Source organism: Malus domestica, chromosome 07, assembly GCF_042453785.1.
Source record: "Malus domestica chromosome 07, GDT2T_hap1".
Taxonomy (NCBI): Eukaryota; Viridiplantae; Streptophyta; class Magnoliopsida; order Rosales; family Rosaceae; genus Malus; species Malus domestica.
In genome coordinates this window covers 87,209-148,984 of record NC_091667.1, presented here as the reverse complement: position 1 = coordinate 148,984, position 61,776 = coordinate 87,209, and the positions used below count along the sequence as shown (strand labels likewise).

The window sequence follows — 61,776 nt, the reverse complement described above, 5'->3', positions numbered from 1 at the left end:
GGCTGGGGTCTAACGGGCTTAAGGCCCAAGGGGAAGGGAAATGCCGGATGGCCTGGGTTTGTCGAAGGAGAAGGCTGAAAATTCGGCCAGAAAACTACCCGACTTTAAACGGCCATAACTTTGTCAAAACTCAACGAAATCAAGCGAGACAAAAATGAAAGTTGTCGCCCTTGAAGAGACGAAGAGAATGGTACCTCACATGACATCTAAATCGCCATGGTTTGGCCGAAAAATGCCTCGAAAGCCTCGGAGGTCGCCGGAAACTGGGTAAGATTCAAATGAGTATAACTTCTTCAATACTTAATGAAATTGAGTGAAATAAAAAGGAAAGTTGTAGTACTCGACGAGATGAAGATATTGATACCTACACGCTGGCCAAATTGCCTGGTTTGGCCTGGAAATGGCCTCGAAAGTCGCCGGAGGCTCCTGGAAATTCCGTCGTCCTTTCTACAACGGGAGAGAGAAAACTACAGAGGTTTTGATGGTGATGTCCTCAGCAGATGGCATGGCTGAGGGTGTTGCTTGGGGAAAAGGGGTTGCAGCAAGGGAGAGAGATGAGGTTCGAGAGAGAGACACGGGAGAGAGAGTTGTGGGAAAGGTGAGGGAAAAGAGAGAACTGAGAGAAGAAAGATCCGGAAACATAAAAATGAAACAAGGTGGGCCCCACGGGCTCACCAATTAAGGCTTTAAAATAATTTTTAAATAAAATGGGATTGGGGTGTTTCATTCCAAACATAAAATAAAAAAGGAAGAAAAGAAGTGAAAGTGTGCAAACAGCACGTGATAAAGAGCAAACAAAGTTGGGATATCAAGACATGCGATTCTCTAGAAGAAGAGGCAAAATATTATCAGAAAATGGTGAAAGGATGGCAAATCCTGATCATACATCACCATAAGAAAAGCCACTCACGTGGCATTGGATGTTTGAAGTTGAAAAGTCTAAATAAAAAATGGCCTTATTCTCTCTCTTTGATTCAAAGCCTTTCTTTATTCTGTTTGCTTTTGCTGAGCACCAAAAGCACCACATGGAGAGCAAATAGACAAACAAGTGGATGTATACCAAAAAAAAAAAACATCCAAATGCCTATTGCCTCGGCAACTCATGTGATTTAAATATCAATCATGACTATGACTAAGTTATTAATTTTAGTTGTCATTATGTTTGATTCATAAGTCAAACTTGTGGAGTTTCAAATACACTGAAGGCTGCAGCATGTGAAAAAAAAAATATGAGCTTCTCTAAAATGTAGAATGCACCTCACTTGGGATTTGGAGTCCCGCTTTATGTCTTCAAGTCCTAAGCTATTTAAGGAAAAGACCAATCAAAGTTCTATTTCACAAAGCCTATTAGGTAATTACCAAAGGTCATATATGGGTTTTAAATAAATCCAAATGGCTTCTCATTTTGCCAAAGTCTGAACACAAATCCAAATCAAATATCTTACGAACTACATCGGTTTGATTCCGTTAAGGATATGTAGGCAGTCTGATATCAAATTTTAGACGCAATCGTGAAACCGAAACGAATCCCTGGTTTATATAAACTAAATTCACTCATGCTACTTTGATCAAGTAATTACAAATTCTACAAAGAGTAAAAGAGAAGTCTTCAAGCACAAGTTCCTAGATTTCCAATTAATGGATGCTGCTCATGCAACAAAGTTTCTAGTTTTTAGGGAATGTTGCTCCATATGAGATTGAAGTAAAACAACAATTTTGTATTCACGTGAACTTTATATTTTTGGACTCTGTGAATAAAAATAGAGCCGCTCAAAAGGCACAAAGCCACATTAAACTTCAAATGACATAAAGCCAATTCAAAATTACAAATGGCACAAAGACGCCTCGAATGGCACGAAGCCGTATCAAATCCCAAAAGTCATGAAGTCGAAGAAAAATCTCAAATGGCATGAGGCCGTATCAAATATCAAACGGCACGAAGCCGCAACAAGATTCAAATGGCATGAAGCCACATCTTGCTCCAATAGCTCAAAGTCCTCGCCCGCACGAGCTAAAACTGCACAAGGCATCAAACGCTCCTCGCCCGCATGAACTAAAACTGCACAAGGCATCAAGTCCAAACAAATACCAAATATCATGAACTACGAGTGACTTGATCCCTCAACGAGGGTACGTAGGCAATCTAGGGCTCGACCTAGGTGCAATCGCAAAATCAAATAAACACCTAAATCCCCAAATTACGATTTATTCAAATTAGAATCAAAAGGTATTCCTTTCCCAAAAGAAGGGTTGTAATTAATAGGTGCATAGCCTAAAATGGGTCGAACTCGAATTAATAAAAATCCTTTTCAAAAAAAAAAAAATGAATGAGAGTGAAATTGTGTCGAGTGAATTATTTGTTTACATATTGTGTACAATTTTTGCTCAACAAGGAGAATTTATGAGTTGTCATTTGATGTGGTTTAAACTATGGTTTGTGTTCATAATTATGTTAAGAGAAAAGTTTAATGTCTCAAGTATTATTCTACATGATTTGAGGTTAATTGGATTCGAGTACTTCACTAGTTTTACGGGAGATTTCTCAAGATATGGATGTGCTAGCGAATTTAGTGCTGTGGACTTGAAGAATTGAACTTAAGGATTACAGGGGTATACCCGGATAAAGGTTGTGAGGACTATGGAAAGTTTGATTGCTCGGGAAGGAACCGATGCTATTTGCCAAGTTTCTACAAGAACATGTATTTGCGCACAATTCACCAAGTCGGGGATGCTCGAATAAAATGGAGTTTCTGAAAGGAAGAATGAAACTCTAAAAGAAACAGTGAGAAGTATAACATGTGTGAATATAGGATGAATTTGTGCTTCTTTGGTGTGAGACTCATAAGGTGACTATTTATTTACTCAATAGGGTACCTAGGAAGACCGTAACATTATCCGAATTTATGAATGTAAGAAGAAACCGTGATTGTTTAACCATCAAGAGAAGTTGGAGAGATGATGAGTTGTTATTTTATTGGATATTCTGATAGGACCTAAGGTTATCATGTCTATTGTCATTAATCCAAAACATTTATCGAAATAGGGAGAGTCAAGTGTATTAAGGATTCGCATGAAAGTATAGAAGGATTCAAATTCATTGGTTGAGTTTAGGTTCATCTGCCAGTCAGTCAGCTTGTAAACTAATTTTGGGGGCGTTCTAACTTTTTTAAAATTCTTCAAAAATATAAAAAATGTAGAACTCTCTCTTACTCAATCTGTCTTGAATTGCAAGTCTAGAACAACTGGCTTAGAAGAAAAATATGAAATTTGGACACCATAGATATAGCACGTTGCTTATCCTATTTATAGATATGTAGGATTAGTGGGAGCTTTGAATTATGAAATTTTAGATTTGTTTCTTAGTTTGTTAGTGTTTTACGGAGTGTGTTAGGTTCTTATTGGATTAAGAAGGTTTGAAGCCATAACTGTAGAAGTCATATTTGTAATTTATTTATATCTAAACAATTAGCTTTGGATTGTGAAATTAACTTCACGTTTGGAATTCTAATGCTGGCTATTGTGTACATTAAGGAACTCTGGCATTAGAATTGTTATGAATATTTCCCGATGAAGTAATTCACCAATGGACATAATTGTCGTGGAAGCTTCCAATAGAAGCCTAATGGATATTCGTATTCTCGCTAAGGAAGGACCATAAGCTTTAAAGACATTTTAAAATTTTATTTATCACTACTGTGGTTAAATGTCTTAACTTATATTTTGTTTTAAGTCTTATGTCCATGTGGATAGGTATGCTCATCACTAAGGAAGATGATGATGGATGAAGTGAAGGAAATCCAGTACTTAACTCTTCAATGAAGCCATATGGGGATTGGCAAAATACCCATGGGTTTGGGTAACCACGATTACTCGCTCATTTAAAGTTCACGGTTACGGTTATGGGTACCCGTTTAGACGAACAAACGGTTATGGGTATAACTGTTTTTCTGTGAAATTTAAATGGGCGATTTTGGGTATTACCCGCGGTTATAACGGGTATCTATCAGTTATGGGTATTATCCGCGGTTATAACGAGTATCCATTGGTCCTAATTCACGAGGTACTCTATTTCTACTGAAAAAAAAAAAATCTTTCCAAGGTTACTTTGCATCAATAATATTCTCTTGAACCTGCAACGGAAATTAAATTGGACTTTTTTGGTTTTGCATTGCATGAGAGGAAGGAAACAGAGAATTGTTCGAATAAAACACTCTGCATCTGTATAAAAGAATTGGTCTTTCAAACTTAGAGGAAGTTTAAAATGCATTGAAAAGAAAATGATGAAATGAACTACCTGCAGTTATTGTTGCGTGAGTTGGTTTTAGAATAGGAATGTAAATATTGTGTAAATATTAGAGTCCTTTATTAGGAAGGATATCTCTTTTGTCCCTTTTTAGTTTTACCTTGGAGAACAAGGATTGTATGTAATATATTCCCAATTATGCAATACATGAAAAATTAAGCCGTAAAATTCTATTTGGCATCAGAGCCTGTGTAGCCGAAACCCTAGTTTTTTTTTTCCGCTGTGCTTGGTTGACTGTTTTTCCTGCAAATCTTCCGCAGAAAACATTGTTGCTGTGTGTGTAATCTTGATGCGTGTGCAGCAGTGTGGGTGGTGCTGTGTTTGGTGGACTGTTTTCTGCACAGTTTGCCGTGTGTGTGTGGTATTGCTGTGTGTGCAGCAGTGTGGCTGCAGCTGTTTTTTGGTTGACTGGTTCCTGCACTGTTTGTTGCAGAAATTAGTCAAACTGTGTACCCTGTGATTGTATCACAATATTCTGCTGCTGCCGTGTGTCTTTATTGCTTTGTGGAGGGCAATTGCAGGGCCTTGTAGAATATGATTTGCTTAGGCAATTGTTGTTGTGCTTAAGAAATTGAAGGAATATTATATTGAAAAGTAGGCCATGTGTAGGTGCAGTGTGTTAGTGTCGTATATCATATTCTTTCCGTGGGAGTACAAGCCAGATTCTGGCCGTGTATTGGGTTTCTGCTGCTTGTTTTTTTCTTGCAGCGTGTGGTTCTATAATTGGTGTGGTGTTGTGATTGCCGTGTATTACTATCTCGTGAGTTATTACAATGGTGAATACGGGTTGGATTCTAGACTCGGGTGCAATCGATCATATGACTTTTGATAAGAATTTATTTACTAGTATGACAACTAGTTCATGGAAGTGTATTGCAACTGCTACCGAAACAACAACATCGGTTTTGGGGGCCGGCACTGTGAACCTCACGCCAGCCCTTTCCCTTCATCACTGCCTGCTTGTTCTTTCGTTGTCTCATAATTTGTTATCTATTCCTCAAGTTACTGAGCAATTAGATTGTGTTGTACTTATGTATCAACTGTTTTGTTTGCTTCAGGATATTCAGACCAAGGAGATAATTGGGCGTGGCACTAAGAGAGAGGGGTTATATTATGTGGATGATGTCGTTCCTGGCAGAGCTAATGCAGTTCGAGCATCCCGTCCCAATAATTTACATGAAGTTTGGTTATTGCATCGTCGGTTAGGACATGCTTCGTTTAGGTATTTGAGGCGTATGTTGCCTAGTTTATTTCATGAAATAAAAGAATCAGACTTACATTGTGAGGTATGTATTCTCGCGAAGAGTCATCGCGTTTCGTTTCCTCCTAGTATGAATAAAAGATTGTTTCCTTTTGAACTTGTGCACTCTGATGTTTGGGGTCCCTCTCCTGTTAGTACTTTGTCTGGAATTAAATGGTTTCTTACCTTCGTTGATGATTGCACTCGTATGACTTGGATTTATGTGATGAAGAATAAAAGTGATGTGGGTATGGTGTTTTCATTCTCTTAAATGGTTGCAACACAATATTCCTCTGTTATTAAGGTTCTCCGCTCTGATAATAGAGGTGAGTATATTGGTTCCGAGTTGTCCGGCTTTCTTCGGGATCAAGGAATTCTACATGAGACTACTTGCCCTCATACCTCACAACAAAATGGGGTTGCTGAAAGAAAGAACCGTCATATCCTGGAAGCTGCTCGTGCCTTGCTCATTGGTGCATCTGTACCTAAATGGTTCTGGCCTGAAGCTGTCACCTATGTTGTGTATGTAATTAACCGTATGCCATCCCGGGTTATGGATTTTCGTACACCTCTCCAAGTATTGACAGAATTTGTTCCAGTAGTATCAACTAATACTCTTTCTCCTCGTGTGTTTAGGTGTGTAGCCTATGTTCATTTTCACAAGATTCATCGTAGTAAGCTCGATCCATGTACTCACCGGTGTGTTTTTCTGGGCTTTGCTCCTTAACAGAAAGGGTATAAGTGCTACCACCCTGAAACTCGTCATATGTATGTAACTATGGATGTTACCTTTTCTGAATCTGAGGTCTTTTATGCTTCGACGCCATCACCTTCCGATCACCAGGGGGAGAATATGAGTGGTGATCTTGGGTGGTTAGAAATATGTAGCTCATGGGGAGTATTTATTGACAAAAACAGATGTGAAAGCTCTCAGCAAGAAACTGCCGAGAATGGAGATAGTGAATCTCGGCAAGACACTGTCGAGAATGTAAGTATCATTCAGCCAGGTAGCACCGAACTAGCTGAGTCTTCTCAACAACATATTGCCGAGTGTGATGCAGAGTGTCAGCAGGGAGTTGCCGAAACAGTTTCACCGCTCCAGCAACCATTAGCTACCGAACCCGCAACCCCCTCTCTCTCAAGCTCAATAGTGCCACCCAATATGTCTTCTCTGAATATTTCTGAGGTAAGTACTACTGATGCTCATGTTACTAATCCAGATAATGTTATGAGTACATATAAGTTGCCGCCAAGGCAAAATCGTGGTGTTCCTCCTGACAGGTTTTCTCCTGAAGGAAAAGTGAAGTATCCAATAACTAATTATGTGTCATGCTCAAACCTTGCACCAGAATGTCAAGCCTGGGTAAACAATGTGGAAGCAATCCAAGCACTAACCCGAGTTGAGGAGGCATTGAAGGATCCTAAATAGGCTGCTGCGATGGATGAGGAAATGATGGCACTACATAAGAATGATACATGGGAGGTAACGGAGCTACCTAAAGGAAAGAAACCAGTTGGGTGTAGATGGGTCTTTACGATTAAATACAAGGCAGACGGATCGATAGACAGGTATAAAGCAAGGTTAGTAGCAAAAGGCTATACTCAAACTTATGGTGTTGATTATCAGGAGACATTTTCTCCAGTAGCGAAGATGAATACAGTACGAGTTCTGATTTCTTTAGCTGCAAATTTGAATTGGCCACTAAAACAGTTTGATGTGAAAAATGCCTTTCTTCATGGGCACTTGGAAGAAGAGGTATATATGGATTTTCCTCCGGGGTACGATGCCGGAGGGAAACCCGAAGTATGTAGGTTGCGAAAGTCACTCTACAGACTTAAGCAATCGCCTCGTGCGTGGTTTGGTAGATTTACCCAAGTTATGAGACGAATTGGGTATTATCAAAGTCACTCGGATCATACATTATTTGTGAAACGGGGAAGTGGTAAAGTGACAGCCTTAATTATTTATGTGGATGACATGATAATAATAGGTGATGATTCGGAAGAGATGATGAAGCTAGAACAAAACCTTGCCGCCGAGTTTGAGATGAAGAATTTGGGAGATTTGAAATATTTTCTTGGCGTGGAAGTTGCTCGGTCATCTAGAGGTATTTTCTTGTCTCAACGTAAATATGTTCTTGATTTGTTAAAGGAAACAGGTATGCTTGGGTGTAAACATGTGGATACGCCTATTGTGGAGAAACATCACTTAGGGATTTATCCGGATCAAGAACCAGTGGATAAAGGCAGATATCAGAGACTGGTAGGAAGACTAATTTATTTAGCTCATACCCGTCCAGATATAGCCTATGCAGTAAGTGTGGTGAGTCAGTTTATGCACTCGCCAAGTGTGGATCATATGGCTGCTGTTATGCGTATCTTGGCGTATTTAAAGTCCGCCCCAGGGAAAGGAATCTTGTATAGAAATTCTGGTCATCTAAAAATTGAGGGGTTCACTGATGCTGATTGGGCCGGTGATGTGACTGATAGGCGTTCTACTTCTGGATATTTTACGTTCGTTGGTGGAAATTTGGTTACTTGGAGAAGTAAGAAATAGAATGTGGTGTCTAGGTCTTCTGCAGAGGCCGAATTCAGAGGTATGGCACATGGAGTGTGTGAAGTTCTTTGGTTATGTAAGTTGCTTTGGGGTCTTGGTTTCAAACCAAAGGAGGCTATAAAGTTGTATTGTGACAATAAGTCAGCACGAGAAATTGCAGAGAACTTGGTACAACATGATAGAACGAAGCATTTGGAGGTTGATCGACATTTTATTAAGGAAAAGCTCGAGAAAAAGATTGTGTCAGTACCATTTGTGAACTCAGAAAAACAGCTTGCCGATATTCTCACTCATGCCGTGTGTAGAAGAGTTTTTGGTGACTCACTTGTCAAGTTGGGCATGTGTGACATCTATGCTCCAACTTGAGGGGGAGTGTTGCGTGAGTTGGTTTTAGAATAGGAATGTAAATATTGTGTAAATATTAGAGTCCTTTATTAGGAAGGATGTCTCTTTTGTCCTTTTTTAGTTTTACCTTGAAGAACAAGGATTGTATGTAATATATTCCCAATTATGCAATACATGAAAAATTAAGCCGTAAAATTCTATTGTTATAACGGGTATCCATATGGATTATGGTTTAGGAGAAAAATATCATTCATAAACTATTATTTCAATTATTGGAATTGTATGAGTAATTAAATGATTAAAATAGGGAAATGCATGCTAAAATGTACGTATAACAGTGTTTAATTGTCAGAAAATGAAAATTATGATAAATTTTTCTTTTGTAATTTTCAAGTTGTTAAAAAAAAAAACATGTAGACGGGTGAAAAATGGGTAAATGGGTAAAAAAAAATAAATGGGTTCAAAAACAGGTAAACGCATAAATAGGTATGGTTAAATGGGTACACGGTTATGGATATGGTTAACCGTTTATAAACGGTTATAGGCATAGGTATAACCATCTATGCAATTACCGAACTGGTAAACAGTTATGCAAATATGAATATAAACGGTTATGGGTAAATAACCGCGGTTACCCGCTTACCATAACCGTTGCTCATCCCTATCCAAATCTGAGAAAGTATCCAACAAATCTTTGTCGCTCAACAGGTCACCTGACAGCAACTATGATGATCTCCACATGTCGTCTTGCATTTCCTCCATTACTACCAAGGTATAAAATATCGATGATATCGGAAATATCGGTAGTCCAAAAATACGAAAATTTCGATGAAAATATCGGGATATTATCGATATAGATAAAAATTGAATAAAAACCACGGAAATTGTAAGAAAAACTTGGAAATTTTTATTGAAACTTTGCAGGATGTTTATTTAGTCAATTATCTATTAGTTTATCACAAAAAATTGGAAGGAAATGCATTGCATGATAGATATAACTGATTTAAGTTGATTATATAGCAAGCTGGCAAACATTGTGAGTGTAGAAAATATGTAGTAATTAATGAAAGAAGTTTAAACACACCATAATCATTTATATATAATGAATTAGTACAATATTTTACACTTTATACATTGCATGGTAAGATACATGAGTGACTTAGTAAGGTCTAAAATATCGATGATATCGGAAATATCGGTAGTCCAAAAAAATATCGGTAGTCCAAAAACACGAAAATTTCGATGAAAATATCGGGATATTATAGATATTTTAGACCATGATTACTACTACCCTCTCATCTCTGCCATCATTCTCCAATCCCAACATTTTCTTGTTTGGAGTTGGTTAATGAACAAGTAGAACAAGTACTCTGTTGGAATATATTTTTATTTCCTAAAGCCGCACATATAGAGAGAAATCCCAATGATGCCTAATTAATGTGGTCTCCTAGTGACTTATGATTCGTTTGGATGTACTTTTAAAATGATTGAAAACACTTTTAGAGAAAATATTTTTTGATTCCAAAAGCACTTAAGTGCTTTCTGGAAGAAGTACAAGTTATGTGCTTCTTTAAGGAAGCACTTTAAGTGTTTTTTCAGAATTTACTTGTATTTTTACTAAAAATTGATTCCAAAAATATTTTCATCAAAAGCGCTTTCAGTCATTTTAAAAGCACATCCAAACGAGTTTTTATAGATTGCTTGGAAATCCAATTGGGATTTGGAGTATTAACTTAGCATATCTTGTACCCACTATAGTTTAGTGAATTTGAGTAACATGGGCAATGGGGTTCCTATTCTATTTGGACTTAATTTAAGGATTCCTAACCGGCTTATGATGGGTGTATTCTATTATGATTATGTACTCTATATAAGTAAGGGTTCTTGCTATGCGCATTACACATAGTTAGTGTTTGAAATTTCTTTGATACGGTTGATATGTGGAAATATCAAAAAATTGAGAGAAAGATACGAAAATGGGGGGTGAAGACTAAACTTCACCTCATATTGGAAAAATTGACAGTTTCGTCGATATTTCTAATATATCGATTAAATATCAAAGAAACTCTTATATGTCACCAGTGTTTGACATTCTCTAATGTTTCATTTTAAATTTCCATCATCTCCCTCGAAAGCAAACGACATTGATATCAATATTTCCACAAATTTATATATCATATTTACAACGCTACTAACATATCGATTAAATATCGGAGAAACTCCTATAGGTCACGGTGTTTGACATTCTCTAATGTTTCATTTTAAATTTTCATCATTTTCCTCGAAAGCAACCAAAATTGATATCGATATTTCCCCAAATTTGCATATCATATTTACAACGATACTGATATTTTAAACACGCCACATAATACTCTTCATTTGGTATAGTAACCTAATGTGTAGAAACCAATAGAAGAACTTTTGCTAGCCCGCGTGGAAGGATTCAACAAGAAGAAGATGTTTTTGAAACTCAGCGTTCGAGGTTAGTACTCTAGCGGGTTTAACTATATGAACACCTTAGATTAACATGATCCTCCTTATTGTTTTTTCCTTACCAGCAATACTTATTGATTCCGGCGGCGGTGCAGGTTTTCCAGCGAGAATTTGTCCCAGTTCCGGAAAGTTGGCAGCATCTGTCTTAAATATTTCTGGTGCAAATACGTGGATTATGCGGAGTTTGGCTTCGATGTCATACTCTGAGAGATTTTATGTGAATCTTTGTGCGGCATGCGCAGCTGCAGGTCATTAGAACTAGGAGTTGATGAGTATTGTGGCTTCATCAATCTTAACAATTTGGGGAAAAAAACTCACTGAGCAATATGCCAAACCTAATTTATACAAAATATTACCGATCATGACAATTTTGTTTCTCCTTTTCTTTTGCATAGCTTGTAATAAGATTTAAAATTAGTGTTTGGATTAAAACTTGATTTTTGGCCCAAGGATGGAGTCGGCCCAAAAGGAGGCCTGGAGGAATAGAAGATCAAAGCCCGGCCGAAACTTGGGAAAGCAGGAAATGGCCTTTTCTGACTTGATACAATTCACAAAGGCCACTTGCCTACCTACCCAAGGACCAAGTGGTGTAGACTGATCAGACTGCACAGCCCATAAAGTACTTTATGGGGGGCATTACATGTAATAAAACTGATGAGTCATCACCCTCAGACCGCATTCGGGCAAAGCTGTTGCTACAGGAGCCAAACCAAGTCGTCTATAAAATGAGGAAGAGAAGACAAAGATAGGGACACTCAATCAAACAAACAAAAGCACAAACTCTGCTCAAAAAGCCAGATTTGCCTTTCAAAACAAAGCTGTAATCAGCTCAAGCCTTCATCCCCCGCGGGATAGTCTTTTCTCCTAACCTTTGTAATAGCTCTGCTACCTTGTTCAAACTTGTTGTAGTATCGATTCACCTTTTGTATTCTTCCTTCCCCTCTCCCCTCTAAGCTTTCAGACCCTTGACAGAACTACAAAGATAGGGACCTGCAAGACGATCGGCCTTAATTGATAAGGTTTAATCTTGCCCGACCTGCTTTGTTCTGTCTTTGTCTTCTCTTTCTTTAAAGTCTAGCAATATGTTGTATATTTCTAGTTATATGCAAGTTGTTTCTAGCAAAATCACGATGACAAAGCTTTCTCAGTACTTGGATCCGATTTAAATATATCTTCAGTGTTTAAATCAGATCCAAGTCCTAAGCCCGCAGGCATGTAAATCTGATTAGTTTAAAAGTCCTTGGCCTCAAGGCATAAAAAAGAACTTTATGTGGACTTAACCCATCCACGACAATCCTTGATAAACGAGAAGTCCGAAGTTACTTGGGGCGCAAGTAATCGACCTACCTCCTGGTTTTATTTCTATTATATCATGATTATCATAGAACGCTTAAGTATGGAATGGATTCTGATAGGAAGCCTCAAGGCCTACACCTAAGGCCCCACAAAGGCACTTATCTAGATTCATTCTATTCTGCGGTCTAAATGGTTTGAGTATAAGAACGGACTCTAATAGGAAGCCTCAAGGCCTACACCTAAGGCCCCACAAAGGCACCTATTTGGGTTCGCTCTACCTCGCAGACTCGGATAATCAGAAATATAATAGTTATCAGACCCCGACAACCATAAAGACCGAATATAAGATGCTCAAGTGCTGATTTAGTTTGACAGGAAGCCTCAAGGCCTACACCTAAGGCCTCACAAAGGCGCCTGTTATATCTAACACGGTTCCTCGGGCATATGCATATTCCCAACTAAAACTTGACATCCATTCGACATCTGCCATGCTGAAGATGGCAGTGGCACGCCTGAGCATTACAATGTTAACATTGATTGTGAGCCTTAAGGCCTACACCTAAGGCCCCACAAAGGCATCTCTCAAAGTTAACGATGTCCTTCTCTTTCAGCCTTGCCCGAAGAGACTTGCCCGACGAGTTCTTGTCCGACAAGACTTGCCCGACAAAGCCCGACAGGAAAGCAGAAGCCCGACAGCAGCCCTCAACCGGCGCCGAACCTCCAAGGGAGCTGTGTGCTCGTTGGCCAGGAAACATCCCCTACGGGAATTCCTGCCCCGAACATAGTTTTGGCACGCCCAATGGGACCTAAACTTCCAGATCTTGCATGTCCAAAAGGAAGAACCATAAGCTTGGTAAAAGGAAGGTCTTCTCCAAATGGCAGAACAATCAGAAAATCCTTCTTCCCCATCCGGACAGGTGGTTCCAGATAGCCCGACTGCATCTGAAAGATCACAAGAAAAGGGAAGCAATGAAGAGTTACAAGTTACAATGATCCAAGTGTTAAAGAGCATGGAAAGAATCTCCCTGGAAACAAAGGGAGAAGTAAGAAGACTCTGTATGCTCACAGGGAATCTACAGAGAAGGCTTGATTTGGAGTTCTCTACTCCAAAGGGTGCTCAAGGAAGTGGAATGAGCCAGGTTATCACAAGAAATGAGCCAATCATTCCCTTATTCCCACTACTAGAAGAAGCAGGAGATAAGGGAAAGAAAAAGGTAATTCCTGAAGGAAGTCAACCAGTGATGAAGCCAATTCCGGAGAAAGAGTTTCCCAGTTTCCCATTATTATCATTTAATAATAAGGGGCAGAACGAACAAGAAAGGATGAGGTACAGAATGCCAGGTATGATGGGAGAAACTAGTGGAAATGAGACTACCACTACTACTACCACTATTGCGTCAGATAAACCTCCACCCTATAGACCACCCCCGATGGTCAATAAAGGTGGAGGATCTAACTGGAGGAAGCCCGAACCAAGGAGAGAAGCAAATGCGGGCAATGACCGGAGCCCGAAGATTGGATCAGCTATCCTCGGTCATAATGATAATTTAGCCACTCAGCAACTAAGGGAGGAGTTGGCTGAGTTAAGAGGAACGGTGACTCAAAACGCCCAACCGCGGGCTCGCCCAGTATTCAGGATTACTTACCAGAAGCCGTATCCTGAATATATCGACGAACTAAATCCATTCCCTTCTAACTTCAAGATGCCCGCATTCCCTACCTTCACAGGTGAAGACAGCAGTGTGTCCTCCAGAGACCATATTTTCAAATTCTCCAATCACTGTGTGGCGTATGAGGACAATCCAAACTACAAATTGAGGTTGTTTGGAAATTCATTGGCAGGATTGGCGTCTCAATGGTATTCTCTATTACCCCCCAACTCTATTGCCAACTGGGGGCAGATGGAGATGGCTTTCCATGAACAGTTCTACATAATAGAACCAGAATTAACCATCAATGATCTAGTGGAGGTAAAACAATACGATCATGAGTCCACGGAAGACTTCATGATGAGGTTCAGGAGAACAAGGATGAGATGCCAATTCCCTGTCAATCAAGCACAGCTCATATCCATTGCTCAAAGGGCTTTAAAATTACCTTTGAGAAAAAGATTTTATGATACACAGTTTAATGAGCTACAAGAACTCGTGATTGCTGCCACGAAGTACGAGATGTTGTTGCAAGAGAAACAGCTAGTGAAGCACACTTCCAAAGTCCCTCCTTTCTACAAAAGCAAGGCTACTATTCACCATATGGAGGTGGGAGAAACCAGGCCCGAACACGAGGATGGTCATGAGGAAGAAAATATAGATGTGTGTGCTGCTGAGATGACCACACCCTTCAAACCATTGACGATCAAAGGATTAGTCCAACCTGTCAAGGATCAGAAGATCGTAATGAATGATGGTGGTTTCGTCCCCATAAAACCCCCCAAAGTATCAGAGCTATTCGTTTGATTTAACCAAGGCACCGGAGATCTATGAAGAGTTGGTGCGGGCGAGAGTAATTTTGCCCGACAGTGCCAAAAAGATGCCCAAGCCCGAGGAACTCAGGGGGAAAAAGTATTGCAAGCTGCATTATACCTTCAACCATTCTATAGTTAATTGTGTCCAGTTTAGAGATTGGGTACAAGATCTTATAGTGAAGGGGAAGCTGTTGCTTGACTCACCCCAAGCCAGTATGATGGTGGACACTAACCCTTTTTCGGAGGCTCCTATCAATATGATCAAACTCATTTTTAAAGAGCCAGAGGTATTGGCTGAATAGAGGTGCCACGAGGAGACCGGAGGACCAGGGGCAGATTATAAGGTTGTCAACAGGGAAGAGGGAGGAGAAAAGTGCGTAGACAGAGGGGGCAAAGAGTTGCCCAAAGTCAATTCAGATATGGTAGAGCAAAAAGCAAATTACATGTTCATTCTAATACAAAAAGGGGTTACAAATCATTCTATGCTAAAAACTTTACATCTTCACAAAGAGGATTATTCTGGAATGATATGTTCGCATGATGGTAAAAATCCTATTGGGTTCGGCCAAGACAGTATGGTGGTTTACAAGTTGGGACTTGGCTTGCTCTAACTCCGAAGTTGCTTTCTCTACCCCTTCGATTTGGTGTTCAAGGGTGTCCAGAAGAGTGGCCTGTTCTTCCTTAAGGGCAACCAGTTGCTTTTCCAGCTGCTGGATTTCAGAAGAAATCACTTTAACCCTTTCTTTAGTCTGCATGCTTTCTCCCATCAGTCGGTTGACTTGAGTAGAAGAGTTTGATTCCTTTTCCATAAAGCATTTTGCCCGGTTAGCCTGTCTATCCGCTCTCTGGTATTGTTCCCTCAGAGCCCTCAGGTTCTCGAAGAAAGAGAGGAAAGAATCGTGCTGAGGCTTGGATAAACGACCGGTTTTGAAAAATTCAGTTATGACCTTCTCAAGATCACAAAGAGCCTTGAGACTAAATGACGCGGTAAATTCTTTCTTTGCCCATTCCTAAAAGATTTGCTGTTGTTCCGAAGACATGGAGGTTGCTAAAGGCTGCGTTGAAGATTTCAACCGCGTCTCAAGTCGCCCGAGTGCTTCAAAGAGTTTGGGCAGCTTGGCAGGATCAGAGGATGGGAAAGGAGGAGGATCTGGCATGATAGTTCCCTCTGATGAGACAATGCCTATTGAGGGGGCAATCTCTGCCTGTTTAGTCTTCTCAACTCCAGAGGAGGAAGTACCAATACCTCCAGAAGATGAATGAGGATGGGGGCGCTTTGATTTACGAGCCAATAGAGGAGGGGAAGTTTCTTTTGAAGCTTGCTACAAAAACCAAAAGACTCGGTCAAGATAATCTGAATACACGTTGAAGCAAAAGAGGTTCTGGAGAGAAAAAGTTTACCGGACTCGGCCCCGGAGTTTCACCAGAGAATGTACTAACTCTTGGTTGGGGAGAAGGTTCTTCACCGCCAGCAGGAGGGGAAAGAGTTGCGCCTGAACCTGTACCTGCATCCTGGATATATCCAAAGGAAGCAGTAATTGTCAACAAAAGGGTCACCAGAGGAAGAAGCAAGAAGAAAATATTCCAGTACCCGAGTCTGATCTTGAGGAGGAGAAGAAGGTTCATCAACTATCGGGCGAGCAAACGCCTGTGAAATCGCTGCATCTGAAGCTACAAGGATCTCAGTAACTATGGGTTCCTTATCCAAGACCACTAGTGAGGGAGGTGGCTCATATACTGAAAATGGCTGCAGGAAACATAAAAAGAGTTAATTAGGTAGCAATGTGCAGAATTTCAATGAGGAAATAATAATTTACCAAGGGATCATCTGAAGGGAAAAATATGAGATTCTAGAATGGGATTTCAAATAGACTATCATGCATATACAAATCAAATTGAATATACGAAAGCAGCGGAAGCATTTATAACATATTATCAAAGCTATAGTCATGCAAATCCCCTTCAAGGTTCATAGGTTTATATATAATGCATCAAAACATTTTAAAGAATCAAGAACAAAGTGAAGGTTAGTCTTATACCTCTTGATCTAGACTTGAGACCAAGGATGGACCACCTCCAAGCCCTTTGCTCCTTGAAATCCTTGAGCCTAGCTTCCCTCCTTGCCTCCTCCACTTTGATAGAATGAGTGCTCCTAGGTTCTTTTCAAGTTTCCAAAGTAGGAAACCTCTAAAGATCCTCACCCACTAGTGTAGTGAGAAGGATGAAGGAATAACCAAAAGGGTGTAAGAGATGTTAGTAAAAACCCCATTTGGTGGCCGGCCTTTGTGTAGTTTAGAGAGCTATTTTTCTTTTGCCTCTTTGTTGTTTTAACACACAAAAACCCTAATGAACAATATCTTATAAAGTTCCTTATATAGACAAAAGAAACCTAGTCAACACTTGACTAAATATCTCACCCTTTCCACCTTAAAGTGGTCGGCCTCTTTGTTGTTTGTTTGGGCTTTGGGCTTTTATTATTTCAAGTCATCCAATGCTTGAATAAAAGCCCAATGGGTTTAGGCCCAATAGGCCCAATTAAACCCGAACGTTTCTTAAGCCCAAAACGATCTTTATCGCTTTTATGATTTCTTTAGACTTTCTAAATTAATCACAACAATTAATTAATCCAATTAATTATTTCCATCATCCATTAGTTACTCACTACAATAGTGTTGTGGCGAACAACCTTTTAGGTTCTAATTAGCAAGGCAGTGAGGTGATTGGCATCAATCCAATTGCTTATATTTAATTCAATCACTTAGTGAATTAAAACTTCATTTTAATTCACCTTTCTTCTTTGACGACTACATTTAATCATCTAGAAGAACTCACAAGCTATGAGTGACATCTAACCATATGTCATAGCTACCCAAGCTAATGTAAAAGTTTATTCGAAGAACCTAGTCAGTTGGAATTACAATGTAATTCAATCCTTCTCTAATACAATACTCTCAATCACATCATTAGGGTATGGATATATCATGTCAAACCCCTAATGTGATTATTCCTTCTTATATGATCCAATTGAGTCGTATAGGAACGCTTTCCTTTATTACGCTCGATACTTCGGCCGAAGATTCCCGAATCATATCTTAGAGTATTCTTCCTCTCTTATCGAGGATTAGAGATTCCTTGTTGCGCATACACTTGCCTTCATGACTAAGTGGCTTAACCCCAACTATGCCATTGACATTCTGATAGAGTGACGTTGACATAATCAAAGATTAAGTATTTAACCACAAGACAACGACGATGCCTCAGGTCAAAGGACTACTTACATTTTTCCAACCATTAGAGTTACTTGCTTGACATGTGAGTAGACCTCCATGCAAGTACTCTATTTCGATTGTGTTCAGTGAACTCATTCCCTTAATGAGCACCTACATACTTGTTTTAGTGTCACAACACGAATGGGATGAGACTTTCCATCCTTCCAATTGAAGCGGACACAGTATGTACCGGTCTAAGCATTGTCAGTATCCCTCCGACAATCCAACGACCAGGAACCTTTTGGACATAATGGTTATGTGAAGAAGGTCTCTGTAGTCTAACATCATTAAATTACTTCTTCAATCGATCCATTGTCCATGGATTCACTATTCAGGACATATATTGTTTATTGAGATAGTCCTAATTAGTATCTTTGCCATTTGATGTATAAGAATCATCCATACATCGATTCATTTTTCCTGAAAGATTTCTTCCAAAGATTGACTTTCAGGCCATATTTCCAACATCATCCTCATCCACGAAATGCAATATAACTCTTGTGGACGGATCAAATTGAGAGGAAGGGGTCACATCCAGAGCAGTAGAAGAAGTCATAGATCTTAGAGGGGGTCCATGACTAGGCAAAGAGGCAGATGCACCAGCTTAGGAAAACAAATAGGAAGAAAGAAAAGACCTTAGCCATTAGATCCATAAAATTGGAGAGTTAGAGATAGGAGAGAAAGTACCTCAGTAGGATTGGTCTGGGAGGGGGAAAGATTTTTCTCTCGGGCAGGTCGTGGTGAAGCCTCGGGCGAAGAGAGCATTTCATTTCTCGCAGCCTGATCAGAGTAATCAAGTTCAGGGTTGTATGAAAGTAAGAAAGTATACAATAAAATCAGCCATACCTCAAGTTCTCGAAGGGCGGTGTTTCGCAATTCTTCGGCCTTTTTAAGCATAGCAGCCCGTAGTGGTTCCTCCTTAGAAGCAAGGATTGGCCTTTTAGATGCTTGAGGTCCTGTTGATCGATAAAAGGAACAATTAGATAAAGGAGAAAGGTAGCAGTTTGATGTAGAAAAAAGAAACTCACTTGAAGATTGTTGTTTCTTTCTGCCTGCCTCAGGAACTGGAACAGATGGGGCTCCTGATTTAGGAGGAATGGTAATCCTTGCCCGCTTATTCTTTCGAGTAAGAATGGGTCTTGTGGTGGTCGGAAGAGGTGCAGAATCAGGGTCGGGATCTTTAGCCATGACCACTTTCTTTCGCTTAAGGGCTTTAGTGATTGCCTTGGGTGTTCCTTCAGCCCCTGAATCCCCAATGGATTCTGAGATGTCCGTCCCCTCCCCGGCTTCTCGTCTCTCAACCTCTGCGGCAGCACCATGAAGAATTGCAGCATCAGCGGAGTCATCTTCGGATTCAATGATTTCCAATTCAACATCCATTGGAGCTGCAGAATTCAGCAAAAGTAAGGATAGAAGGACTTCAGAAGGGAAGCCAAATCGAGTTGAAAGAGAAGTACCTATCAGAAGTGACCGGTTTTTCTCCTGAATCATCTCCTTCCAATTTGCAAGCTCGCCCGAGCCAGGATACGATTTAAGAGAAAGCTGGCTGAATATGCGATCGTGATTCACCTTCAAATCTCCTCCATACTTTTTAGTCCATTTGTCCTCCCACCAAGAGGAAAACAGCGAGGTACATTCAAAATTAAGAACAACGGAATGACTGGCTGCTTGACTCATTACATCCAGGCTGCGTCGGGCGGCTCGGAATGTCACTTCAGATGGAGTCTGTAACCGGAATGAGGTGCCACAATGGACAGAGTCAAAGAAGGGGACAGGTATGGCTTGCCTAAATCCTAACTGCCTGCTGCAGAAGTTAGGATGGTATACTTCCAAGCCTCGATCATATTTATTGCCCCGAACCCCCCAGGCCAAGTCTCTCGGTTGAATGCAGCTGATAAATTTTTCCCTGCAAGGGGGGGTAGCATCCTCACCAGTGGCATCTTGGAAGGCTTGGTCAGAGAACCAAGGATATCTCCTCAAGACTGACGCACCCCATTCTAAGTCTGATCGAGTCCTGCAGACTCTGAAAAAGTAAAAACAGGCAAAGGTAGAATGGTCTACAGGGGGAGCTTCAGCCAGGATTCGGGCAGGAGCCACACCCTCTGGGAACTCCAGATTAGCAGCTCGAAATTCTGGAAAATACCATTGCAGCCAGATTTGTATCATCCAGATGGGTCCATTCAAGTTGGTCTCGAATGGCTCGTCTCGAGTCATTTCAAAAAGAAGGTGATAGAGATGAGAAAGAAGGAATGGACCTATGGTTACATCATCAAAATTGTGAAGAATCTCTACTAGGGGATCCATTCTACCATCACTCCTTTAGATTTGTTGGGGAAGATGTGCTTGTTGAGCCAGTATAAAAGAAAATACATATGCTCTTGATCTTTGTCAGCCCGAGGGGAGCCTGCCCCAAAATTTGCCTTTACAAAAGGAATGAATCCTTTAAAGGAGGTCCCATAACTCTTGAAAGTGGCGGAGTTATAGCTCAGAGGAAGGAAGGGGGTAGATGAACTCGAGTTCCCGGTGGTAGAAGACGGAACCCAGTCTTGAGTAACGTCCACTATCCTGCCCGATGGCCTTAAACCGAAGACCTGGGCCATATCAAGAATGGTGGGAGACATGGGGCCCATACGGAAATCGAAAGTATTTGTGCCCGTATTCCAAAAAAGGAGGGCAGAAGTAACTAATTCGGGCTTAGGGATAACTGAAGTCTTCGAAAGCATGATCAGTTCATAAATTCCGTTATTCATCCATTTCTGCTTGAAGGAAGGCTCTAATTCATCAACCCATTGGGCCCAGGTAGGATCATTCATCAAGGGAAATCCTCGACGATATGATGACCATTTCGAGGAGGAGATGCCCGAACTAGCCGAATAGGGATTTGGGGTAAACCAGTTCTCCCTCGGCATGTTGCTTTCCACCACTGAGGGGACCCGAGAAATCCAGGCGGGGCCCAATGATTGTATTTCATGCGTCTCAAAGAAAAGCTCAGAATATAAACCTGCCCGTGGACGATGCAGCCCGTTGAGTAGACGGCGTAGAGTGGCGATTTCGTCGCCGAATTCGTAAGATGGTGGTGTTTGGCTGGATCTTGAAGCCATTTTTATGAAGGTCGAGAGAGAAAACAAGGAAGATGATAAGGATGCAAATTGGTCGGGCAATAGAAAAGAATAGTGGGAAGCAGGAAAATTTTTAATCGCAGAAGGATTTCTTTCTACGGAACACAGAAAATTGAGAAGTTCAATCGCAAAGGTTTCATGGGTATAATAAGGAGTTTCTTTCAATTAATATTGGCGCCTGGAATTCCAGGTTTAATATCAATTGAAGGGGGCACTGTTTGGATTAAAACTTGATTTTTGGCCCAAGGATGAAGTCGGCCCAAAAGGAGGCCTGGATGAATAGAAGATCAAAGCCCGGCCGAAACTTGGGAAAGCAGGAAAGGGCCTTTTCTGACTTGATACAATTCACAAAGGCCACTTGCCTACCTACCCAAGGACCAAGTGGTGTAGACTGATCAGACTGCACAGCCCATAAAGTACTTTATGGGGGACATTACATGTAATAAAACTGTTGAGTCATCACCCTCAGACCGCATTCGGGCAAAGCTGTTGCTACAGGAGCCAAACCAAGTCGTCTATAAAAGGAGGAAGAGAAGACAAAGATAGGGACACTCAATCAAACAAACAAAAGCACAAACTCTGCTCAAAAAGCCAGATTTGCCTTTCAAAACAAAGCTGTAGTCAGCTCAAGCCTTCATCCCCCGCGGGATAGTCTTTTCTCCTAACCTTTGTAATAGCTCTGCTACCTTTTTCAAACTTGTCATAGTATCGATTCACCTTTTGTATTCTCCCTTCCCCTCTCCCCCTCTAAGCTTTCAGACCCTTGACAGAACTACAAAGATAGGGACCTGCAAGACGATCGGCCTTAATTGATAAGGTTTAATCTTCCCGACCTGCTTTGTTCTGTCTTTGTCTTCTCTTTATTTAAAGTCTAGCAATATGTTGTATATTTCTAGTTATATGCAAGTTGTTTCTAGCAAAATCACGATGACAAAGCTTTCTCAGTACTTGGATCCGATTTAAATATATCTTCAGTGTTTAAATCAGATCCAAGTCCTAAGCCCGCAGGCATGTAAATCTGATTAGTTTAAAAGTCCTTGGCCTCAAGGCATAAAAAAGAACTTTATGTGGACTTAACCCATCCACGACAATCCTTGATAAACGAGAAGTCCGAAGTTACTTGGGGCACAAGTAATCGACCTACCTCCTGGTTTTATTTCTATTATATCATGATTATCATAGAACGCTTAAGTATGGAATGGATTCTGATAGGAAGCCTCAAGGCCTACACCTAAGGCCCCACAAAGGCACTTATCTAGATTCATTCTATTCTGCGGTCTAAATGGTTGGAGTATAAGAACGGACTCTAATAGGAAGCCTCAAGGCCTACACCTAAGGCCCCACAAAGGCACCTATTTGGGTTCGCTCTACCTCGCAGACTCGGATAATCAGAAATATAATAGTTATCAGACCCCGACAACCATAAAGATCGAATATAAGATGCTCAAGTGCTGATTTAGTTTGACAGGAAGCCTCAAGGCCTACACCTAGGGCCTCACAAAGGCGCCTGTTATATCTAACACGGTTCCTCGGGCATATGCATATTCCCAACTAAAACTTGACATCCATTCGACATCTGCCATGCTGAAGATGGCAGTGGCACGCCTGAGCACTACAATGTTAACCTTGATTATGAGCCTTAAGGCCTACACCTAAGGCCCCACAAAGGCACCTCTCAAAGTTAACGCTGTCCTTCTCTTTCAGCCTTGCCCGAAGAGACTTGCCCGACGAGTTCTTGTCCGATGAGACTTGCCCGACAAAGCCCGACAGGAAAGCAGAAGCCCGACAGCAGCCCTCAACCGGCGCCGAACCTCCAGGGGAGCTGTGTGCTCGTTGGCCAGGAAACATCCCCTACGGGAATTCCTGCCCGAACAATTAGATTCAAGTACTGGTATGTACGATTTCACACACACAGAGGCATCCAATTTCATACAAATTAATATTTCAAACTAAAACTCAAGAGCCAGACGGAAATAATGTAACAAAATTCTAATGCCAATATATACCCAATGTTACATATTACAAGACATTAATCAAGAACAAATGAATAATAATCTCTCAAACTCGAGCGAGCATACACATACATATATTAATGATGTATATGTCACATACGAATATGTGCTTAATTTAATTAGGAGAATCGAGTGGTTGCGTATTCTTGGCTACTGCTTTTGCTGTTAGGGGGCTGCATCATCATCGTGTTCGTGTCCGTTGAGTTTGTTGAAGGAGAGAGCTCGCCGCCAGCGGGTAAGTCAGAAAGAGCAGCGAGCATCCGGCGAATACTGACAGAGCGAGCTGGTTTGAAGCTGTGGGACCTCTTGGTGGTTTTGGAGAAGATGTTGGATGAGTTGGAAAGGATGAGATATACCAAGGCCTGAACCAGGAAGAACACGCCAACCTTCAACAGCACATCTGCGAAGCTGCTTTCCATTATCATCAGCACCATATTTCTCTAAATTAAACTAAACTAAACTGTAATTGGGTGGAAGTGGACGAGTGGAATGAATGAATGAATTGGATTCAAAACTATAGTATCCAAACAAGTATTCATATATGTATATATAGATGGGATTATGGAGGGCGGGAGGGAAGGAGGGAAGGAGGGACGGAGTGGGCAATGGAACACGGAGAACATGGCATGGGATAATTGGACTGCGATTGGAAGGCAAGCAAGCCAACCTCTTTGACTTGCCGTCACAATCTAGAACTTGTGCTTACCTTACGTGTCTATTATGTTGACCATTTATTACAGGTTGAAAAGTAAACCAGCTAGGAGGTTAGCTTAGCTTCATATGTCCACCGTCAGTTAATTACCTGCTTTCCTTAATTTCCCGGAACGTAGCTGCTAAGCCATCACTGCATGAAGAACAGGGCAGGCACTCATCATCATCCACGTCACCCAACTAATCCTAATCCTAATTCAGGTGTATCGTGTAAATAAATAAAAATATAAGTGTTTGAATGAATCGTTCGCATGCACATCCATTATGTATGACTTTGGTAATGCAAGAAAGCAAGAAGCACGTGCATAATATAATTTACGCCTCTCTATGACACGACAAGAGAAGTAGTAGGCTAGTAGCTAATCCATGCCTTCACTCACTTGTTTAATTTTCTTCATTGTTTTCGTAAAAAAGAAATGCTAAGGAAACTTTCATAACTTATTTAATTTGATAATCAAAAACAAAAACGTGTGCAAAACCCAAAAAAGCTATACAAAAACACACAATACAGTTTCCAAGAGAAAAAACACACACACACACACACACCACAACTTGGTATTTAGCAAAAGCAATTTCTCTCTTTCACGCCTTGACATTCATAATTGACGATTCCATTTAACGGTTTTGCTCCCTTCATCATACATGTATAATGTGTTCCCATGAACTGGCACAAAATCTGTTATTTTGTATTGTTAAAACGAAGGTGCATTCCTGGGTGGATAAACTGCTCCAGATCCACCGCAGGCACCTAACAAACTCCAGTCCACTGCTTTAAATCAACTTTGATTTGATGCATCATAAAACCAAAGAGGCGGACAATCCTTCCATTTATTAACTGAAAACTGCAGGCGGAAAAGGTTTACACCTCAGTTTTATCAAGACACTCAACATTCCTCAAGGACTTCTGCTATAAATTCCCTGCAATCACATATTCAAAGTGAGTCATTAGTTAATTCTACAAACTACAGGCCTTGCTCTTTTTAGCTTTTCAAAATTGATACAATGTAAAAGTTATCCCGGTGACCGAGATAGTAAACCCCACTACGCAGTCCATCCCATCTTAAGAATAGTCCATGCCAAATGCTAGGCCGGATATTTTCCGAGGAATTCCACAGGTACAATTTCATTGTCTTGTTTTAGACTAGAGTAAATAAGATTTCGTCTCAACTTAAGGCTGCACTGGATGGACTCATGGATGATGACACAACGCAACGCCTTGCCCTTCCTTTGGCAATTTTTAGATGCTCTGGAGTACTGAATAGTCTGGATGCTTTAACCGTTAAATCTTGACTTATATATTTTTAAACAAAGATAGTTTAAACTTAAAACATCCGAACCTCTTAAGCTTATGCACTTTGAATGAGCTATTTCTTCAACCGACTTGGCACCTGCCACACATCTCAAACCACATAATACAAGGATAAATGGCGCCTCAAAGTAATTGAAGTATAAATATCCATACCTCGAAAATCATTGTACAAGTTCGATGAACGTTTCTTGATCTAAGTAATTGAAGTATAAACATCCATACCTCGAAAATCACTGTACAAGTTCAATGACTGTTTCTTGATCTCATAATACAATGGAAGTGTGAAAACAAGCAGATAGGATGTTGGAAAGCGGCTGAATGCTTAGCAAGGCAAGGTAAAAAGTAATGAAAGAGAAACAAGTGAATCAATTTTCTTTTCTTTCTTGAAACCCCTGCGGTAGTAAGAGTCAACTAGGCGACATGTTATTGCTGCATGGAATTTTTGAATTCCATGAATTCCCTTAAACAACGAATACAAAATTTATATCAAAGAACAATCATTTGTGAATCCTGAAACACACCATATGCAGAGGAACTTCCTCAATAAAAGCACCAGGAAGCAATATCTTTTGGAGGCTGTGTAGGAGGGCATTTGACAGCAAGCGATTGTTTGAAAAAGAAAAGAAAAAGCATTTTTGCCTCGTTATTTAAAGGTGCGATCATAATCCTTATCCATCTGTATGAAACAGTAGCCATATTAGTAGTCGTTAAACAAAAACTACTCAAGAAGAAAATCCAGCTTAAAACTTACAGATTTGGAAAGCTCTGTAGCTTTATCATCATCAAAACCTAGGGACGCCAAGATCTTGTAACCTGCTGACTCTTTTTCAGACCAAATCCCAAGAAGCAGATGAGTTACTGTTATTTCCCCATTTTCTCCTGCATCAGAGAAGACAATCTCAATAAACAGTGAGGATGAAAATGCACTAGCCAACCAAACAATTATGCATGTAGAGCATACACGCCTAGATGGGAAAGGTGGAAACTGATGACAATCCTAGATTTCAAACAACTACAAAATCACCATCATCAGATTTTCTGAACCTAAATTTACAAACCTGATTTTAGTTTTTGATCAAAAGCCCAATCAAGGGCTCTCTGGGCTGGTTCAGTTAATGGAGGATGCTCAGGGCTAAAATAGTACATGTCTGATTTTCCAAGTAAATTTACAGTTTCATCTCGAACCTTGAAGAGTGTGATTCCATTGGCTCTAAGAAACTTTGCAGCTAGGCTTGTTCCTGAAGCCAAAAGTAATATATCTGAATAACATGAACACGAAAAACAAAAACACTAAACAAACATTGACATAGAGGCAAAGGCACATGGAAGCCACTGAAGGAGCTGCCAGGTTTGTCTTAAGCATGGTAAGATTCTTGAAGTAAGCAACTTATGATTCAGTGAACCAAGGCTCATCCAGATAATTTTATTTGTTACAAGATCAGAGTAGAAATAAAACTAATAATGGTACGAAAAGACAATCTCTTGTTTGGTACTCTACATGAATCCAACTTTTTAAACTCAAAAACAATTTTCAAGTTTTAGGCCTTAAAAACTTGTTTGGTAGGACTATTTTAAAAAACTAAACTCAAGACTAACTAAAAAATATAGTATATTCTCTAAAAACAAAAAAAGTGAGTTTTTAGAGTTTTTAAACTTAAAACTCACTCCTTTCTTTTCTCTCCCTTCTCCCCTGTCGCTCCAAATCTCTCTCTCTCTTTTCATCTTTCTCTTTCCTCTTTTTATTTTGTTTTTACCTTTTTTGTCTCTCCTCCAATCCGCTCTCTTCATTCTCTCACTCCTCTTTCTCTCTATCTTGTCTAATCCTCTCCCTTCTTTCTCTTTCCTTCAATCATCTCTTACTTTCTTTCCTCCTCTCTCCTCTTACCAATCAAGTTTTTGAGTCTTAAAGAAAATTGTTTTCAAGAAATGTTTTGAGAAATGATAAAAAATAGGATTAGTTTTTTATTTAAAAATGAGCAAGCTTTCTGCTCTTGGTTTCGATAAAGATAACAAGAACCATAATAAAGACTTCAAAAATACCACTTTTCAAAAAGAGAAATGATAAAATACACACCCGTTTATCTCCTCATACACAATCTGTTTAATCATTTTTGTTGCTTTAGTGTAATTTATTCAATATGATGGTTAGAAACAAAGAGGGGTATGTGGAAGGCTAAAAGGGGTGTGGGAAAATCAACTCCCTTGACAGAAAAAATGTATTGTTTCCTCTATAGTTTTTCCATAAACCCAAGATGCAGCATAAAAAGGTCGTACCCAGTGCACAAGGCTCCCGCTTTACGCAGGGTCTGGAAGAGGTGAATGAAGGCCATCATCAAATAAAAAAATCATCATGACAAGTTCATAACCATTCATACTTCTCGAAATGCTAAAGTGCAGACACACTTTCTCTTAGCACAAAACCGTTTGTAATCTACAAAAGGATCCACTTCTATTAAGGCAGGCAATTACTAGCGTTTTAACATTTCATAAACAAAAAAAACAATAAAAAAAAAGGTTAATCTCAGTTTATTACCCTAAAGTTTTGTGGTTTTCAACATTTGGTACATGAAATTTTTTTCATCCCAGAGTCATATCTCAAGTCTTAATTTTCGGATAATCTCATACATCCGTTAAGTTGGCTATTAAATCAGTCGTTAACTGATGATGTGGTGCCCATGTGGACAACAATTGGGTGCCACATGTCATTAAGGCCCACGTGGAAATTAAAAATTTAAAAATTTAAAAATTTTAAAATTTTAAAATTTTAAAATTTAAAAAACTAAAAAATAAAATAAAATCAAACCTTACGCTTCCTTGTCTCAACTCTTCAACTACTTCAAGGCTTTCAACCAAATACAAATTGGCTCATCAAATTGGGTTCTACAGAATGGTGCTAAACCGGGGATGGACGAATTCATTGCCCTTTCGAAAAGTATGTCTCTACAATGTAGACAGAGAAATCATAGAGAGATGCAGTCAGAAATTTGGGGACGAAGGTGAAGGCCGTCTCCTCCTCTCCTCCCTTCTTCAAGATCTCCCCCTCCGATAAAAAAAAAAAAACCAAAAAAACCCGATTCTAGACCGCTCACAGAGGAAGAGTTCAATCTGCCCCTCCTTCACTCCCCAACCTCCTTCTCCCTTCTCCTCTGCATCCCACCCAACCCACCTCTCCTACCTCACCCCCCGCTCCCAATCCCCTTTGCTGCAACGGAATCCACCTGAACAGCGGTGTACCTGGATATAATCAGAGGGCCGAGAGCCACCACAAGAGGGATTACTATTGCCTTTAGGGGCTGCGGTGACCGATTTGTCGGAGCTCGAGTGGAAGTGAGTCGGCAGATTTGAGAGCAAGGTTGGAAATTATAGAGGAGAAATCAGGCGGTGGAGGATTAGGCCGAAGATCAGGCCACCCCTATCACGCCGCGCCTGCAAATTCCATGTTTTCATGGTGGTGGAGAGTCCAAATCGGGAATCCAGGTCAGGTATGGAGGGATTAGGGGAGGTATGGGTTGGGTTGGGAAGTGGTGGTGAGGGAAGGACGAGTGTGAGTGGGGAGAGGGACGGAGGAGGGAGACCGAGTTGGCAAAGACAGAGGAGGAAGAAGGGGTCTGAGCGATGGGGGATGGTTAAAATTTAGGTTTAGGTTTAGTTTTAGGAATTGTTATTGGTACTTCAAAAATCTCATTTTGCACTCCAACTTTTTATAATTAGAAAGAAAAAATACATTTGTGAGGAGTGTAGAATGAGATTTTTGAAGTGCTAATAACAATTCTCTCAATTTTAAATTTTTTAAATTTTAAATTAATTTTCTAATTTTTTAATTTTTAATTTTTAGTTTTTAATTTTTAAATTTCCACATGGACCCTTAATGACGTGGCATCCGGTCATTATTCACATGAACACCACGTCACTAGTTAACGGCTGACTTAACAGTCAACTTTAACTTAATGGATATATTAGACTGAAAATTAAGGCTTGAGGTATGATCCTAGATGAAAAAAACTTCATGTCCCAAATGTTGAAATCTACGAAATTTTATGGTATTAAACTGAAATTAACCCAAAAAAATAACACGAAAGCACAAGTACAGATGAGATTTAGCTCGCAAGAAGCTGACTAACCCTCAACCAAAATCCCCATGAGAAGTGCTTCGGTCCCTGTATTGGGATATTTGAGCTTCCTTGCTTCCAATTCAGCCATAGCAAACGACTTTATCGCTCTGGCGGACCATCTAAACACCAAAATTCAATGAATATCTCACATTCAAATTCACATGGACACATATAGGCGCGCACAAAAATGCAATCAAAATGAAATAAATATAACTCACTTGGGGCTTTTCCCAGTAGAAATCCTGTCGGGCTTCCTGTAAAACAATCAAATCAGTACAGTACAACTCAGATGGGCAGGGCTTTAATCTAGGTACAATTAAAATACCATCACTTGGAAGAAGAAGAAGACTTACGCTGTTGGGAGGCTGAAGAGGACGGTGGCGACGGCCGTCCGATGCTTGGAAGCCATGTGCTTTACATTCGGAATTCGAATAGAAAGCCTTGCGCCGAGAAATGTTGTCAGGTTATAGGGGGGAAGGTGGCAGGGAAGGGAGGGAGAAGAGAAGGCGCATGGGTTTCTGTGGGGTTGAGAGGTAGAAAAGGGTGAGATTGAGAGAGCTGAGAGTGCGACAGAGGTGGATGCCATATTCTTCTCTGCTGCTGCTGCTGCTGCTCCTGTGTGCCAAAGCAATTGCAATTATCAGAAACCCTAGCCTAGCATGAGAGTGTCAGCATCGATCTTAACGGCTCAAAACAATTCGATGAGATCGTGTTTTCAGTTTTTAATTTCTAATTTTTAATAATGTTCATCATGTTGATAAATTAATTTAAATTTTAAGATATAAATAAATACAAATTTTAAAATTTAAACTTATTTAATAATAATAAATAGAGTTATAAAAAGGTCATAGCCAAACCCTATTTTTTGGATTGTGGGCTAGCTTGGTTGGGATCTAACCGGCCCAGTTTATTTTTATTTTTTTTAATAAACGATATTTCTACAATAAGATCATTTTCAACTTTTGAGAATAAAGTTTAAAAATTTAAATCAGAAATTTTTAAGTCATAACCCCGAAACTGCTTTTCTCCTCTAATCCTTTATGACTTAAAATGTTAGCCCGAGATTATTAAATAATGATTTTAGTCTAACATTTTTTTTCGGTAACTTTTTTGTAAATAAAATTTATGTAGGTCTGTACTGAACTTTTTTCTGCAATTTCTGCAGCACCTCTATTTTCGAATTCATTTTTGGCTCACTTATAAAATTTTAAAAATCATGAAATTTTTCGAAATAGTAGCCATCTATGTGTAGTTCATACTTGAAATTTTTCATGACAACCTAACAAGAATTGAGTTTTCAATTAATTTACAAATAATTTAGTATGCTGAATTTTGGGACTTCAAACAACTGGTTGTGTTATGGGATATTGTTTCACTGAATTGTGCACATCTATTGGTACCGATTTTTAGACAAGTTTATTGTTCCAATATGTCCTTATTTTATGCAAATTGTCAATACTAATGACTTTTATTAGACAACATTGATTAAGTTTTGATTTAAAGATGTATTGGTTTATTTTGCTCAAACCAATGTTCTATTTGGTCATCAATTTTGATTATGATGATCATTTGCCTTTTGAGATAAAAATTGGAAAGTGGCATCAGTTTACTAATTGATCATTTTGGTCCTTATCGAATAACTGAATAACCATGTTTCCTTTTTCGAGAACTTTATTGTTCAATGTCAACAACGACATACTTGTGTCTGATTGAATCTTTTGAGAATCATTGAATATCCAACAAAACGGTTATTTAATATTGTTCTAAAGGATTATTTTGAAAAATCAGAATTCTAATTTATATGGTGAATACTTTTGTCCCAATGGGAATTTCAAGAAATCACTTGTGGATGCAAATTTCTTCCTCCTTGATCTTGGACAAAATTGAACCTACAAAACAATTAACACCTTAGGCTCAAGGCCAAAAGCCTCACGTGCGCACAATGAATGGGGGGGGCTTTGGCCGAAGAACCTTTGATACCAAAGTTATAATTTAGAGAGAAAAGTGTTTGGAGAGCATTGGGAATTTTACAAGTACGTTGAAATGATCTTTTGGTGAAAATGGGAGCCTATTTATAGGGATAGGGGTGTAACTTATGGTTTAATGTGTGATTTAATGGATTAATTTTAATTGGTTAATCAACACATTTTTGGAATAAATATTTTGGGGGTTATGTAATTTATATGGGATGTTTTGAAGGTTATGAAATAATTACCTTGTGGAAAATATAGGATGAGGATGGATGAAATAACTTTGAATTTGTTACCTATTTTAGGCACTTTTGATTTGGTTGAAGGATGATTGCCCGCTGCTCGCGTGTAGGAATCCCGTTGTAACTTAAGGGTATTTTTGTCCCCTTTTGTCCAAAAATCCACGTGTCGCCTTGTGATTATTTTTGGCTCCACAAATGCCCGCACACCTGTTGGGCTACTCGTAGGAAAGGGTAGCAGGTGTAGAGATCATCTTGCTTTAGGAAACGTAGGACTGCTTCCTATTTTGATGTAGATTCTTTCTTTAATAGAAAATTAGGTCCTTCTAGGAAAGGGAAATAAATTTCTCTCAAAGCCTATTTAAGTCCACCTTAAGTGGGTTATTAAATCAATTTTGGAGAGCGATTCATTCTACCCTACAAGAGAGAGAGCTTAGAGGATATTTGTTCCTCCTCCTCTAGCAATCTTCTACATCTTGCCCGTGCAAAGGACCGTCTTTCATTGATTTCTTCGTCTTTTCCATGCCATAACAATGTAAGAAAAAAAAAATTCTAGTCTTCTTCTTGGATAGTGCTGTCACGGGGTAGCCGTCAAGGTGGTGCAACATGTCGGCTGGCAAGGGCTAGGAGTTGGCTCGGCATGAGCTGATGAGGTGTTGTGGCAGGGACCATTGTTTTAGGCTGCTCAACTTGGCTAGAGCCATGGGCAGCTTGTGTGATTAGGACCTCGGATTGAAGCGTTGAAATGTAATGTTAGGTGAGCCGCATGGCTCATATCCTTTGGGCTCTTAGACTTGACGCGGGCCAGGCCGACGATTGAGAGAAATGAGGAGGTCGTGGGCCTCATAAGTTACTGAAATACTAGGCATGCAGGCCTTCTGCTTGCTGGAATGCTAGGTTGAGCTCCCCTGCTGAGTACCGTGAATGACGTTGGTTGCTTAGTTCTCTTCACTGAGAGAAAGGTGGACTACTCCCAAAATAGGAGGTAAAGAGGATCAAGGTAGATGCATTGGCTCGTCTAATCACTGTCGTGGAGCCTACTATGAATAAAGATGGAAAGAATAGATCTTCCCCGCCTCCTCAAGAGATACCGGTCGAGAAAAATTGAAGACTTCCTCCGCTGTTCATGAAGGTCTGCCCGCTGCCGAAATGCTTGTGATTGACATAACTTTTTCCAATGGGAAGAAAAAAATGAGGCTACTAGATCTGAGCCTGTGGCGCTTACCATGTCAAGAATGGCTAATACGATTGCTGATAGGATTGCTCAGCATAAAGGTCATGTCATGCCCCCAGTGTCGAAGTCTGTACCAAGATATCTGTCGGGAGCTAAGTCTGGTTCACATTTGGAGAGGCTTGCTACTATGAATAACGATAAGGTGGACTCTGCTACTAAAGTGGCGCCAAAGCCCAATCCCTTTGCTGCTGAGACTGATTCGCTTGCTAGGAAGGAAGAGACTGCTCACGTGGGCAGCTGTGAGAAATTCACTGAGCCTGCTTTTGGGGAGGCTGCTGAGATCTTTGTGCTTTTGAAACTAGATCTGCTTGAAGACATGGACGTTTGTGCTAAATTTGTTGATGGCGGTAGAAAGGTTATTTGCGCAAGTTCCTTTGTGAAGCATACGACCCAATATAGAAAGACTGTTGTGCTTGCTATGATGCATATATAGCAAGGTTGCCAAGGAGGTGGCGAAGACTATGGCAGCTGAAGCTTATTCCTCAGCCGAGGAGATCAAGAGTTTGGATTCTGAGCTTGTTGCTTTGAAGAGGTCTAATATTTCTGCCCCCACTTCTCTATAGCTTGAGATCGTTCGCCAAGATATTGTTGACTTGAAAACTAAGCTTGACGCGATCCAAGTTAAGTATGAAAGTGCAGATAAGGAGATTAGATGTTACATATCTCAGATTCAAGATCTTGAGTTTGCAGTTTCTGAGTTTCGTTTCGCTGCTTATGAAAAGGATAAAGAGTCGATTGTTGCTTATAATCAAGTGAACCACTTCAAGAAGGTCGTTGATAGGCTTGAACAAGTGTTGGAACTTCAAGGTGTACTGAAGATCAACGAAAGTTAGAAGAAGGAAGTGGATGAGCTGCAGTGTGTCCGTGTTGGTCTGCTTGAGAAGAATGAGCAGCTGAAAGGTGTGAATGATGGGCTTGAGGTTTCGAGACCTTCTCTATTTCTCTGGAAAACTTGCTTTCTTTTACTTTTGAGGCTTCCATTGGTGAAGTAGTTGGAGAAGTCAATGCCCAGGCTAGGGCAGCTGGAGGAGAAGGGCCGGATGATGTCGCTGATAAGAGTGTCACGGCTGCTGAAGGTGTGGCGATCGAGTAGTCGTGGGATGTTCAAGCTGCTGTAGTCTTCTAGGTAGCCTTTAGGATTTTATTTGTTTTTCCTTATAGCTCTTGTTTTGCTTGAACTCATTCGGCCCTTGCTAATTGTTTATAAACATGTTTATTTCGCTTTTCTTCATCTTCACTTCTTTTGTTCGTGCCCTAACCTTTAGACTTAATAGACCAGTGGCATGCATGGTACTTTTTTATAAGCACACAAGCTCGCATAGCCTATACAGCCATAGATGTTGGTGTAGAACTTTGCCAAGTTGTTAACCAAGTTGTTCCACGTTTGGCAGAGGTGAAGCTTATCGACTACGTAGCATGTCAGAAGTGGATAAAAATTCGTATATGTGCGCTAGCTTGTTTAACCTTTCACAAGAATGTGCGGTTATATAAGTCTAGCACGGCTTTACTGCTCGAAGGGCAAGCCGTATGCAGTCTTCTAGAAACCGTAGGCTACCTTAGTGCACTCGATAGCAGCTTTAGGGTTCTAGGGTAGCCGTCTGTAGGGCATACTGCATAATGTGCCCTCTTCGTCTCTAGGGCCTGGTTCCCCGTGGATTAGGCCAAGAGACCCAAAATCCTTCAGTTAGCTAAGCCTTGAAAAAGACCTTTGTGGTTACTTCTAGGAATACATGTGCAAGCCATCGTGCATCTAGTTATACTAGGGCAGCCAGGCTCATCCACATCTAGATATTCGGAGTGTAAAGTTTATTATTTTGTCTTGGAGAGCTGACCCATATGGGTGTCGGAAAATTGGTTTACCCTCTCGCACTGGAGAGCAATTAGTTTACCCTCTCACACTGGAGAACATAGTTGGTCCCTTGGGGGGTGCAATTCTTGCGATGAGCCCCTAAGAATGGCACAGTCTTATTTTGAAATGCCAGAGTGATCAGTTGTTGTAAGCATGCAGCCGGGCCTAGTTATGATTACTTCTGAATTCCTCATTGAAAAATGAGTGAAACGAACGAAAACTTATCTGTAAGGTAAGAATTACATAACAACTGGATAGTCCTCGGCTTGTGAGGTGGTGCCCGTCAAGCTTCTTGAGTCTTCGAGCTTTGATGTAGTGGGAGGTCACACATGGTACTTCTTCAGATTGTAGGCGCTCCACTACTTTTCAATCTTTTTATCGTTTCATGGTGGCGATGGTGTAATTACTCTTGCCACCTACTCTGTTGATCTTGTACGGACCTTCCCAGATGAGATCCATCTTTTTGGAGCTTTCTCTATAGGCAGTGATGAAGGTTTTTCTTACGACTAGAACTCTGTGCTGGAATTGCCGGATCTTGGCTATTTTATTGTAGCTGGAGAGGAACTGATGCTGGTAAGCTGCGATGTGGGTGATAGTCTGCTTGCACTTCTCATTTGCCAGATTTAAGCTTGTGGCCATCTTCTTTCGGTTGCTCGTCTTTTAGTGGTACGATATGCCTATAGACATCCAGGGAGTTCGTCTGGCCATTTTCTTTTCTTACTGGTAGGGGATTTCTTGTAGCAGTTGAGGATCATCTTGGTTGATGCTTTGGCCCGCCTATTGCCTTGAGAATATCTTGGCGTAGACATGTGCTACTTGATGCCATATTTTTTGAAGAACGTCGCCAAATATTTGCCCATGAATTGCAGGCCGTTGTTGGTGATAATGGATTAAGGGATGCCAAATCGACAAATGATGTTCCTCCATATGAAGCGCTCTATGTCCGTCTGAATCGTGGTCGTCATGGGCTCTACTTCTACCTATTTGGTGAAATAGTCGGTTGCCACGATCATCATGCCTTTGCCCTTAGTAGTCTGGCTGGTGATTAGCTGGGAATCAGAATGAATTGAAACCTTTTTCAGCACCAAGTCTTTTGTCATTCAAAGGCCTGCTAGTGGGGCTTCGTACTTTGCTTTATTGTTAGATGCTTTGAAACCTAGAATGATCGCCTGCTCAGGCATCGAACCACCTAGGGTGACAAGGACCACATCTGCTCCTGAACCTTTGTAGTTAGATGCGTTGTCGACATGCAAATGCCAGAAGTCTCCATCGGGTGGAGCAGGCGAGGCTAGAGTGTGTTCGGCTACTTCCGGGGGGTCGTTGGGCCGCTCTGTTGCGTCAATTGCCGGTATTGGGCCACTCTAGAGTTGAATCATTGAGCAAAGGTCGACTAGGGCCGTGTGGTACGCAATAGGAGATGGCACTCAACTGCTAGTACATGTTGCTCCTATGTAGAATCTTTTAGGGTGACGAGGATAAAACTTACTTCCGAGTGTGTCCTTCCAGTGTTCGTCTACCCTTGGCGTGTCTTTTGGGCTAAGTTGTTGCGTTCGTTAGAAAACTTTGCATCCACCAGGGTCTACGCCTTTATTGTCGCACGTCTAGATTGGGCGAAATAGTATGTCATGAGGATGACTGCGTGCGTTTAAAAGTAAAACTTGAGCTTCCGGGTTGCAACAACTATCGCCAAAGTTAGTTTTTGAATTTCTGATAACATCAATGAAAGCTCTTCTCGTATGATGGTAGATCTTATTGCTACTTCAGATGCGGTTGCTCGTCCAGTCAGACTTTGAATCTCCTTCAAAGTAGTGGGGAACTTCATATTTAAAATCGCTTGGATTTGCCTTGAATGGGCATCGGCGAACTTCGTCCCAAAGTGCATGCTTTTCTGCCAAAGCGAAGGAGTCTACCAGAGTTAGATCTTCTTTCATTATCAGTTTTCCGAACAGTAGGTGGTCTACTAGAAGTCCTTTTTGGAAGGCTGCTCTAGCTATCGAGTCGTTGCATCCGACTATCTTTACCTTCTTTGCTTTAAACCTCCTCACATAATCGCGAAGCGACTCCTTTGGGTTCTTCTTGACGTCGAACAAATGGTCGGACTTCATTTTGATCGAGCAACAGGATGAATATTCTTTGGTGAAAACCAAAGAAAGTTCGTCGAAATTCTAGATGGATTGTGGCGGCAGGGTGTAGAACCAATCTTGCGCCTCGCCTTGTACAGTGGTGGCGAATATCTTGCACATGAGATCGTCGTTGTTTCGATAGAGGATCATTGCGCTTCGATAGTGCTTTAGGTGTCTCTCCGGGTCTTCATCACATTTGAAAGATGTGAAATGTGACCTGCTTATGTTGGTCATGTTCCGTCGTAATGCCTCGTCGGTGACCTCGTTGCGTTGGAAATTACGCAATAGCTTGGTCAATAGTCTCTCTACTTCTTCCTTAATTTGCCTTTGTTGAGGTAGCGAGTTCTTCGCAGGCTGCCGGTTGAACTTGAGTCGTATTGAGTGACTGCTTCTCTTCGTCAGTTATGCTGCCTACTCCAATGTGAGGTGGATGATGCTTCTTGCGGGCTTAGCTGCGAATGAACTGAAGGAAATTTGATGAAAAACATGTTCATTTAAGCAACATCTATAGCATGCAATTAACAATTAAAAGGCGGAATCATGCTTGTATGCACTTAAAAACAAAACATTAACCATGAAATTCAAAGCCTAGTAGATTGGTGAACCAAGACTCAACTCAAATCAAAGTGAGTTGAGAAATTTATACCTTTGTAGATTCCTCTTTGCATAAGCAAAGGCTAATCATCCAAGGAGAAAGCCTTCATTCCTTGCTTCTTAGATCCATGGATTTGGATGGAAGAATATGGTTCTCCAAGTTCTCAAAATAGAGAACCTCTAAGTCTCCACACCAAGGTAAGATGTGAAGAAAAGATGAGTGACCTTGGAGGAGAAAGATTACTAGCTAATCCCTCCAAGGGTGGCCGGCCTCTTTAAAGAGAAAGGAGAGCTTTGTGTTCTCTCCAATTTCCTCAAAAAACCCTAAATGAATTTTGGCTATAAAGTCATATTTATACCTTTATTCATTGGAGTGGCAAACTTGTAATTAAAGCAAGTTCACTACCCTTCCTCTAAATGGCCGGCCTTAGGGTATTATTGGGCTATTTGGGCCTTTGTGAATCATTATTCATTAAGCTGTCATACAACTTAAGTCAATGGACTTGACGTTCAAAGCCCATTGGGCCTTAAGGTCCAATACTATCCTGAGGTCTTTAACGAACTTATTCGTTTGATTAATTAACATATTAATTAATCCTTGCCATAAATAATTAAACCATTTAATTATTCTTACTCATATCCGTTGTTTCTTCAATCTCTACCTTACACGGTGTACGATCCATTAGGTTCCTTTTAGTGAGGCAGTGGGCGATTAAAACTCTTTCAAATCGATTGTGAATTGAAACTTACTTTCAATTCTCCCTTTAGTGTTTATACACGTTTAGGGCTTCCACAAACCATGAGTGACACCTAGCAGTATATCATGGTTACCCAAGCTAATCAGAAAAGGTGGAGAACCTATTCAGTTTAGGATTACTATGCAATACGGTATTTCTCTAATATAATACTCTTGACCACATTGTTTGGTTTGATAGTTTAATCATGTCTACTATCCAATGTGATTCATTTACTTATATAATTACCTTGAATGTGATTTGGAATGACTTCCTAAATCTCATTCATACTCTGGTCAGAGATTATTAATCATATCATAGAGTATTCTCCCTCAAACAGTTTAAAGGTTAGAGATCCCTTGTTGCGCATTCACTCGCCTCCATGGCTAAATGGCTTAACCCCAACTATGTCATGGACACCCTCGAATGGAGTGACTTTGACATAATCAAAGATCAAGGACTTAACCACAAGACAACTATGATGCCTCAGGTCAAAGGACTACTTTGCATTATCCCAACCATGAGTTCTCATGTGACATGAGTATGAGAACTCCTCGTTGATCGTGTTCAATTGACTCATTCGTTATTGAGCACCTACATGCTTGTCTTGGTGTCAATCACACCAATGACTCGAGACTAGTCACTCTCACTAAGAGAAGACATAGCATGTACTGATCTTAACGGACTGTCAATGCCCAATTGGCAATCATATGATCAGGAACATTTAGGATATGTATACGAAAGAGAATGGTCTCAGTAATCTAACTTGTTTAAATCACATTCTCCTAATTACATATTCCTTGGACTTATCGTTTAAGCATATAACATTTATATGAGACGGCTTAAACAATAATCTTTGCCCTTGATATTAAACTAGATTAGTTTAACATGTGAAATGTCCGTCAAGTATCATCATATGATAGGTTTTAGGGCACATTTCCAACATGAACATTTCACCTGGAAGGTTGCTCATGTTGACTATCAGAGTGTAACCCCAACCGTGAATGTATGCTCGTCTATGGGCCTAGTCAAGAGTGCACGCTCCTCTGTACTCTAAGACGGGAATATACACTATCTCGAGGGCCCAATCAAGAGTGTACACTGCCTGAAAGCTTGGTTCGTGGCTGGTCGAGTGGCTGCTTGCTGGGACGTTGCTGGAAAGGTTCTTTGTCTACCCTTGTCCTACTTCAGGACACCTCGTCTAGGGAACGTTGCATCTCGATGTGTTACAAGAGCTGGTTCACCAAGGTCGTCTGATGTGCGACGACCCTCTTCAACTTTATGACTTGTCGAGACAAGTGTTGTTCTCCATTTGGGTTGGAATAGCTTAGAAGAAATGAGTCTCCTTGAGTAGTGGTGTGGTAGACTTTGGGCACGAGATTTGAGTTGGGAAACGTCAAATCCGAAGAAAAATATGGTGAAAATGCTCCCGGTTCGATCGTCGGTCTGAAAATTTAAAACCAGGATGGTTGAACTAATCTTGGATCGATTTGGGCTACTTGGAAAGCCACAGGAGCAGACTTGGCCACAGAAGCAGGTTGGGCCACGATAGTAGATTGCTCGGCTGGAGCAGGCTGGGCCACAGAAGTGGGCTGCTCAGTTGGAGCAGGCTGGACCACAAAAGCAGGTTGGGCCGTAAGAGTGTGCTGCTTGGTGGAAGCTGGCTGAGACGTGAGAGTGTTCGTGGCTGCTCAGTGAGAGCAAGCTGAGCCACGAGAGTGGGCTACTTGGCGAGAGTAGGCAGCTCGGAATGTGATGCACATGGGTGCAAGGCTTGGGCTCGGCTTGGCAACACATTGAGTTCGCGTTGGGCATGGAGTGACATGGCTTGAGCTGTGGCCTTTGTATCGTGAGCCTTGGATGGCACGGCTCGGGCCATGGTAGCGGTGTCATGGACCTCGCTGGGGTAGCGGTGATCGTGGTGGCCACCACGGTGGTTGCCATGGTGGAGCCCCGTAGCGATGGTGCCGCTCCTATGATCACATTTAGCCTCGTAGATCGTCGTGGTCCCATTTCTTGAATATTGAAATTTTCACTTGTGGAATTTTCTAATTTTCTAGCCATTGTATTCTTTTACGTTTTATCAAAGAATCTTTGCAAATAAAAATTCTAATAATAAGAAGAAAATAGAGAAAAACCTTTTTTATGCAAAAGTCTTCTATGAATGTGGATTTCTTCTCTCAATGAAAGCACCAATTTGTGGATGCAAATTTCTTCCTCCTTGATCTTGGACAAAATTGAACCTACAAAACAATTAACACCTTAGGGTCAAAGCCAAGAGCCTCATGCACCCACAATGAATGGGGAAGGCTTTGGCCGAAGAACCTCCGATGCCAAAGTTAGAATTTAGAGAGAAAAGTGTTTGGAGAGTATTGGGAATTTTGCAAGTGTGTTGGAATGATTTTTTGGTGAAAATGGGAGCCTATTTATAGGGATAGGGTGTAACTTATGGTTTAATGTGTGATTTAATGGATTAATTTGCCAATTAATCCATTAATTGGTTAATCAACACATTTTTGGAATAAATATTTTGGGGGTTTTGTAATTTATATGGGATGTTTTGAAGGTTATGAAATAATTACCTTGTGGAAAATATAGGATGAGGATAGATGAAATAACTTTGAATTTGTTACCTATTTTGGGCACTTTTGATTTGGTTGAAGAATGATTGCCCGCTGCTCGTGCGTAGGAATCTCGTTGTACCTCAAGGGTATTTTTGTCCCCTTTTGTCCAAAAATCCACGTGTCGCCTTGTGATTATTTTTGGCTCCACACCACTCACCAATTATAAATTAGTATTATAGCAAATCATAAAGTACTTCTAACATATTTTCATCTGGCCAAAGTTGTTGAAGCTATATGTATTTTGTGTATTTTATGTATTTTATGTTTTGGCTAGCTATGCAGTTATTTTCTTTGCATGATTAGTTTCTGCCCAAAGGTGTAACAATCATGCAATTTGTGTTTGGTTTGATCCTCCACAACTCAACTATTGCCATGATGAATCTTGCAGAATCGAGAATGAGTAGGTAAATTTGCCAATATTTTGCCTTAATTTTCTCTGAGTTCTAAATTGGATTAAAATTATTGTTGAAAAATTGATGTTATTGAGATATCTAAGTGTTTGTTTTAATCAACTTTGTTTTAGAATTAAAACATAAATTTTGAGTTTGGATCCTCTTATTAGGTTTCATTTTAATTTATGACATAATCTTTAACACATATGTGAGTCTTCTCTCATACACTAAAAAAATTAAAAAATTGTAGTCATTGCTAAGTTTTTGTTTATGGACCTTTTTTTTTTCAATTCTAACCTGCTTAAAAAAAATTAATGTATTTGAACTTTATTGATTCAAATAGCCTATATTTTGTTATATGAAAACCACTTTCTCTAGTGTTTAAACTTGCAAATTTGAGTGTTTGCCCAATTGGGAGAAATAATGTATTATGGGCTTCACACTCATCAATTTTGCATGCTTTTAATGGTCATGGTTTTGGTAGATAAAATGTACATTATCATACTTGTTTATATTTTATCTGTTACATATGCAACTAATCTTGCAGAGAATGGTTAATGAGTATATTCTGCTCAAAAGTGTTTTGCTTATTATTTCTTGTTTGTTGGTCAAGAAATTGGACTTGTGATTTATATGTTATTGATGGATAATTAATCTACTCAAAAGTGTTTTCTTATTTAGTCCAACTATAAATCAGTGAACGGTTAAACATGGAATTGACAAGATTGTATATACTTCATCTGCTCAAAAGTGTTGAAACTATATATGTTTGCCCTTGTATTTTATGTTTTAGCTGTGAAAACCTAATATAATCATTTTGTCCAAAGATGATTATGGAATTATATGTTTTTGTTGCAATCAGAAAACGTTATGTTAAAGCTTTCTGTTTCTGTCAAATTTTAGATGAATAAAACTGACCATATGATTTTGTATATCTTTTTAGCCACTCACTTCCTTGAAATATCTGACATAGAGATATAGTAAAAAAAATTAGTAGTTGATGTTGAATTTTCCATACTTTTAAATCCTTGATTATTGTTTGATCAGTAGGAGCTTTTAAGAAATGTGTGCGTTTATGAGATTTTTTACTCTTTTAATCGGTGGGAGTTTAAGATTGCTTTTGTATTATTGATTGAAGTGTTAGTGGAAAAATGGTTTAATAGTAAAATTTTATTCATAAATCTTGATAAGAGAGTAATTTTGTAACAGTATATTGTATTTGCATCTTCTCTTATTTTTATGTTTTAATTGACAGAAAATATGAGCCATGCTTGCATAAGGCTCAGTTCAGGAGTTGATCTTTTGCTTATCAACCTAAATTACGAATGATGTCAAGCAACATTATGCTCGTAATTTGATATTCGTGATAATAGAGTAAACATGTAGAAGCAATTATATGTTATTTTCTATAATCCAATATTTAAACTACTAGTGACAAGTTGTTAAAGGTATAGTTGCAAATTTTGTGGGACTCAGTGATCACCTACCACTTAGCCAAATAAGGATCATGTTCTTGGACACTCAAGTGAGAGAATGTAAGTTGTGAGTGTCAAAGAACATGTGCTCACTGTTTCTTGACATACATGTAACTTGGTCAATCCGAGTTAATAGTTAAGAAAATTATGGAGCCTTATTTGGTTAGGTTTAGGAGTCCTTATTTAGTGCAATTAATCATGAAAACTTTAATTAGTTGACAAAGAATTTGTTACCATCTAGGACTCTAATGAAATCCTAATTGATTTGGAATATCCCTTTAATTAGTTAATAGGCCGGCCGGATTAAAGGGATGCGCGTATATATGTATATATATATATAGTTGACAAAGAATTCGTTACCATCTAGGACTCTAATGAAATCCTAATTGATTTGGAATATCCCTTTAATTAGTTAATAGGCTAGATTAAAGGGATGAGCGTGTGTGTATATATATATATATATATATATATATATATATATATATTAGGAGGTCCCTGCATTCACAGTATTATCATATTCTAGTGCAAAACCCTATTTTTGTGCACAAGGACTCTCGGCTGCTAGAGTGTAGAAGTTCCTCCTTGAAACCCTAGTAGTCATGGCTTCTTCTTCCTCCGTTTTGGAAGATAAGTTTATTTCCCTTTAATTGTTTGATTGGTTTATTGTAGTTATATTTGTTATATCTATGATCCTAGTAACTTGTTGATTTTCAAATTACATCTTACACAGCAGACGGAACGAGAAGCATATTCTGTTTCAATTGAAAGGGGATGAAAAAATGATGCAAAGAAGAATGGGGATAAAAGGGCCGGCCCTTCCCTTGGATGTAACGTGCAAGCAAGCCAATGTGGCCACATAAATGCTTCTAAACATCTTTCAACTTGTCTTCCAATCATCAGAATTTGATCATGCTCACACCAAGTTTCATAGAGAGGATTGAGAATACGAGATCGAGAGGAATCGAGAACAAACTCAGGAGGGCAGAGATCCTCACCATTGACGAGGCCAAGAAGCTTGAAACGCTTAAATACAGGAATGAAGAGACTGCGCCAAGTGATGTAGTTCTGACGATTGAGCTTCGTCGGAATCATTCCAGCAACATTTGCAATGGAAATCAATCCAATCGACATGATCAAAGGATTAGAGATCTCTCTGGGATGGAGATTCACTGGGGAATTAGGTGAAGAAGAAGAATTGGAAGAGTTCGCAGCAGTCATCATTACCTAATTTGGTGAATTGAGGACGAAAAGAAAGAAATCCAAGATGCAGCGACCTGTTTGGGAGATAGGAAAATTCAAGAAACGCAAGAAAGTTTCAAGAAAGAGAGGGAAGCAGAGGATCGAAGTCGGTTAGACAATGGTGATGATACCATGTAGAAACTGAGAATCTAGAGAGATATTTCAGTTATATAGAGAGAGAGAGAGAGAGAGAGTAAAATAAGATTGTGATTTCATTAATCATTAACATCAACAGATCATTACACAAGGAATTTATACATAAATATCGTATCCTAGCCATATATGCCAACTAAGCATAATGTACAACTAATCACTAACTATGCTAATCTTAATAGCTAATCAAACATCTAATTTGGTACATGGTTGCTGTGAGAGGTTGTACTCTCAACATCCTAAACATAAAGTGCATCATCCGAAACCGCACTTCTTATATAACAACCACTTGTTACTTTTACAGTTTGTCACAAGCATTTATCATTTTTACAGTTGGTGTCTTTGTACATGTCCTTGAAATACGGTTAAATATTCAAGGCCTGAGAAGAGAATTATTAGTGTTGAGAATTATTGATTTAAATTACACGATTTTAAACCAATAAATATTTGCTGCCGCCACATTAGCAATGATCACTACCGCCAAACTCCTAACACTATCGCTATCATCACCTCGATGGGCAATCCACTACCATTACATTACCACCCCCTGTACATTCATCCATGTCATCTTAAGGTCTGTATTTTGAAGATGTGTGAGGACTAAATACATATTAGCCACAAGATTATATTAGATTAAATTCAAAGGCTTAAAATATTTGACAACTTAATAAAGTAAAACCTGTAAACCTTACTGTAGTATGATGAAGAAGAAGAAATGAAGAGGAGAAGAACAGAGATAGCTTTGAGAAGAAGAAGGAGAGAGTCATTCAATACTCAAGAATTTCATTACATTTACTGTTGAGATCATTACATACTTATATTCTTTTACACACTAAACCTTATCTCTTAAGCTATCTTGTAACTACCTAATATAACAACCTTTCTCATCTAATGACAAGTGGCATCTTATTAAGCATTGGATCACTATCCTCAACATCCCCCCTCAAACTCAGGAGATGAGCAATCGAGCCTGAGGTTGTTGCAGTGTGACTGAAATAATGGAGCAGATAGTCCATTGGTTAGAATGTCAGCAAACTGGTCACTAGACATAACAAAGCGAACTTGAAGTAACTTTTTAGCAACTCTTTCTCTCACAAAATGGATGTCCACCTCAATATGTTTAGTGCGCTGATGCAAAACTGGATTACAAGATAATGCTATTGCAGACATATTATCACAGAAGAGAACAGTGGGAGTAGGAACTGAAACTTTGAGAAACATAAGTAGTTGTTTAATCCAGTCAAGTTCAGCTGCAGTAGTTGATAAGGCTCGGTATTCAACCTCTGTGGATGACCGAGAAACCATTTGCTGCTTCTTAGAAGACCAAGAGATAGTGTTATGACCAAGAAAGACCACAAAACTTGTTGTTGATCGCCTATCATTAGGGTCACTAGCCCAATCAGCATTTGAAAAGGCATGTAAATCCATAGAACCTTTCACATATTTAATCCCAAGCTTGACAGTACCCTTAAGATATCTGAGGATCCTTTTTACCGCAATATAGTGTGATTCCATAGGTTTGTGCATGAATTGACACACCTGATGGACTGCAAATGCTATATCCGGTCTTGTAAAAGTTAGATATTGTAAAGCACCAACAATGCTTCTGTAAAGTGTAGGATTGTTGAATGGTTGTCCATCATCCAATAACAACATATTATATGGTAAACAAGGTGTGGCACAGAATTTAGATTCTAACATCTCAGTTTTTGTAAGGAGATCAGTAACATACTTTGCTTGTGAGAGAAGCAAACCATCTGCCTGTTCAATAATCTGAATCCCCAGAAAGTAATGGAGAGAGCCTAAATCCTTGATTTCAAACTCTTTGGTTAATGCAGTAATAACATCATTAACAACAGAAATAGCATTCCCAGTAATTATTATATCATCCACATATAATAGGAGAATCACAACTGCAGAACCAACTTGCTTCACAAAGAGAGATGAATCTGCATAAGTTGTATCAAAACCAAGAGATAGGAGGAAGCTAGTGAATTTTTCATTCCAAGCTCGGGGAGCTTGCTTAAGACCATACAAAGACTTATGAAGTTTACAAACATAATCTGAATGACGAGAATCAAGAAATCCAGGTGGTTGAGACATATAAACCTCCTCCTGTAAAATCCCATGAAGAAATGTATTCTTCACATCTAATTGCCGTAGTTTCCAACCAAAATTAGCTGCCAAGGCCAACACAAGTCTCACAGTAGTTGGTTTAACTACGGGACTAAAAGTTTCCCCATAATCAATGCCTTCTTCCTGATTAAAACCTTTAGCAACTAGCCTAGCCTTATATCTCCCAATAGTTCCATCAACATTCTTCTTAATCTTGAATACCCATTTACATCCAACCAAGTTTTTATTTGGAGGTAGAGGTACCAAGGTCCATGTGCCCTGAGATTGTAATGCAGACAACTCTTCCTTCATTGCATGGAACCAAACTTCACTCTTTAAGGCTGACTTGCATGTGGCAGGTTCAACCATTGAAAAATCTACGCCATCATTCTCGTGTATTGTTGCTAAGAGAGCCATTTTCTTGGAAATTCGATTTTTTGAGCGAGTTTGCATTGGATGCAAGTTTAATGGAGGAATAGGAAGAACCACTTGCAATCTCTCCGGTTGGAAATCAGGAGTCACAGGGATAGTAGAGGAGGATGATTGTTCAATTGCAGTAATGAATTGTGGTGAATGCTGTTGTACTGAAGGATCTGGGATTGGTGATATGGAAGCAGGTAGTGTAGAATCTGGTGGTGTTGAAAGTTATACTAAAGTAGACTCATGAGGACTAGAGTGTGATGGGGGTGATGTGGGAGCATGTAAAACTGGAGATATAAGCACATTTTGAAAATTAAGAACTGGAGTAGGAATGGACACTGTTATAGGTGGTGGTTTAAACACTAGCAATTGTTGTGTACTAGCCAAAGATGGGTAACGAAACTCCCTTTCATCAAATAGAACATGGTGAGAGATAAAGACTTTCTTCCTAGACACTTCATAACAGAGAAATCCTTTGTATTTGGAAGCATAACCTAGAAAGACACACTTACTGGTTATGGGCTGCAACTTAGTAGAGTTAAATGGTCTTAACAATGGGTAACATGAACAACTAAAAGTTCTTAAATGGTTAACTTCAAGAACAGGTCCATATAAGACTTCAAATGGTGATTTATGATGAAGTGTTTGAGTTGGCATTCTATTAATTAGGTAGACAGAGGTTTGACAAGCAAAAGACCAGAAACTAGGAGGTAATTGAGCTTGTTGTAACAGGGTGATTGAAGTTTCAATAATGTGTCTATGCTTTCTTTCAGCCAGACCATTTTATTCTGGTGTGTGAGGACATGACATTTGATGAGTTATTCCTTTTTGAACTAGAAAAGATTGAAAGTGTTTTCCTATGTATTCACCCCCACCATCACTTTGTAATGTTTTAATGGATATAGAAAATTGATTTAACACAAACTGATAAAAGGCAACAAAGATGGAACAAACAGCTGCTTTATTATTGATAGGAAAAATCCAACAGTATCGTGTACACTCATCTATAAAGGTAACATAATATTTAAACCCTTTTATAGAGAGACAAGGAGCAGGGCCTCACACATCACTATGAACAATCTCAAAAGGTGTATTAGACTTTGACAAGGCAGAGGCAAAAGGCAATTTACTAAATTTTCCCTCTAAGCATGTAGAACACAACATTGGAGAAGAATCAGGTTCTATATGTATGTTGGATTTCTTAAGAATAAGAGAGACTATAGAGTTAGAGGGATGACCTAATCTACTATGCCATAGGCTGGAGCTAATTTGATGACCAAGATAAGCAACAGCTGGAAAAATTGGTTTGATGGATGCAGGGCTTGTAGGAATAGGAATGGGGTACAATCCATTATTGCATAGGCTTTTGAACAGTACTCTCCCTGTGACTTTGTCCTGAATCCAAAAACAAAAGGCATAAAAAATTAGCCAACAATTGTTATCAAGACATATTCTATGTACTGAGAGTAAGTTTTGAGTGAGTTTAGGTACACAAAGCACAGAATTCAGCTTTTATTTGTGAGCAGAAGGTTGTAAAACAATAGAGCCCACATGAGACACACTCAGACCTTCACCATTAGCAGTCTGAATCATTTCTGTGGATGGATATGGTGTAGCCAGAGACAAATTGCTCAGATCAGCAGTCATATGGTTGGTTGCACATGAATCAGTAAGCCACACTTGCTGTGAACTCACTTGTTGTCCCAAAGTTGATGCTGAAGCATTAACATGATATGCATTCATAAATGGCTGAGAAGATGGACCATTTGAATTCCTGAAATGGCAAAACTTAGCACTATGGTTCATTTTTCCACAAATTTGGCAACCTTCAGGAATTGGAGATTTAGTATTTCGAAATCTACATGTATTAGCAAAGTGACCATATTTACCACATATTTGACATGGTGACACTTGAGAATTGGATGAAGAATATTGACCTTGTGGAGAAGAACCAAGAATCCCTCGAGTGGAATTGTTGTAGAACTGTTTGCCATTGGCAAATTTAGAATTTGAACTATACTGGAATTTCCCTTTTCCTTTGTTCTTATTATAGAAAGGTCTATAACCAGAGGCGTTATAACCAGATGAATTACCATCAGAAAAACCGCTTGATTGGTCTCCAGAATTGGAATTAGTCCCAAATTTCGACCCTTTTTCATTGAACTGCATATCAGTATCTCTAGCTACCATAGCAAACATGAAAGGAGTAGCAGATACATGTGTAAGCATTGCTTCCTCAACAAGTAGTTGAGATCTGAGGTCCAAAAGAGAAATTACATTCTCTCTTCCTCGAATAATAGACCGAATAGTATTGAACTCAGCAGGTAAACCATTGAGAGTAGGGATTACTATATCATCATCATCAAACTTCACAGCCGCAGCAGATAAGTAATCTCTAGCTTCTTTTATCCGTTGCAAATATAAAGAAATGAAATCATTACCCTTTTTGATATTCTGAAGTTCGGATTTCAATTAAAAGATACTGGTATGAGTCACTGTGGAAAATTGCTCTTTTAGGCGATTCCAGATATCTTGAGCACTTGTACTGCCAATAACACATAGATAGCTTAAGAGATAAGGTTTAGTGTGTAAAGAATATAAGTATGTAATGATCTCAACGGTAAATGTAATGAAATTCTTGAGTTTTGAATGACTCTCTCTTTCTTCTTCTCAAAGCTATCTTTGCTCTTCTCCTCTTCATTTCTTCTTCTTCATCATACTACAGTAAGGTTTACATGGTATCATCGCCGGAATTGCTAATCGCTCGGTAATCAATCTTGGTTCTATTGCTTCCGCTCTATATCTTTCCTCTCTCTCTGATCCTAATTCTTCTCTTCTTGAATTCTTTGGTTTTTTTTGTGCTTCTTCAGCAGTGATCGAGCAAGAACTAGTTTCTTGCACACCAGGTGTTTGTTAAAACGTTTTTGAGATATTGAAATTCAAATTGTTCAACAATGGTGACATCTTTTCAGCTCCAGATTGTCCAGTCTCCGATTACGGCTCTTATCTCCATAGTTTCTACTTCTGTGACAGCCAAGCTTGATGAATCAAACTACCTGACTTGGAACTTTCAGGTTCAATTGATGCTTGAAGGTAATGGAATTATGGGGTTTGTTGATGGGTCAATGATGTGTCCTTCAAGGTTTCTTACTGCGGCATCTAGTGGTTTAGAGGTCAATTCTTGCACTTCATCCATCCAAGTCGAATTTGAGGATTTCAAGATTTGGAAGATGCACGATCGAGCGTTTATGCAGTTGATCACTGCTACCCTCTCACCATCTGCTGTAACTACCTAATATAACAACCTTTCTCATCTAATGACAAGTGGCATCTTATTAAGCATTGGATCACTATCCTCAACAAAACCAACTTAAAATCCATGAGCCAATAAAAACCTCATTTTTTTTTGTTTTTCTTTATTAAGTTGTCAAATATTGTAAGCCTTTGGATTTAATCTAATATAGTCTTATGGCTAATATGCATTTGGTTCTCACATATCCTCAAAATAAGGATGGAGAGTAGAACTATTATAAAAATCTAGCACTTTTGAGTTAGATTCCTAGAACACAACAGCTACAAAAAGCGTGTGTTTTTATTGGGGGTGAGTTCTATCTACTAATTGTGGGACTCTGGTAGGATTAAAAGCACACCACAAAGTAGCATACAACTATCTTATTAATTTTCCTTATTAACACTAGGATTTGTCAATTGTAGCATATGAAAATAAGGGTCTTTCCCGCAGAAGATTGTTTTATCTAACTACTTAAAATGTCACAAAAACTGGTTGCGGTCCCTACTGACCAGCCACCAAAAAAATAATTATTAGACTGACTTACACTGGTCTAAAGTCTATGAAATTTTATATGCAAATACTAGACACACAGTACGACAGTCTCACAAAGTTTTGGGATTTTTGGAGTTGATTTGCTATTTAAATTAAATCATACAAAAACAGTACAGAAACAGATTTTGAGTCGATCACAAGTTTGAGAAAAACGAGTTAGGGGAATTGTTATCCACCACCAAATAATCATGCAAACATGTTATGTTTCATTCAAATTCCTTTTATTTCCGGATGAAGATGTTCAAGTTGGCTCAATGTTAGAACACAACCTATTACTCTTTCTTACGTAGTATGTTAAGAGAATGGCGTTTTCAACTTAACGTAGTCCCTAGCATGCAATCTAGAATGGCGTGTTCATAGATTTAACAAGTAGAAATCATTAAGAACGAAAAGAGTTTGAGTCATCACAAGGCATGGTAAATACTAGCATTGTCTTACTTATCCTAGAAATTGGTTCACATGTTAATCGCAATTAACAAGTACTACTCTAGAATATATGTAGGTCCTCATTCAACAAGGGCAGGCATACATATATTCATAGCATTTGAATCCTAAATATGCTTACTAAGTATGCATCCAGAGAAAACATATAAAGAATTCATCACTGACATAAGTAGTAAACCAATTTTCATCCATTCATAAAAGCAATTCAATGAAATGTCATAACAAACTTGCAATCATATTAGGGGCTTCAAAACAGCCCCTAACTACTAAAAATTAGTTACACATTATTCTTGTTTGTACCATACTTGACCAATCCCGAAACTACTGAGCACCGGTCAACGTTATACCGTCAAAGACCCAGAAGAGCTTCCCTTCAACCAGGAGGCCAATCACAATGCGACACGTGTCGACATCAGAAGCCAATCACAGCTCGACACGTGTCAACATCATAAGCCAATCACAACACGACACGTGTCAATGTTAGAACAAAACTAGAAACTCTCTTCTATAAATAGGGATCATTCTCCCACAATAATCTCTAATGTCATTTTGTACTAAACTATTCACTAGAACTCACAAAATGAGAGCTTGAACCTATGTATTTGTGTAAACCCTTCACAATTAATGAGAACTCCTCTACTCCGTGGACGTAACCGATCTAGGTGAACCACGTACATCTTGTGTTTGCTTCCCTGTCCCTATTCATTTACGTACTTATCTTCACTAGTGATCGAAGCAACCAAGCGAAGGTCACAAACCTGACACTTTCTGTTGTACCAAAGTCCTCGCTGATTTTGTGCATCAACATTTGGCGCCGTCTGTGGGAAAGACACTTACTCCCACTCTCTTCAGCTTTGTTAAGCTGGTTTCCACCGCTCGTACACTTTCTTTTGGCCAAACATCTCTCTCCAACATGGGGAGCGAAAGAAGCCATAGCACACAGAATGACACCCCCATTGGACCTAGTATGAAGCAACGAAAGCAGGAAGGAAATAGAGTTACTCTTCAAGCTAAAGTCGATAAGTTAGAAGCTCAGAACAACAAGATAGTAATGAGGAACGAGGTCCTCCAGGAGCAGTATGAAAAACTTTTTGAGATGCTTCACGAGGCTAGGCATGCTCAAGCACACAAGCTCGTCGTCCCTGCTGAGGTCAACAATCATCTGAATGCCCCCCAACACGGAGGGTCACCGATATCCAACACGGACATCCCTGATAGGGATCGAGCTACACATCAATGTGATAATCAACATGAGACTTCTTTCAACCCAGCTGCTTCAACCCGAAGCAGAAGGAGTAGAGGAAAGCACCTCCTCACAGAAGGAGTGGAATGATCAAAAGCCGTCTATCGCGATTGTCGAGACTTCCTAAAGCAACGTCGAGAGAATCCCATCCACAGAAGCTCGAAGATCAATCACCTAAGAGTTTCTGAAAGACTCGGTCCTCTCCCACGACCCAGGCCAGCAGTTAATCTAGGGAATGGGCAACAAGTCCCAGAAGAACATGAAGGTACAGGGGACTCGGAAATGTTCCGACATACTCATTCTAGGAGTCAGTGTGACGAGTCCAAGGAAAAATCATGCTATCTTGATCAAACTTTCCTACTTCCAAGAGGCGATGGGGACTTACGGAAGAAAACTTCAGTGATGCACAACTCCACTCAGGACCCCCTCGTCCTACAGCTCTTGGAGGAAGTAAACAAGTTGAAGGCTGAACGTCAAGCCGAGATACCTGACTGGAACCAACCCAGGCCTGGCCCCCTCACAAGAATGATCCTCAACACCCCCTTCAAGTGAAGACAAAGCAGAAGCTTGACTTACAACTCTATACTGGAAGGGAAGACCCGATTGAACACCTTAACCTCTTTGAGTCCACCATGGTATACCGGAGACACACCGATGAAGAACGGTGCCTTCTCTTCCCCTTCACCCTCTCTGGCGGAGCTTTAAACTGGTATTGCCGTCTTCCATCCGAGACGGTAGACTCGTTTGAAGAGTTGAGGAAGTTGTTTGTCTCTCAACACATCTTCCAGACCGATCACTTGCATTCCGCAGATGACTTGTACACTATTCACCAGAAGTCGGACGAGTCATTACGAAAGTATGCTGGCCGCTTCAGCCATGAGTATTCCCGCTGCGCTGAGGCAGATGACAAGACCGCCCTCAAGGCCTTCACGGCAGGCTTACGTGACTGTTTCTTCAAGTACATGATCAATGCCAACACTTAGAAGACTTACTCTGAGGTGATGGCACAAGCTTACAACCATGCCTCTGCAGAGGCAAGGACATATCAAGGGAAACCCCCTACAGTCACCCCTTATCAGCAAGTAGGGAGTGGAAGCCAGATCCAACCGAATGAAAAGACCTCAACCTTCCAAACGGTAGCAGCACACCCCCCGGCCTCATTTAATGCTTCTCCAAGTCAGCAGACATATCAATCCCAGGGCAAAAGGAAAGATTTCCATCCTCACCAATCTCATTTTAATAAAAAGAATAAGGGGCACTATCGGGATAACTCAGGATATCGTGACAATAACGCCCGTCCCCAGGCAGTCAATGCAGTGGGCCAATCACGTGTCAAGACATGCCCTACCCCGAGGTATGAGACATACACACCTTTGAACGCTACATGCGCGGCCATATACCCCAGTATAGCTCATCTGATACCAAAGCCAAAGCCAAGACAGCCAGATTACAAGTCCACGAAAAACACGGGCATGTTTTGCTGCTACCACGAGTATAATGGACATGATGGCGAGGAGTGCGTCATCCTCCGTGATCATATTGAAGCTTTGGCACGTGAAGGAAAAATTGATCAGTTCCTCCTTCACCCTCCAAGGGATAACCGTAACCAACGCCAGGTGAATGTGATATATTCTATAAGCGGCGGCACACCTATGTCTGAATCTTCCAATAGGGCCATGAAAAACAGTGAACGAACTTTGAGACCTGGCCATCAAGTGTTTCACGTGGAAGACATCAGGGGAGGCAAGTATCAAAAGCCTAACTGGGATCCAATATGTTTCTACCCTGAGGAAGAAAGAGGTATCATCTACCCTCACAACGACCCGCTGATCGTGGAGGCTCACATAGCAAATTTTGATGTGAAACGAATCCTGATAGACACAGGTGCTTCAGTCAATATCATGTTTGCTGAAGCTTTCAAGGCACTTAATGTAGCTGAACACTTGCTCGATAGCTCGATTTCTCCTCTGATAAGCTTCTCTGGCGATATCGTGCAACCTTTAGGGAGTATACACTTACCCTTCACCATTGGTACAGACCCCTACACAGCTACTATTACCACTAACTTCCTAGTGGTCAATTGCCCGACGGCATACAATGTCATCTTTGGGCGCACAGGCATCAATGATCTCAAGGCCATGGTATCCACACATATGTTGTTGATGAAGTTTCCAACCCCTTTCGGCAATGGATACATCAGGGGAGATCAACTTAGTGCTCGATCATGTTACAACACTTCAGTTAAGCAACAACACCTGTCTGTCCCCAAGGAGACCCTCTCTATACATAACCAGGTAGTAAAGACCAGTCTAGATGAAGCCAACTCGGATCTTCATGATGGCAACAGTCAACCCGACGACCCTCGAGATGACTCATTCACCCAGCAAGCACAACCCGCTGAAGAGTTAGAGAATGTCTCTATCTCCAAAGACCATCCAGATAGCATGGTGAAGATTGACACCACTTTGTCACCACCCATTCGGTTGTCGCTGATCTCCTTTTTGCAAGAGAATGCCGAGGTCTTCGCTTGGTCATATAAAGATATGCCGGGCATTTCTCCCGATATCATCTGTCACCACTTGAGTATTGATCCCAAGACCAAACCAGTAAAATAGAAGCAAAGATCTTATGATGTTGAACGATACGAGGCGATGAAAGCAGAAGTTGAAAAACTCAAGGACATAGGCTTCGTCCGTGAAGTCAATTACCCAACATGGGTAGCAAATGTTGTCCTTGTTAAGAAAAATCCGACCAAGGAAAGTCTCCTGCTTCAAAAGGTCTTGTGGAGAATGTGTGTCGACTACACCGACCTAAACAAAGGATGCCCGAATGATAGTTTCCCCCTTCCTCTCATTGATAGACTTATAGACTCTACGGCAGGGTGTGAGCTCTTGAGCTTCATGGACGCTTATTCAAGATACAACCAAATCCTCATGAACCCCTCAGACCAAGAACACACAGCCTTCACTACTGACAGGGGACTATATTGCTACAAAGTCATGCCCTTCGGTCTAAAGAATGCAGGAGCAACTTATCAGAGACTGGTCAATTCAATGTTCTCCGAACAGATTGGGAAGAGCATAGAAGTTTACGTTGATGATATGTTAGTCAAGAGAAAACATGCTGACCAACACATCACCAACCTATCTGAAACTTTCACCATTCAAAAGAGGTATCGAATGAGGTTGAACCCCAACAAATGTGCATTCGGCGTGGGCTCTGGCAAAAATTCTTAGGCTTCATGATTAGCCAACGAGGCATTGAAGCTAACCCCGAAAAGATCAAAGCAATCCTCGACATGAAAGAGCTAGTAACTTCAAAAGACATCCAAAGCCTTACTGGCAAGGTGGCAGCCTTAACCAGATTCATCTCTAAGGCCACAGACAGATGTGCTCCTTTCTTCAAAGCACTCAAGGGAAATAAGAAGTACATTACATGGACGGAGGAATGTGCCAAGGCATTCAGGAACCTCAAAGAGTACATGAGTAAAGCCCCTCTGCTCTCCAAACCAGAAGTTAGTGACACTCTCATTATCTATCTATCGGTTTCGGCTTCAGCAGTCAGTTCTGTTCTTATTCGAAATGACAGTGGTGTCGAACGGCCCGTCTACTATGCTAGCAAGGCCCTACAAGATGCGGAGACACGATACTCCAACATTGAGAAATTAGCTCTAGCATTGGTCATGTCTGCTCGAAAACTTTGCCCTTATTTCCAAGCACACGCCATCATCGTGCTTACCAATCACCCTCTTCGACAGATACTCCAGAGTCCTGACACGTCTGGGCGAATGATCAAATAGGCGATAGTATTGGGTGAGTTTGACATCTCCTACCAACCAAAACCAGCCGAAAAGGGTCAAGCAGTAGCAGATTTCATCGCCAACTTCACATATCCTGTTGACATTGCTTCTACACCTGAAGCAATAGCTTCATTACCATCGAAAGCTCAGAAGATAGAATCAACAACCCCAGCATGGAGTATGTATGTTGATGGCTCATCCAACCAACAGGGCTGCGAAGCAGGATTAGTCCTCACTACCCCTGACAAAGTGGCGATAGAATACGCTCTTCGTTTCAAATTCAAGGCATCGAACAATGAGGCCGAATACGAAGCCCTTCTAGCAGGCTTACGTTTGGCCAAGCATCTTGGAGTTAAACAAATTGATATCTTCAGTGACTCATAATTAGTGGTCAACCAAGTCACGAACAACTTTGATGCTAAGGATAGCTCCATGGCAGCATATCTTGCGCAAACACGACTTTTGCTCAAGCACTTCCACTACCAGATCACCCAAGTTCCTCGAGCGGCAAACAGTCATGCAGACGCTTTGGCCCGCTTCGCCTCGGCAGTGGAAGACAAGATTGGGAGAAAAATTCATGTCGAATTGTTGGCAGCACCAAGCACCATGGTCGCGGAAGTGTGCAATTTACAACAAGGAGATAGTTGGATCACCCCAATTTATAAATTCCTTGCCCATGGCACCCTCCCAAATGACAAAGTCCAAGCTAAGCAGATTCGATACAAGTCTGCTCGCTACCTGATCATTAATGACCAACTCTACAAGCGCGGTTTTACCATGCCCTACCTAAGATGCCTTACACCTACGGAGGCGGAAATTGTCCTTCGGGAAATACATGAAGGAGTCTGCGGAGATCATGCTGGGTCTCGATCCCTAGCACACAAGACTTTTCGCCAAGGATACTATTGGCCAACACTCCACCAAGATGCCATCAGAATATCTCGCTCATGTGATAAGTGTCAACGCTACGCAACTATCCCTCACTCCCTTCCCGAGCCGCTCACTCCTATGATCAGCCCAATGGGGACTTGATTTGATCGGCCCAATACCTGCAGGGAAGGGCAAGGTCCGCTATGCAATCGTTGCAGTTGACTACTTCACAAAGTGGGCTGAAGTAGAACCCTTGGCAACCATTACTGAGGGAAAAATAGAAGACTTCGTATGGAAGAACATTCTCTGTAGATTCAGCATTCCCAATGCGATAGTCACGGACAATGGGCGGCAGTTCGACAACAAGAAGTTCAAGATGTTCTGCTCTAAGTTCAACATCAACTTATGTTTTGCCTCTCCAACCCATCCCCAGTCTAATGGACAAGTCGAGGCCGTTAACAAAATAATCAAGCGCACTCTAAAAACTAGCTTGGACAAAGCTAAAGGTTGTTGGCCAGAATTCGTACCCCAAGTTCTTTGGTCATACCGCACTTCATATCGGACTTCCACAGGAGAAACTCCATTCTCACTTGCTTTTGGTACAGAAGCAGTTGTCCCGGTTGAGCTTGAGCAAGCAACATACCGAATCCAGAATTACATGCAGAGTGAGAACGACAAACAACTCAGCCTCAACCTGGATCTAGTCGAGGAACACAGAAATCAGGCTCACTTGAGGAATGTCGCCTACAAGCAGCGCATTTCCAACTACTACGACTCAAGGGTCAAACCTCGCTCTTTCAAAGTGGGAGACTGGGTACTGAAGAAAAGATTACTCTGTGATAGGGTCCCGAGTGAAGGAACACTCAGTCCTAACTGGGACGGACCGTTCGAGGTCGTCGGCATCAGCCGCCCTGGCTCTTACAAGCTCAGAAACTCCGATGGCAAGACCCTTGGCCATCCATGGAATGCTGACCACTTGAAGTACTATTACAAATAAACTCACATTGTACAAGTGTTAAGCTACAGCCGTTCGGCATCCTATGTAACAAAGACCATTTGGTATGAATTCAATAAAGAGGTGATTTAGCCAACTCGGCCATAAACTCTTTTACATTCTGAGCAATGAAACACTCAAGTGTTGAAGCTTCAACGCAAATGTTTCCAATACAAAACAAAATCTAAGTATGTGTCAACAAGACTATACAAATGATCTACATCATACATTCCAACACATTCATACATAAACATCATACATTCCAATACATTCATACATAAACATCATACATTCCAACACATTCATGCATAAACATCATACATTCCAACACATCTATACATAAGCCAACTGTGCTTCGAAAGGGTTCAACACACTTTGTGTCATTCGACATTTGCCACAATGTGCCTCGACACCTTGCCCTTATTCTCACCAACTAGGTAATGAAAGAACTCACATTCGTACCACCAACTAGGTGATGAAATGTATAACCCGTACTTTAATATTATTTCGAAACTTGCCACCCTTATCACCAATCAGGTGAAGAAGGAACTCATCTTCATGCCACCAACCAGGTGATGAAATGTACAATGCGTACTTTCCTTCATGCCACCAACCAGGTGATGAAATGTACAACGCGTACTCTCCTTCATGTCACCAACTAGGTGATGAAATGTGATGAAAGGTGATTAAGGAATTCACATTCGTACCACCAACCAAGTGATGAAAGCAACCCACTATTCATTCCATTAACCAGAAGACGAGTGGTACAACTTGTACATGTGAACTCCTAGCATTCACAAATAATCAAAAACCATCAAGCTTTACAACTCAACTAGGGGAGCACTTATGCCTAACAAAAGTTATAGTCACCAACAAAGTCTTATTGCAAGCCAACAATGGCTTCAGTGCATGGTATACGAAGATCAAGCTCTTCAGCCCTCTTGCATCTGCTTCAGACATTTCTCCTCCTGTAACAATGCAAACACTACAACTCATAGAAAGCTTCAAACGCTCTTGATCAAGACTGTTCGAAGCAAATTCAATTTATATGGTTCATCCAAACCTTCGACTACTACAAGATGTGGCTTGCATCACAATCTCTCGCTTAACAGTATGGAAGCAAAATTTGTATACGTTGTCTCTCCCACATTTTCAAATTTCTAGTTTTCCCAAAAACAAAAAAACAAAAAAAAAACAAAACAAAAACAAAACAAAAAAAAAAGAGGAAATTGGAAATTGGGAAATTCAACAAAGCTTCATCAATGGAACACAACTACAATCCTCAAAAGCTTCGCACTATCTTCATCAAGATAGTGTGAAGCAAAATCAATTTATGGTGCCAACAAAAGCTTCATCAATGGAGGACAAATATCAATCTCAAAAGCTTTGCACTATCTTTATCAAGATAGTGTGAAGCAAAATCAATTTATGGTGCCAACAAAAGCTTCATCAATGGAGGACAAATATCAATCTCAAAAGCTTTGCACTATCTTCATCAAGATAGTGTGAAGCAAAATCAATTTATGGTGCCAACAAAAGCTTCATCAATAGAGGACAAATATCAATCTTAAAAGCTTTGCACTATCTTCATCAAGATAGTGTGAAGCAAAATTAATTTATGGTGCCAACAAAAGCTTCACCTATAAAGCTTCAACCCCAAAGCTTCACCTATAAAGCTTCAACACCAAAGCTTCACCTATAAAGCTTCAACCCTTCAACACCAAAGCTTCACCTATAAAGCTTCAACACCAAAGCTTCACTTATAAAGCTTCAACACCAAAGCTTCACCTATCAAGCTTCAACCCCAAAGCTTCACCTACAATACAAAATTTCAACACCAAAACATATAAAAGCTTCACACACTCTTCATCAAGATAGTGTGAAACAAAATCAATTCATGATGCCCAACAAAGCTTCAACCTCAAAGCTTCACCTACAAAGCTTCAACACCAAAGCTTCACCAACAAAGCTTTTAAATATATATATATATATATATATATATATATATATATATATATATTATTTTTAATTTTTATTTTTTCGGAAATTCGAAAATTCAAAAATCCGGAAATTTGAAAATTCAAAAAAAAAATAATAATAATAATAATAAAATAATTAAAAAAAATCAAAAAAATCAAAAAAAATTGCCTAGGCCTCCTCTTCTTTGGGCCTAACAACTTTCATAACAAATATATAGGAAGGAGTTTTGGGCTACCACTTAGAAAGGAAATGCCTCATTCGTCAACTCCCTCGACCAGAGACTTGGGGGACTCCTACCATATGCTACTGCACCTTGATACTCGGAAGTCTCACGACCACTTAGTGACTTGGATTTTTCAAGTCTCCAAACGAGAAGTTTTCCTCACTCGGGAAATTAAGGGAGCACTACCTCAACCTACATGCTTCACTCATAAAGTTTCAACATACAAGCTTCAACAAAAGGAAAAATTCAAAGAACTTAGTGAACAAGGCCTTGGTGTATTTAACACAATACGTTGAAATGAAGCAAATCTTGTTTATTGATATTTCCGATAAGTTACAAATATATACATATACATGAATCAAAATAAACAAACAAGAGGGAGCCTTCACAAAGGTTGCTCAGGGGAAGTCTCAGCAGTCGGTAGAGCCCCAGAAAGAGAAAGCACCGGAGGGTGGTTATCCGGAGCCTCAGTACTGGACAGAACCCCAGAAGGAGGAGGCATCGGAGGTTGATCATTTGGAGCTTCATTACGCGGTACAGCCCCAGAAGACGACGGCAATAAATGCCTTTGGAACAAACCCACAAACCGCTGATGATCAAGTAAAACCTAACCATCAGATTCCTTCATCTGATCAAGCTTCCTCTTCATGTTTGTAGCATAGTCATGTGCGAGCCGGTGCAACTGTTTATTCTCATGCTTGAGCCCTCTAATCTCCTGTTTGAGACTCATCACTTCAGCAGCCAATGATTCAACTTGGCGGGTTCTAGCAAATAGGCGTTGGGCCATATTAGACATAGAACCTGCACACTGAACACTAAGAGCCAGAGAATCCTTAACAGCCAACTCATCAGACCGTTTGGAAAGTAGTCTGTTATCTTTGGGAGTGAGAAGGTTCCTGGCCACCACCGCAGCGGTCATATCATTCTTCATCACAGAATCCCCAACGGTAAGAGGACCAGTAAGGGATATGAAGGATGGGCGCCATATGTTGTCTGGATAAGGCGTGGCTGTCTCTTCTCCAAGGTTCAAGTCAAAACGATGGTCGGATGGGCCAAACATTTTCAAAGGTGTTGAAGAGGGAAGAGGTCAGACAAATAAAGATCTTAGAAGTGCAAGAAGGGAGCTTCTACTGGTGGAGATTCAAGTGTGCTGTGGCACTTAATGCCAACCTCTATAAAAATCTGCACTTGACGGAGCTTCAGGAATCGAAGAGGTGTTTGCTTTCTTGGAAGCTGAGCTGTTCAGAGACCACGAGGGCCGATCTCAGAAATCGAAGAAGTACCTGCTTTTTCAGCCTCGTCAGCACCTGTCACATGCACACTCAGCTTTGCAGAAATTACGGGCAATCTGTCGAAGATTTCTGGTGAAATAGAAAGCACGTGAATCTTACTGTTCAATCACCATTCTCCACACGCACCATCAACTCCTCGGGTACTACATATAACTTTGCCAAAGATCTCTGACAAAGTTTAGGCACGAGAATTTCGAAGTTCCAGCTACCCTACTATTACCCACAAGGGTAAAGGAACAGCACCACTGCTTGACAACTGGAAAGTCTCTATGTGTGTCGACCTCCGTGTTCCGTGGCAAGACAGGCTAGCAAGAACGTCCAACCTTTACTCACATTCGAGAAAAGACTCTCAACATAATTACTTTCTCAAAAACCGAAGCGGCACCGATTTCCGAATCTCGAGAGCCAGATCCCCTACGGGATTGCTTGTTCGAAAATCGAAGAGGCACAGCTCTCAGAACTTCGAGAGCCAGATTTCCTTAGATAAAGCTTGTCTGTAATCTTCACACGCAACATTAGCTTTCCAAATACCACATACCACTTTTTCAAAATGCTCTGACAAAGTTAAAACACGTGAAGCTGGCAGCTCCCACTACATTGATGTAACCAAGAAGGGTAAAGGAATAGCATTACTACTTGTTATTGGGAAATCCCTATATACATCGACCTCCCTCCTCAACGGACAGGCAAACTTGC

General features: G+C 40.3%; 2 protein-coding genes across 2 annotated transcripts; both read right to left on the bottom strand.

Moving 5' to 3' along the window:
* Positions 1 to 23,060: 23,060 nt before the first annotated feature.
* LOC139197287 (uncharacterized) lies at positions 23,061 to 23,532 on the bottom strand. Its single transcript, XM_070824276.1, has one exon. It carries the CDS (start codon positions 23,530 to 23,532, stop codon positions 23,218 to 23,220), a length of 315 nt encoding a protein of 104 aa, XP_070680377.1. The 3' UTR covers positions 23,061 to 23,217.
* Positions 23,061 to 29,934, bottom strand: LOC103438349 (ATP-dependent Clp protease ATP-binding subunit CLPT1, chloroplastic). The gene is made up of 6 exons (XM_008376896.4): positions 29,584 to 29,934; positions 29,449 to 29,484; positions 29,240 to 29,349; positions 26,177 to 26,356; positions 25,870 to 25,997; positions 23,061 to 25,794 (listed from the first exon to the last, which is right to left on the bottom strand). The coding sequence occupies exons 1-6, from the start codon at positions 29,814 to 29,816 to the stop codon at positions 25,762 to 25,764; spliced, it is 720 nt and encodes a 239-aa protein (XP_008375118.3). The 5' UTR covers positions 29,817 to 29,934; the 3' UTR covers positions 23,061 to 25,761.
* Between the last annotated feature and the right edge of the window lie 31,842 nt (positions 29,935 to 61,776).

Bases quoted from the DNA above. Each gene is read 5' to 3' on its own strand.
- LOC139197287 (XM_070824276.1), bottom strand. From the start codon at position 23,532: ATGGTGCTGATGATAATGGAAAGCAGCTTCGCAGATGTGCTGTTGAAG.
- LOC103438349 (XM_008376896.4), bottom strand. From the start codon at position 29,816: ATGGCATCCACCTCTGTCGCACTCTCAGCTCTCTCAATCTCACCCTTT. The intron at 29,350-29,448 runs GTGAGTTATATT...TTTGGTGTTTAG, and splicing joins TCTACTGGGAAAAGCCCCAA to ATGGTCCGCCAGAGCGATAA. The intron at 25,998-26,176 runs GTTTGTAAATTT...TCTCTGATGCAG, and splicing joins TGATCAAAAACTAAAATCAG to GAGAAAATGGGGAAATAACA.